General features: G+C 39.7%; 5 protein-coding genes and 1 long non-coding RNA gene across 6 annotated transcripts in view; 3 read left to right on the top strand and 3 right to left on the bottom strand.

Annotated features, from left to right (window-relative positions):
- Nucleotides 1-773, bottom strand: part of LOC148905533 (uncharacterized) — a 1,415-nt gene extending 642 nt beyond the window's left edge. Inside the window, exons 1-2 of the mRNA XM_089040219.1 lie at nt 738-773; nt 1-556 (exon numbers count right to left, since the gene is read on the bottom strand). The exon at nt 1-556 is cut by the window's left edge and continues 642 nt beyond it. Coding sequence (XP_088896345.1) covers nt 1-556; nt 738-773 — 592 coding nt within the window. The remainder of the gene's footprint in view (nt 557-737) is intronic.
- Nucleotides 1-3,110, bottom strand: part of LOC116287221 (tryptophan 2,3-dioxygenase) — a 10,140-nt gene extending 7,030 nt beyond the window's left edge. Inside the window, exons 1-3 of the mRNA XM_031693868.2 lie at nt 2,897-3,110; nt 2,317-2,403; nt 2,181-2,244 (exon numbers count right to left, since the gene is read on the bottom strand). Coding sequence (XP_031549728.1) covers nt 2,181-2,244; nt 2,317-2,342 — 90 coding nt within the window. The 5' untranslated portion in view covers nt 2,343-2,403; nt 2,897-3,110. The remainder of the gene's footprint in view (nt 1-2,180; nt 2,245-2,316; nt 2,404-2,896) is intronic.
- Nucleotides 3,111-3,520: 410 nt separating this feature from the next.
- LOC116287220 (cytoplasmic FMR1-interacting protein 2) lies at nt 3,521-23,557 on the bottom strand. Its single transcript, XM_031693867.2, has 27 exons — nt 23,343-23,557; nt 22,836-22,913; nt 19,406-19,689; nt 18,696-18,924; nt 17,841-17,945; nt 16,808-17,032; nt 16,006-16,119; nt 15,500-15,577; nt 14,660-14,707; nt 14,304-14,473; nt 14,008-14,155; nt 13,116-13,346; nt 12,732-12,805; nt 12,304-12,400; nt 11,320-11,396; nt 10,887-11,004; nt 10,298-10,417; nt 9,482-9,681; nt 8,853-8,940; nt 8,471-8,614; nt 7,839-7,929; nt 7,352-7,482; nt 6,664-6,736; nt 6,485-6,579; nt 5,734-5,972; nt 5,055-5,202; nt 3,521-4,500 (listed from the first exon to the last, which is right to left on the bottom strand). Exons 1-27 carry the CDS (start codon nt 23,538-23,540, stop codon nt 4,342-4,344), a joined length of 3,762 nt encoding a protein of 1,253 aa, XP_031549727.2. The 5' UTR covers nt 23,541-23,557; the 3' UTR covers nt 3,521-4,341.
- On the top strand, nt 17,110-17,535 carry LOC148905534 (uncharacterized). The gene is made up of 2 exons (XR_016121795.1): nt 17,110-17,285; nt 17,355-17,535. It is a non-coding gene; the product is annotated as an uncharacterized LOC148905534 (long non-coding RNA).
- Nucleotides 23,558-41,941: 18,384 nt separating the features above from the next.
- LOC148905535 (cytoplasmic FMR1-interacting protein 2-like) lies at nt 41,942-44,277 on the top strand. Its single transcript, XM_089040649.1, has 3 exons — nt 41,942-42,156; nt 42,601-42,678; nt 43,867-44,277. Exons 1-3 carry the CDS (start codon nt 41,959-41,961, stop codon nt 43,909-43,911), a joined length of 321 nt encoding a protein of 106 aa, XP_088896775.1. The 5' UTR covers nt 41,942-41,958; the 3' UTR covers nt 43,912-44,277.
- A 3,214-nt stretch (nt 44,278-47,491) lies between these two features.
- Nucleotides 47,492-49,613, top strand: LOC148905536 (uncharacterized). The gene is made up of 3 exons (XM_089040574.1): nt 47,492-47,691; nt 48,141-48,313; nt 48,395-49,613. The coding sequence occupies exons 1-3, from the start codon at nt 47,535-47,537 to the stop codon at nt 49,013-49,015; spliced, it is 951 nt and encodes a 316-aa protein (XP_088896700.1). The 5' UTR covers nt 47,492-47,534; the 3' UTR covers nt 49,016-49,613.
- Nucleotides 49,614-72,089: the final 22,476 nt, after the last annotated feature.

Consider the following 72,089-nt stretch of genomic DNA (forward strand, 5'->3'; position numbering starts at 1 on the left):
GAGATTTTCTGTCAGGTCTATAGGTAGATGGAATGGTGCAATCGTCAAAGACATTTTTGACTTTTGCATTTTCAGACAAGGCAGCAATCTTAGCAGTTGAATTCCCTGATGCTTCTTTTGCCCGGTGTTTTGCTTTTTTATTAAGCTCAGAATCTGTAAAACGTCGAGGAAATGGCTTACAAGAACTATCCATACTTCCCTCTGATGAATCTTTGAGCTCTTTTCGAATTCTGACCACATTATCATGACACTTAGCCCTTCGTTTCGCCTCCAAATAACTCCTCGCACTTTCGGGCTCACCAATCTTCTTCTCTCTCAACCCATCCATCAAGGTCCTCAGAGATCTCTGAACCTGAATATTTTGCAGTAATTCGACTTCTTTCAGAATTTCTAGCTTCTTTATACACGAACCAGGGTTTGTTGTAGCTGTCTTGGAGAGTGACCGTCTTCTAGATGCTTTTGAACGCACTAAAAAGTTCACGTCTCGACCACAACTGAGCTGAGTAAAAAGATTTGGGTCATCTTTTGAGCCATCTTTTTCCAGTTTGGAAGTACTCTAACCGTAACACGCTGCAGAAAAATCTGGAAACGCTTTGAAAGCTCCTTTGAAAGCCTTGATATTTTTGACTGTCTTTTCTAGGGAAGTTCAGTTCATTTAGCATTCATTTTCCTGGTAGTTAGGATATCTTGGGTGGAAAAGAATTCTGGATAATATTCATGCAGTTGTAGACAAGTACTACTGGCTTGAGACTGCAGTAAACAGTATTGCCCATGGTGATTAAGAGTAAATTAATGCGAACTTTGTTTGCTCTCTTGGTTTAAATAAAAGAACAAACACGACCGCCAATTGTTTGATGGTCTAAAAGGGATTAATATAGATTATCATAGATTATCATAGATAATATACTACCTAGACTACATAATATTATGCATGGTCGAACTTTGTGGAACCGAACACCTTTGACTATAGACCAGAGTACATAAATTAAGAATGCCAGTTAAGCGTTATTAGAACGGACAAATGACAATACGCATCTCCAACTATGCATGGTCGAACCTTGTTAAACCGAACACCTTTGACTATAGACCAGAGTACATAAATAAGAATGCCAGTTAAGCGTTATTAGAACGGACAAATGACAAATACAATACACATCTCCAGTTATGCATGGTCGAAAACATAATTTATGATGCATGGATTGACTTTTTGTGCTTTTTTTTGTGCCTTCTATTTCCAATTGTCCAGCTCATATTTGGGTCTGCACCAGTTCATAATGTAAGGCGGGGGGGGGGGGGGGGGGGGGGGGGGGGGGGGGGCGGGAAGCAGGTTAAAATTTGAAATGTCCAGCATAATTCTTAACACCCCCCCTTACAGTCATGCAAAAAAAAAAAAAAAAAAAAAAACGATCCCCCCTAAACAAGGCTTGTAGCTTCTTCCAACAATTGTGCATTCCCCCCTTTTTTCTGATAAAAATTTGCCCACAACCTCCTCTTTCCTACCAAGATTTTGGCGATCCCCCCTCAATTTCACCTGCCTCCCCCCCCTCTGCCATACATTATGAATGCAGCCTTAGGTCAAATCGCAGCCTTGGAGATCAGTTCTTAATTCGAAGTTTCATTCATTCGAATCAGAAAAATAAAACCGGCGGCGATATCCTTCAAAACCTAGCTGAAAAAAGTCATAAAATCAAAATCATCTTACTCAAACTTTAGGCATCGAGATGGTCCTTTAATGGCAATTCAGTTACTAATCCAATGCTGAACAAAGATTTTTTTGTTATGTAAATCGAAGTCATTTTGTGTTATACATACTTCAAGCTTAGTACTACTCAAATTTACTTAATTTCTCCAAGATAAAGTTTTTTACGACTTAGTAAAATACTCTGCTCAACTCGGTTATTTAAGCATTGTTTTACCTGTAAGTTGAATTTTGCACAACGTTTTGTAGAATTTGTTTAAGAAACACATTGCGTGATGGCCATTTTCACAACATGGCGTAGGTTGAAAGGTTTTCAAAGTTCGCAATGAAGTTTCTCAATCTCACACACACAATAAGAATAAGAATGTTGTTCAAAAGTCATTTTAGCTAACATTTTAGTTCTGAAAGGGGGTAGAGTTAGCTAATACACTTTTTTTCCTTGATTATTTTAAGTTTTACTGAAGATTATAAGTAAGCTTACCTGTAGATAATCTGTGTAGTTGAGTCGTTCGTCATAATTATTGCCTTGATCAATGCCGGAATCACTGTGCGATAACATAAATCAACAATATAAGTAAATAATTCCCGATCATAGCGGTAAAATGAAGCAAACTTACCTAGAACTAGCAAAAGGACAGCTCATTTTCACTACTTCGTATCACCAGTTACCTCGATCGGGCTCGGCCAAGTTCTGCTCGCAGTCTCTGAATTAGATATGCTTGAAATGCTTTAATATGCATAAGTTTTGTTTCGCAATTTCATCATTAAAAAAATAAATATGCAATCTACCTCACACCTTCTTCAAAAAAAAACAAAAAAAACGCAAATTTAAAGGATAAAGATCGATTCAAAACTCTTATATATATCTGAAATTTCCTCGCAATCTTTTAAAGAAAAATGTCAACACATTTCTCGTCTGACACACCTCCATTACGCCCTCTACAGTAACCGTCTGCGAAGTTTATCGTAAAAAATCAGTCTAAAAAAGGTTGAGAAAATGCCTTTACGTACACAACCAACGACAAATATGAAACAGAAGGTCAAACAATACGAAGATCAGCAAGCAAACCGCTTACAAATGTAATAAAACGTTTTCGAAGTCTACGATACTTTTGAACATGCCTGCTAACAGTTTCATGATAAAATACCACTTAAAATGTTATCAAACTTTTGAAAAAAGATTTAAGCAATCATTACCTTACAACTGTAAGAGTTTGTTTTCTTGTTTTTGTAATTTCAATCGTTGATGATAGATTAAAAGCCTCTTTACATTAGTCATGAATCAAACGAGTTCCAATGGAAGTCTGGTCGTGCAGCACGTGGCACTTGACTCAAGTATGTATAAGTATGTCACGCGATGTCAAGCGAGATCCTTAGTAACTACTATCAACTGTTTCACGGTCTGGGGCAATCACTGGGTATTTTCTCTTGTGTCTATTTTTTATTTCACGTGTTCATTAAATGCCTTCACTTTCACTTATTTAATTAACTACCGTGTATCGCGACCCGCTGTTTCAAAACCTAGCCTGCGTCACATCCGGAATTTTCTTCGTAAATACCGTCGGTGTTTAAAGAGGAAAATTCCGGATGTGACGCAGACTATCAAAACCCTGCTTTTCTGAGCCATCAATCATCTTGGGTCTATGCAAATGAGTCTATGAACATTCTCGGTCAGATTAAATCAACACGTGTTTTTTCTAAAATCTAAAATGATTCGAGAGTATTCCAAAATATTCCAAGGAGTTTAGTTGCGATGGAAAGTTGTTAGAAAACGATGATTTATAATCTATAACATCAAGCAAATAACTGAGTTATCAAGCATGTGTGTACTTTGGGTCAAAAAACCCCTTTAATTGTTTCTTTCATTCAAACTTTATTTATTCATATAAAATAGTTTTTTTTTACCGCAATAATTATTTTAAAAGAGCAACCTATTTCTACTAATTTGCCGAGGTGTAAATAACCCCGTTACAAGAAACAACTTAAAGCACCCTGTTGGCATTAAAAAAACTTAGATAAGGCTTATAATGGTGATTTATATGATTCTTATAATTTTCCTCTACAGATAACAAATCTGGATTTATCTCACATAGTATCAAAAATATACAAAATTTGCAATCTTTTTCTTCCTTGGCTTAAGGCTTTGGCGTCTAAGGACTTGTTACTTCCAGAAAAGGGGCCTTTATTTTTCTAGGTACATCATTAGTAATGGCCAAAGTCACGTGATAAGCGCAATAAGTTTTCAATGTTTAGAATAAAATAATAATATCAATAGACTATACATGCTAAATAGTAAAAAAAAAGCTCAAAATATGTAGCCCAATATGTAGACTGTGTAAAGCCAGACTTTAATTCTGATTAAGACCATTTTAACCAGACTTAAAGTCGGTTTCCACACAGCCTACTATGGAGTGTGCAGTAATGAAAAAGGAAGTCAAGCTGAAATAATCGACTCAGGAGCCAAATATATATTTATAGCGGAGAAACTAATCGCAGCAACTCTCCCCACCCTCCTCCGTCCCACCCCACCCTTCTACCCCAAAAATAATTTGAAGCTGTGTTTTTGAAAAATAGTATATGGATCAACAAAGCTCATTGGATAAGCGAACGTCTGATAAATTTGTCTGATTGTGTTGGGTCAATTAGATGTTCGAGACGAAAGCTTGATGCATGGGTGGTTGGAAACATCGTACATGTTCGACAGGTCCGTCTGATGACTTAAGGTGTTTGTTCAAAACTGCAAAGATTTGACTGTTGAGGGCTTTGAAGTGTCGGGCTCGTTTAACGAGTCGCTTGAGATCCTACAAAGAAAACGATTTTGACTTAATTGATGATAATTATAAAACACCAGTGAAAGGCACATTGGGCATGCGCGCACATACTGGGTTGATTTTCCATCCTTCGTGTAACTGAATGAACCTTGTTTCAGTCTGAGCTGTGCTTTGTGCAGAAATGGGTTTAATGGTACCAATATTGTTTCAAGGTTTCAAGTTTTTTATTTATTTCCAAGATAATATTTTATACATGTGCAGGGGAAAAATGCACTACAAAGGCTTAAGAAAACCATTCTGCGCCTTTGAGCCTTTACACAGTGACTATGCAGCTCTTCGTAAGTCACTATCTGCTGAGGGGAAAAGTATGGCACGTACGAGCGCCGACAGCGGAAGTAAGGCTCAGGTCAAACGTCGAACTTCTCATGAGCCAAACCTAATTGAAATAGATAACAAGGCGGTCTTCTTTGATGTCATTAGGTTCGGCTCATGTGAAGTTCGAAGTTTGAACTTAGTCTTGAGAGAATTCTCTGTAAAGAAGTTGAGAGGAATAAAAATAAATATTGTGTATCTTTGTTACTCACCACTCCAGCCACCACCTCGTCTCGAGAATCAACCTCGTGTACCTTGACGATATGGTAACAGAAATCAAGTGCTTCAAAGCGCTTCTGTTGATTAAGAAGTGCGATGACCACACAGCCAGCCCAATTGAGGCCTTCACCAAAACACTCCCTACAAATGCATTAAGATTAAATATTATCAAAGATTTATTTTTTTGTAACAAAGACGAGGTTGTCAGACAGCACGGTGATGCAAGGGCGGATCCAGCCACAATTTTAGGGGGGCTAATTGAGTTTAGGGGGGGGGGGGGGGCTAATTGAGTTTCTTCCGTCAACACAAAAACGGAAGACAATATAAAAAAGCATCGTTTTTTTCTGCTGAAGGGGGGCTTCAGCCCGCCTTTGCCCCCTTTGCCCCCCCCCCCCCCCTCCTTCCCTGGATCCGCCCTTGTGATGTTCGTACCACGTTACCCATCATAGAAAATCTAACTCACTGCGCTGGTTTTTCCGCAGGGAGCTACGTTAAAAGATAAAAGTAATGGAGAAGAGTAGCTTTGAAACGAAATACAAGTAGGGGAACTACACTAGAAAACTATGAAGCGTAAACGTTCTTTCTTTGGAGGGAGGGGTTGGGGGGTGCAACAGTTGTAAACAGTAATAAGTTCTTAACCTGGGCTGCCTGTGGTTCTACACAATGACTTACTCTACAGTGAGTTCATGAGGCCGCAGTGGCTGACAGTAATTGAACTGTATTGCACTCCACAGACGATGGAACTCGCGACATTCGTCTATACTCATGACGCCATTAGTAGCGTTGGGTTCTTTCCACACGTCGGCCGTCAGGAACGACTTGATGCGGCGTAACACTACTTCGAAGATCGATAAGCCACAGCAAAGACGCTCCTTGGTCAGTAGATCTCCCTCTTGGGCGTTGATTACTTGCTGATCAAAGAATTAAAAGCAATTGACGTCACTTCCGGTCCTGAGTGGAATTGTTATCAGGTCTGGTTGTACGAAGGGCTGGCGGACAGCGCTATCTGACGGATAAATCCTTATCCAGTGGATAAGTTGATGTTGTTATGCAATAAAATTATCTATTGGATGAGATTTATCCGTCGGATAGCGCTATCCGCCGGGCCGAGCTGATCCGTCGGATAGCGCTATCCACCCTTCGTACAACCGGGTCCAGCATGTTTTTAATGGAAATGGACATGAAAGATAGAGCATGGAAGGCAGTGGTTGCCCTTCACTGAAGACTGGTAATGAGATTCAAGAGATTCATTCAGCTGTGTAGTTTTCAAAATATACGATTATCCCTCAGTAGTACAATAAACACAATTCTTCTCACTTGGATAATAAGAGCAAGGTTGCGCAATCTCATTTTCATGTAACTCAAGTAAGTAACGCAATCGTGTGCTCTCTTGTAACAGGGGTAGTCACGTGAACTATTATACCTCTTTCGTTCCCAGTCTATTGACAATGGACACGACCTGGAGTGAACTGTACTGGGTCTCTAGTTTCTTCATCTTGCCTTCAAGTTTCTCGCCCTCTGAATCAACAAAGACGACGAAAATAAGATCAAATGATTGACCTAAGATTGGATACTGAAAATCGTTTTCGATGTTCTACCAACCTTTAAGGTAAGGTCTTGGAATGATTCCTTGGAACGGAGCGGCGTGTAAAAGATCAAGCACCTCTTCTTGAGACTACGAAACATAAATAGTCTACGTCATTGTGGGTGCACAGTGACGGTATTCTGGACCCCCACCCCACCCCCCACAAAACAGAGTCATCTATGAGTCTCCTTACCCACTCCCCCACCGCAGAAAAGTTAAAGGCATCCATCATCTCTCCTCTTCTCCAAAAAAAACTCAGAATGATCAATACCACTGCTTACCGACTGTTGGAAAGTAACATGTCCTTACCCCCTCCCCTCAAATTAATAGTCACATATGAGTATCAATACAACTGCTCACTCATCTGCGACGTCCTTTACCATCTATCCACTGATGGAAAGTAACATGTCCTTACCCCCTCTCCTCATAATAGTCACATATGAGTACGATGTTTCTTGCGACCACCATCGGACCCCCTTCAACAACGACTTCTAAAAACCCCTTCTTGCTCTTATTGATATTAGTAATAATAATATTTATAATATTTTGATAAACATAACAAAAGACACGTGACAAACCAAATATCCCCAAATATCCCTTGTTCAAGATCCGATTAGTGCTAATCGATTAACTCTGATAGGTTTCATTTAGATTAAACCTAGGATTAGCACTAATCGGGCCGAGGATATGAAGTCCTTTCCTTACCAGCATTGATTCAATTAGCAATGCAAATAGGACAGCATTGCCTATCTCTCTGAAGCCCTGGAACACGTTGACTCGCAGCTCTGGGTACTGCATGATTGGCTCGAGGTTGGCGTGATAGTACTCAAGTACACCTATAACATGACATACAAAATATAAATTACCCTGATCTTCTTAAACCTTGCAGAACATTTCTAGCGTGGTTGGCATGTGACTGTGAAATAGCTCATGCTACTGACTTGCACCATGTACGAGGTACGACATGCCGTGGCACTGAGATGACTTCCAATTGTCTCGTGCATTGCGCATCAAGGCGCAACTGACGTTCCTCCAAAATGCCTTCCTCTTCTAACCCATTCATAGTTCTGTCTCAGACCACAGCGAACCAATCGCCGTTGCTGCAGTTTTCTCAGTGGAATTGTAATATTGTCCTATAAACAACTACATAGTATCTGTTTTAAAGAGTACTACCAGGATTACGAATGACTACCTGTTGAGCCGTATTCAAAACGGGGTAAACTACACTTCTTGGGCATGCCTTCGATTAGTTGTGCAACGTATTGCTGTATCTGACCCTGGAACTGAACAACGACAACAAACAGACGATCAAACACAAGTATAATCAGTGATACAGACTGAGAATGATGATGGTGATGAAAGATGATTGTTACAGGTAAATGCCTGCTCATTATGAATCTTTCCTGTAGCTTAGCGGTAGAGCATCTGACCGTATCAAGGTTTGATTCCTATCAGGGACTCTGATTTTTTTCCGAGTTCCTTGCAGCTAGTGAAAAATGATAAATTATTTCTATGATGATGCAGGAAATAGCAATACTTTATGATGATGATGATGATAATGATAATGATGACTATGGTGATAATAAATGATGACAGTTCGTAATGATGATGATAGCTTTATGATTGTGATGACTATGATGACACATGCGGATAGCCATGATCATAGAATAAAAGTGATGATGAAGAAGATGAGAAAACACATGATGATGATGACATGATGATTGTGATGACAAAGATACTAATGATGATACTGTCACAGTATGACAGCATCCTAGCAATATCACTGAATAATGATATAAATAGTGATGTCCGTGCTTCTCGTACCAGGCTATTGACGATCTTCAGAAGCTCCTCAATGACAACCGCGATTCCCTGGTAACCAAGTAATCGTGCTAAACAGCTGAAGTGGATATCACCAAAGAAGTTGCTGTACAATGAATTGATGGCATTGAATGCGGAGTTCTGGTTCTGTAATATATCAAAAACATTTACCATTAGACACACACATTGAGATGAATAATTTAGCAACCATTTTGCAAAGAAATCCTTGGTTAAATATTCCACAAAGCTTGTAGTTCAATGAAAGACTAACAAGCAAATGGCACCATCTGGAAATGTGCAGCTTAATTTGACCAATTTGTTATTATTGGTAAATGTTATTATCATTTTGTCTGAAGTAATAAGGTAGCAAAGTTTAATGACTTGCCTTGGATCCGTAAAACAAGTGATGGGTTCCCTTTGGTGCGGCTTCTCTGGGTACCTTGTCCACGTATGATAACGACGTGGGCACAAATCTAAGAAAAAGGAAAAATATTGATAATAAAAATGATAATACGAGGTAATGCTGAATAAAAATACATGATGATGATACATGATGATTATACATGATGATGATGATACATGATGATGATACATGATAATACATGATGATGATGATACATGATGATGATACATGATGATGATGATACATGATGATGATACATGATGATACATGATGATGATACACGATGAGGATATATGATGATGATACATATTGGTGATACTACATGATGATGATACATGATGATGATACATGATACATGATGATGATACATGATGATGATACATGATGATGATACATGATGATGATACATGATGATACATGATGATGATACACGATGAGGATACATGATGATGATACATGATGATGATACATGATGATGATAATACATGATGATGATACATGATGATGATGATACATGATGAGGATACATGATGGTGATGATACATGATGAGGATACATGACGATTATAATCATACATGACAATGATGCAGCGATAACTGTCCACCCCATACCTGTTAGTGGCAGAGTTGTAGCAATAGTTGGGTAGGAAATCAAAGTTCAGTTCCCAGAAGACGTGCAAGGTGATTCTACCATAGGGAGCAGAGACACAGTGGTTGGCTTCACGCAACATGGTTTTGAATGGAATCAGTGTCATGTGTTCTGATAGCAATTCGTGTGCTATTCTATTCACCTCCAGTAGGTTTTCCAAATCCTAGGGAAAAACAAATCCACCGGTTATGAAAATCTTATTCAATTTGGACATTTGATTGTGGGGATATAGATCACTTCTTCTAACCGTGAACGATCCTCGTTACCTCTGGATGGGATGTATCCACATAAGCAACAGCGGCCTGCCGCCGTCAAGGTACGGATTATGACCATACGATACGGACGAGCTGTGCCGTGAACGTGACGGTACTGTATACGCATTCTCATTGGCTTATATTGAACTCACGCGCGGTGATTGGTTCAAAGGTTAATTTTATACCATGTCATTATCGTACCGTTTCTCAGTCATAAGCAATCTAACTTTGCCTCGAGTTCAAAATACCAAAGAAAAAAGAAAAGATACAAGTATAAAAACGTTCTGAAGCAGGGAAACCGCAACAGCTAAGGCCCTTGAACAAAGAATGTGTAATAGTCCTAGTATTTCAATTCACCATGTTCCATAAATTGGTTCACTGGTCAAACACAAAGCGTTCAAGCGAGGCGCCAAGGTACTTTCAAAGGATTATTCAAATTTGCACCTTGCAACCTGGACTGAATGCTTTGTGTTTGAACAGTGAACCGATTAATGGAAAATGGTGAATTAATGCGTTAAAACTCACCACTATCCCGCACAAGTCGCCACTCTCGAACCTACTTATGGCGATATCAAGAGACTTCAACAGGAAATTATTTATGCGTTGAGTAATCAGTTTGTTGAGGTCGATGGAGCGCCCAAGTAGCTATAACGTAATAGAAAGAATATTAATATTTTATAGTCTTTTTTGACAAAAAAGAAAGTACTACACCTGCGACTATCTAAAGAAGAAAAAGAAAACATCTTCAGGGTTTGTGCAGGTTCTTCAAAAGGAATTGACGGAGCTTTGAGGAATATTTACAATTTAAGGTGTAAGATCTCATTTTTTTAAAGAAAAATTACATGTGTTTCAATAAGTGATATTTTACCACAATCGTGTTGCTTTCTCGTAATCATCTGCTATCTAATGGACTACTTCAATGATACGGCGGCCATCTTGCCAGGGGGGCAAAACAAGACAAAGCCGACGGGAAATATATAGAGTTTCGTGTGTTTGTCTTTCTTTTATGGTAAAGGTGATCGATGTGCCGTCTTAATTAATCTTCTGTTGTACTCTCTTGTGATGAGCTGTTATTATCAATCGCTATTACAGGAGCCTTGAACACTACACCTACCTGGACGTGTCTCTGCTTTAGTAAGCTCTCGTATCTGTTTGCACGACCTTCCTTGCCTGCATTCAGGTTGATTCCAAGCTTTGCACACTCTGACTTGAACTGCTTATTGAGGTACATACTGCAAAATGAAAGGGCCACGAGTTTATTAATTGGCCAAAGTTTATTATTTACCCTGAGTTCCTGTCACGTGCTTACCATAATTAATCAATCAATCAATAAAGCAATCAATCAATCAATCAATCATTTTATTAATGTGTCTAAACTTCTAGCGTTCCACAGGTGGCAGCACTAATCGTGGACACCATAATCAAGTTGTTTATTTATTAAGTTATTATTTTAGGATTAACTCAGAACCATGAGAAATAGTAGTAGTGGGAGGAGGAGAAGAAGTACTAATAGTAGTAGTAGTAGTAAATGTTATTTTTTGGCTTACTTGCAAGCTTGGAACTTGTAATACGCGAATACTTGGTCACTGAGTTTGTACACAAACTGGTCAAAGCACAAATTAACCTAAAAAAATGTTATTGCAAAGATAAGCATTGACATGATGAATGATGATACATGATGATGATACATGATGATACATGATGATGATACATGATGATGATACATGATGATACATGATGATGATACATGATGATGATACATGATGATGATACATGATGATGATACATGAGGATGATATATGAGGATGATACATGATGATACATGACGATGATACATGATGATACATGATGATGATAAATGATGATGATACATGATGATGATACATGATGATGATACATGATGATGATACATGATAATGATACGTGATGATGATACATGATAATATACATGATGATGATACATGAGGATGATACATGATGATGATACATGATGATGATACATGATGATACATGATGATATATGATGATGATACATGATTATGATACATGAAGATGGTGATGATGGTGATACCTGATGGTGATACATGATGATGATACATGATGATACATGATGATGATACATGATTATGATACATGAAGGTGGTGAAGGTGGTGATACCTGATGATGATACATGATGATGATACATGATGATGATACATGATGATGATACATGATAATAATCATGATGATGATACATGAGGATGATAGATGATGATGATACATGATGATGATACATGATGATACATGATGATATATGATGATGATACATGATTATGATACATGAAGATGGTGATGATGGTGATACCTGATGATGATACATGATGATGATACATGATGATACATGATGATGATACATGATGATGATACATGATGATACATGATGATGATACATGATTATGATACATGAAGATGGTGATGATGGTGATACTTATATGCACTGGAAACGGATTAATAATTGATATTAATTTAAACACTTTAATAATATAATCACCTCAGCTTCAACTTCATCGTACAGAAATTGTTTCTTGAAATGCGTCAAGGCATAGTGTGCACTGTCATTATACAGGTCAAGAGGATACAAAACATGCCTGATAAAAATACAAAACAATTACTTCCTCATACTAATACGACAAACCAACCAAACAACTGACAAATAAATCAACTGACCAGTTGACTGACCGGATGAAAATAAGATGTCCATGACAGATACTGTTACAACTAGCTATTCCAAGGACTAGCAAAAAACTGGGTCTAGTTGGCTTTGCAGTGCATTCCAGAACATACAGTATTTTCAAGATGGCATAAATTTCGTACCCTAAATCAATTACACAATACCCTGCAATGCCATTTTTCCCCTCCACCTTGGAAAGGCTAATAGGATCACCATTCAACCACCACCTCGTTTCAAGATATACTCACTCCATCATACTTGGTTCCTTGGTTTCTAGGATATGATTGGTCAGAATCCATGGCATTGACATATCTATAGGAAACTGTAACCAATGAAAACATCTTTAGTGATCTCAAGTGGGAGTTCAAGTTAAACGGTGGTGGGAACAAGGGCTTAAAATAACGGCCAATCAGTCACTGGTCATGATCACAGGCCATACTTTATTTCTGACTAAACAATACAGTGCAATCGTCAAAATGACAATGCAAAGGTTTGACTGGACAAGTCCCAGTTTTGGCTGGACATTATCCAATTTCCAGCCATTATTTTTAGTCCTGGCAACAATTGATACAACAATTGAGGCAAAACTAACAGATAAACCCAATACTCTCCATTAGGAAACTTCATCGTACCTGGATTCTAGCGCCCATGGTCAACTCTAGGTAGAATTCTCTAAACCACAGTTGTGACAAATCACAACACTCCCTCAAAACTTCATCAAACTTCAGAAGCTGATGAAAGAAGAAAGAGTCTCTCAGGAAGACTTCAATGGCTTCCACATGCTCTTTGTCCAACTCTTTCCTCAGACTTTTCTTGCCTTTGTCTGAAATCAGCGACTCCAACATTGTACGAACCATGTACAGCTGTAAGAAAGGACATTTGAAAGAAATAAGAAAAATTTCATAGTGAAAAACTATAAATGTAACCTGCACTACCATCTAGAAAAGATGGATAAAATAGAAGTTGAAAACAGAATAATAATTAAACATGTAGTATGCGAGTACACTTATTTGTTGGTTCTCTTCTAAAAAAATCTACTAGTTTGGTCTGTAATCACAGAGTGGGACAATCACGAACAGAACCCTCAGATCCATGCTAGGTCAAGCCCAAGATCGAATTGGAATTTAGAAGTTGATTTTTGAGGAGGGAGGAAACCCGGATAACCTGGAAAACCCTCAAAGCACAGCCTCCCTCTATTAGCCGCCTTATCAATTGGGTTCCCTGTGTTTTCCTGCTTCCAACCAAGCCTTAGATGCACAGCACTGTATAGGTTGTTATCAATAGATGTTACTTCCAGTAATAGCTGCATTTTTGATGGCTTGCAGAAGCTTGGAGGTTGTTTTGATCTCTTGTTTTCTGGTTTCATATTTATTTTGACATGTTTTGACTTAACATCTGCTAGTTGCACCTCAGTCAACCACTCATTTGCCCCCAAGTCAACTCCAAAAAGACGTGTGATTGATAGTAAGCAATATCATGATTCCAGGCCTATAATTATCATATTGTTGGTCATGTTTTTAATACCTGTGTACTGGAAGGTCCTACATCTCTCTCTGGAAGCTTTATATTTGGTCCTGACTTTGGGTCTTTCTCACCCTTCAAGATGGGGTCTTTACTTCTCAACTTATCATCTACCCAATCTCCACCAGTGTCTCGAATAGACATCAACACACTACCCAAAACAAAACAAAAACAAAAACAAACAAAAAAAAAAACATTTGTTCAGGATAACATTTGCTTTATAAAAGACTAAAGTAACTAATAAGGAATATTTGAAAGTAAAAAATGCAAAGTTTTCTAGTTTTCAGAGCTGGACTTACGATTTTAAGAGTGTAGCTCTCTTGTTCTTGACAGCCTTTCTTACTGGCTCTCTCAAAGAAAGTTGTATAAATGCTTGCAAATCTCTATGAATTGAGTGACGAGCTGCCTCGGAAAAGATGGGCTCAAGTCTGGACATCAGCCCGTACAGTCCTTTAATCATGGCAATTACCTATAATATATTAGAATAATAATATGATTTGATTTATATTATCTTATTATATCCTGCACTGGCCAGAGGTTTTCCAGGGTCAAGTGTGTGAGTCCTGCACTCACCCAACACACAGGCTTCATTCATACATGCGGGATCCCATTGTATGCATAATACACCAATTCAAGAAGTGTGAGAAAAACTTACCTCAACCAGATTAAATTTCTCTTCGCTACTGTAATTGTATCTTGTTGCCTAGCAATAAAATATCATGTCCAAAAAAATCAAATCAATTCAACTATTTAGCAGTATAGCACTTACTACAGATTTCATTATTATGCAAACTTGGTAGTTGCAAGAAGCACACTGAAGTTCTATTGATTTCTCAGATATCTAGGCTACATTGCTTGCTCCTGATTACAAGAGAGTAGAGTTTATAATGTCTCCCCTTATTCCTCCCTCTATAAAATCCAACATGCTGAATCCCAATTTGATGTGTGAGTTTGTCTTTTGCCTTAGGGAATGTAGAGTGGTAGAGCAGTTTTTGTATGACTGTGAAGAGCACACAGCACAGACATGGTCATGACATGGCAAGACATACCAATCGTTGCACAAAAATTTACTCTTTCTCCAATCAAATGTCCAAAACATGGCTTGGGACACATCGCACATGGGTCATGTCCGACCAATCACATTGCACAACAAAAAAATCCCCCAATCAAGAGACATCACAGAAAACATCACAGTCGTGGCAAGGCACACATACGGCACTGACTTTTTCAAAGTCATACGAAAACTGCTCTATAGCAATCGCCTGTCACCACTAGGGTTCCATTTCTCAACTTCGCAATAAAAGAGTTTGTTAGGTCTCTAACAATTTGAGGGTTTTTCTCCAGGTTCTCCAGTTTTCCTCCCTCTGCAAAACTTAGCATGCTAAATTCCAATTTGATCTGTGAGTTACATGTACCTGTAAAGGTTATTTCAGGGTATTGAGAAAGTTTGAAGGTGCGGTGTGAGCATAAACAAATGCATACAAAACTGACTTACTCTTTCATATTCTTCAGCATTTTCTGGACAATCTGGATTAGCATACTTGTCTATAGGATGCAGCAGTTTCCATGAGTACTACAGAAAATTGCAGCATAAAGTACTCATCATTATTATTATTAATTTATAATTATGTACCATACTCATAAACAGTATTATTTACAATCATACAAAATGTACTTGAAGAGTCCTGAAAACCTCTTTCAAAAAGCTACAGTATCTCAGAGTTGTATTATGGTAATACACTCCTTTAACCTTTGGAATCCCCCGCTCAGTACTGGAGCTTGGTGTCAAATGTGAGCAGAGCTCATTGGATCATTCTCTTGATTTAAGGGTTTTTCTTTGGGCTCTCATTCAACATGCTAAACTCCATATTAAGCCTGTGAGCTAACTGTATCCTAACTTAAATCAGTATAAAATGTTGTTTCAGGGCTTGATAAAATAGTTAGTTCAATCTACAAAGAAAAGAGTCCACTCTGTACAGCATACATGTATGTGTTACGTACAAGCTCTGTAACTTGGCATGTCCAGCTAGAGAGCAACTGCAGACCACGTAAACCCAACTGCCTTAACTCCTTGAACTGATTTTCATCTCTGGGATTGGAGCTGGATGTGATCATCTGCATTTCAATATTAAAGACATAAAGAATTAAGAAAATTGTATCATTGTTAGTTTATTTAATCAAAGATTATCCAATGCAAAGCAAAGTACCATATACATATGCTACATGTACACATATGAGTGGCATGTTTGTCTCTCCACACCATCTAGTTCAAGCCTTGGGTGGTTGCAGATGGGATTATTGACTGAACTGCATAATAGATCTAGAGTTGACTTTGCTTGATTTGTTATTCAGATGCATAGCAGGGTCTCCTTCACATGGGGGGGAAGTACAGTACAGGCCAGAAGTTTTTCATAGACCTTTTCTGAGATAGCGAACATGATGCATTGTGGTCTAGCTTCGGTACAAATGTCTTTGTTCATCATACCTTATATGGTGTTGTTTGTACCGAATCTAGACAACAATGCATTCTGTTTATCGAATTCAGAAAAGGCCTATGGTCAACTACCATTTGTTTGCCAATACACGTGTGTGCATGGTTGCAGTAAAACATTTTGGGAGGCAAGTCACCCCCCAAGTTGCTATGTTAAAGTTGTTGTTCTCTCTCTTGCCACAAGGTTTTTTTGGGGGGTTTTCCATAAAAATCAACATTTGATTTAAGTGTTGTAGTGAATGTAGTGGTAGTGTGTGAGGCAAACATCACCGATGAGCCCATTATGGGGAGTGATGGTGTTAAATATTGTACCTCATTGTTATATCTTGCCAGTTCACTGATAAATCTGACGTGTTCTTCCCGTATAGTATCCATCCTGTTTGTCAAATTGTACTGCCCCATGTTAATGATCTTCTCATCAGCATTCTCATTTGCACAAGTCCATTTTTCTCGCATGCTGTCAAAGTGAGGGCACATCTTGACATAGCTTGCTAATCCAATTTGGATGTCGCCAAACAATGGAACAACTGGCAATTGCTAGAGAAAAACATTGATCATAAATATTAATGTGTGAATACTCTAATCATTGGCATATTATATTGTTGAGATACCACTGTACGCGACAGGTCACCAGGCCCAGAAGAGTTGTCCGAGAGACACTGGGTACTATTGCGATAGAACTAAGATAGTTAACACAGCACGTGAACTTTAGTTATGAAATTTAGTTATTAAGAGGAATATGGGAGATTGTTATTGAGTTTTTCTTTTGGATTCGATAGGGACACATTCGGTAAGTCTATTATAGTTTGTATTAGATCACACAGATTGATTCTAAGACTCTCTTTGATTGTATTTATAGTGAACCGCGCATCGATACACGACACATCGACGCATCAACACAGCATACTTTCGAGAATTTCTATCTTGTGGCATAATAACGACATGAGAGATAATGAATCTTCGTTTAATCTGATTAGGAAATAGATGTATGTATTGAATGCGAGTTTCATGAAGGACCCAATAAATATAGATTGATGAAAGCATAGTTAATATCGATGAAAGGCAAGAATATTTTCTACAACCACAATACAAGTCGATAATACAATAATGGTCAAAGTAAAGATTTTTTCTCAAAAATTGCAGTTTTTTGCCATTCACATAACATATGTTTGCTCTTGTGGCAATGACATCAATGAAATAGAATTCTATCATTTAATATCTGCTCTTGAGCATACTGGTCATTCATCTTCAAGTGACTATGGCCAGAGTATTCGCACAGTGATTTATCATAATTTAATACATAATAATAATAATAGCCTTCGTTAACACGTTTCTGTGTACCAACCTTGAAAATCTTGTCAATCTTAGAGATATTGATCTGTTTCTTTTGGTCCATTTTTATGATGCCATTATCTTTGCTATCCATTAAAAACATAGTAAAACCCATCACCTAAAAAACACAAAATTCAAATAAAATGTTTTTAAACTACAGTATTGTGCTGTAGAAGTAATGATAGACCCCTAGAATTACTCCTCAGACCCTCCACACCCTTTGGAAGTTCAACTTCTCGCTTTCCAGAAGGAAAGAATATACCCCTCCCCCCTTATACTAACATGACCCCACCCTCTACAAATCCCATGGTAGACAAGTGGATATTTCCTGGTATCTAACTGACCTATCCTCCACAGATCCTCCCAACTAAATAATAATTCCATTCTCAATAATTAAGAATTATTTATGAAGGGTACCAATGGATCCTGAAAATGCATAAATGTAGAGTAAACTCATATGCTATCCATATAAGAAAATATAAATGCTGTTTTCATAAGTATTCACTTTGGAAAGTTTTTTCAAAAGTATGTGTTTGCAACAGGGAGGTGTTTGCAGTGCAAGTTTTTATAGTTCACATTTGGAAGGAAGGGCCAAATGCATCCAAAAGTATGTACATTTATGAATAAAAATGTAAAAATTTGGCCTTAAATTTTGAAGGCACAATAGTCTTTTCCACAGTTCACTGCGCCATCTTGAAAGGTAGCCATGCCTTTGAATTGAAGCGGAATGAATGGTGAGCTTGCAAAAAGGTCGCTATCACTGCAAGCTCACCTCACCATTCGTCACGCTTCAATGCAAAGGCACGGCTACCTTTCAAAATGGCGCATGGAACTGTGAAGGGGAATTTTATAGAATGTCACACAATACCTTCAACAGCATGTGCTTTTCTGCAGGAAGAATGTACAAACTGGTCTCATACAGCTTGCAACACAAGTTCACCACATCGGCCAGAACATCTTCATAACCTTGGATCTTTTCAAGTTTTTCTTTTAACATTAATGTAATTTTATTTTGAGTGGCCAAGAAGAACGAAAAAGTCTGTGTTTCTTGTATCAATGATACATCCCCTGTTCCACGCCTTAGAAATGTGTCGGCTCTGAAAGAGAAATGAGGTATCATTTAAAAACCAGAGAATCCAGAGAAAAAGCAGGATTTAAACAAGAGAAATGTTTGCATTCAGTTGTGTTACAAATTTCCTGGCAGTTTGGGAATCAAGGTGATGTAGCAGTAGTGCACTTGTATCTCACCTCTGGGCTCTCAGGTTCACTTCCTGGAATAGGCATCACATATAAGTAAGAGTTTTTTAAGTCTCTTCCTTAATTTCTAAACAAGCTAAATTTTAAATTGATCTGTGAGTTAGCCATGCTCTGAATAAGATCAGTCCAGGCTGAGCTTGTTTCAGATATGAAGATTTGAAGGTTTTAACGTATCATCTAAAAGAGAAACCCTTAAGAGTTCTTGAATTTATATCAATATTCAAGCACACAAGCTTGGAAGCTGAAAATTTGATCTGCCTATCTGAGATTCTGACCCAATCTACACATTAATAAATAAACAGCTCAAAACAATCTGCTTACCTTTTGAACAAAGCATAGTCATTGTTAAGACAAGCCTTCATGTTTTTAAGGGCATCCAGTACAACAAACATGTTAATAAACCTTCCAAGAGTAAGAAGATATCTCTCTGATATAAAGTCCTTTTTTCTTTCAGGATGACTTAGGGTTTTGACCTCACGGCAGAACCTTTCAACACTGGTTTCAGCAAAGTACATGAAGCCTTTGAGCTTTTTAATCTCTGGCTCAAGTACTTCGACTGTCTTCTCATAAATTTCGACTCTGTTGGGCTGGTCATCACTCTTGACCTAGAAATCAATAACGATGGGATATCAATAAAACAACAATTAGCACAATATAGATAACTAAGAACTGTATCTGTAACCGGCCAATTTATAAGGATATCAGATCTCAACAATTTATTCATCGAGTCACTAAAATTTTACAAAATACTAGTAAGCTTACAGAAATTTTCATTTTTTCAGATGACATTCTAAGCTAGAATCAGTTTCATATTTCCATTTTACCTTTTCTTTGTTAAATAGGCAGAGAATATAAAAGGAAATTTGAACTTTACAAAACATTTTTTTCGTTCAAGAATCTTCTGAAAACGATATCCAGCTTAAGATGACTCCAACGTGATACAAGCAAGTTAAGAAAATGCCAAATTCACTTGCCATTTGTATAATGGAGTCACCTTACTGTGATTCCCAGTCACAAGTGATTAACTAGACCTTCATCACAAACAAAAAGTGAGTTTTGGTAGACGTCAATAAAAAGGGTATCTATCATTTCTTTTGGTTGGTTTCAGCAGACCAAACACTCATGTAAAATAACACACACACATGCAAACACTGTTTGAGGCCCTTATCTCATGCTTCTTGTTGCTGCGAATTTCTCACTCAGGATATTTTTCTTAAAAATGTCATAGTTTTCCTGCTCTGAATTTCAACTCTTGATTGCAAAGCTTTTGCTATTGACTATAATTATTTTGAGTGTCTTCAAGATCAGATAATAGGCCTTTTGCAGCAACAGGTTATGTGACCCTTCCCCCCATAAAAAGACATGTTGTGTCAAAATGAACAACAGAAATGGAATCAAACGCCCTTTGGCGAACTCGTGGATACTTGTTGCACTTTTGGAAGATTGGTCTTCCTGTGCCCTCTTTATGCTTGTTGACATTCTCAAACGGATTCCAAATATTTCGCTCGATTTAATATTTTGAATGCTCAATTTATCTAGTAAGATGAGTAATCGTCCTTATTATTTTCCTTTTAGCATCTAGTTCTTCGCTAGTTTGTTGAGTTTTAAATTGAAAATTGTCTGAACTTCAATTAATACGAAAGACGACTTCGACTACGACTTCGCGATAGAGTCAACTGAGTCAAGTATAGAATACAATTGGAAGAAGATCTATTTGAAAACGCTTTCTCTGTTTTCAATTTCAAAGGCGGGCTGTGTGTTTTATTCTAGGAATCATTCAACCTACGAGCTCAAAACTGAATATACAAGATAATCGACCGCTTATGGATACAATCGGGACGATCAACATAAAGCGTTGCGTTATGCTTGTTGATTTACATTACTGTTTATCTTGATCTTCAAGGGTCACAACTCCTACTTCAAATGAAACTATTTATTTACACTGTGAACTAAGAAAATATTTTATAGAAATACATTTAGAAATGCTATTTATTTCGTCTTCATCCAAGACGGTAAATTAATGATTATTTATTGGAACGAATTCTCGTTTAGACCTTCGCACATTTCAACATACAATCTGAGCATTGCTTCAGCTGTTTGTAATCTTGTAATGCGTGGCGATCAATCTACTTTTTATTCAGAACGGCTTATTTAAATGACAAAACTGGCCGAACTTCCTTCAAAACTCCATTGGAATTGTTCTTTTTTTCGTCTTTTACTATTTTTCTACGATCTACGTACATCTACATTGATTATTTCCTTAAGAAGTCACTTAGTAAATACAACTGTTGATCAGTAATATTAAAACTTCGCTCGATCGAGTTTATGAGATTTTATTGCTGAATACCGCCGCGACTTTGAGGTGTCTCTATGGAGAATAAAGTCCTCCAGAGCTTGAAATCAGACTCTCTTCTTGAGTTCTAATTAAAATAGCTTTTTTCGATAACCGGCTCGATCTACGAGTCTTCCGAAAAATCGAAATTTTGACGTTGTACCTAACTAATAAGCGTGTTTGTTTACTTTTTAAAATACATTAGAAAAAAAGGTCTAAGTCATTGAAATTTTATTTCAGGTGTTAGTTGTATAATTTTACTTCAACTTGCATCTTTCCTTGATTCTTTTAATATAAATAATTCGAAGATAAAACTATGTGCGAGTGTGCGCATGCACAGTGGGCCCCCACGGCGTCTACAAGTGCTAGAAACTGATCCCACATGGAACATCAGCATTTCGTTTCCTCATATAAAATAACAAAGTAATCCATATTGTATAAGAGCTTTGTGCTTGCTAGTGTCGTGTAACATTCGTAATCAAATGACGAAAGACGATCGCTAAACGTTTAATTATCGATCTGCTGACATCTTAGTGAGCGAGTGACACATTTGCATATTCAGACCCCTCACAATAACTCGTTTCTATGCTTCGCGTATCCACGAGTTAAAAAGCACCTCAATATTACTAAGGAGGCAAAGTTTCAGCTTGTGACATGGAACACAAGAGAAATGGCATTAAATACAAAATCGAATATTTTATATTTAATGTCATTGCTACTATAGTCAACATTATAAGCAAAAACTTCTTACTAATATTGAGTTGCTCTTCCAATTTCTTGTGTTCATTTTGACAAAACGTCTCTTTTTATGTGTGTAGGGTCAGTCATGTGACTATTTGTTGCAAAACGCTTATTCAATATTGATAGTTTTGCAGTCAAGCGTTGACATTTGGAGTCAGAATCCTTAGACATTTTTCAATGGTTGATGTCCACCAAAACTCAACTTTTTGTTTGTGATGAAGGTCTAGTTGGTTGCATATGACTGGGAATCACAGTAAATCTAAAGAAACTAGAAGTATGTTCACAAATGGAAATAAGTGCAGTATTTCTAAGTAGGAAACAAATGTGGCCTGATACTGAGACTATAAAGAAGATGTCTTGAATACACGTCTAATTTTTTTGCACAATGATATGTGATTATTCACACTTATTTAACTTTTGTAATCTGTAGGCCCCTTAAAGCAAATCTCAGCACTGCTCAGTTTGAAAGTCGACACGATGAAATTAAGTTCTCAAGAGAGTAAATCTCTTTCATTTCGTCCTCAAATTGGCAATGCACTGGAAATATGCTGTAAGGGGTCCATCGATGAAGCCCTCAATGTACAATTATGTCATAACAATGCACTAATGAACACCAAATTGAAGTAAAAAATGTTGGAAAATATTGCTTTCTCTATGTGGCTGTATTGTATAACTTACAGATGGGACAGCCCTTGAGCAACACCTCCATGTATACAGGATCACAGCATATTTATCTCCTTCCTCTAATAATTCGATCTACGGATCAAATTAGAACATCAACAGTAAGTATGCATATGATTGTTTTTAAAAGCAAAACTAGGTACTTTTATTAAATTGACACTTTCATCATTTCAAATGTCAAATCTATCCCAAACTTCTGAAGTGTTAGAAAATTGTTTATTAAGAAGCGAAGTAAATAGACGAAAGAAAGATTAAATAACACGATAGTTGATTCGTTCTTCGAGCTCAGGGGAGTTCAGGAAATAACTGTTCTTCGAAATCACCTCTGGCATTTGTATCATCGAGAGAGTTCAAGCTATCGGCCCTATCTAAACAACAACGAGACAGTTTCACAGACAAATTTGCAGTACAATTAACTTAACTAGAGATCATTAATGTGAAAGATAAGCTAGATTTCGACAAGGAATTTCTTAGTCGGAAGTATAAATAAGCTGTCACACCTACCAAGCCCTTGTGTACATCAGCTTCTTCTAAATACTTGCTTATACAGGTTATAAAAGCCTTGCTATCTTCAAAGTTGGTATCAAAATTGGCTGTGTAAGTGACCGAAGCTGGTGGCGCCTCAATTTGTGGCTGTTCATCTGGTAATATGATGGTTTCTAACTGCCGAACATTACAAATAGCCTCCTCTAAGGTAGCCATCTTTGTTTCCCGGCAGGTCTTGCGTGACTGCGGGGCACTTGTAGGGGAGGGAGGGGAGGGGAGGGGAGGATAGTGACTTTGTTTACATTTATCTTACACTAACTATGATTGGTTGATGATTTCCATTTTATCGAAAATATAAGAAAGCTTTTTATTGGGTGATTCTCAGCAGGATTGTTCAAACTGCTGTCTTGCAACTTTATTTTGGAACACCACCAGGATTACCTTCTCATGTACAGAAGCTCCTGAGATGGAATTGGAAAATCCTTTCAAATCGACAGTATCAGACTTAATTAAGTACGATTTTTTAGACCCTCCTTCATGGAGGAATCAGGAAGAAGGCATTCCGTCGGCTCAAGAAATGATTGATCAAATCATCGACTTCAAAACGAGTTGGAGTGCTTTGATAAATGAAGCACAAGCAGATCGCATTGAAGACTTCCAAAAAAGGTTTAGGGAGAAGTATTGTGACATTAATACTGATCCTTTGAAGGAATCAGAACGGGAGAAGAAGCAAATTGAATCAACGAACATAGGGAAGTTACTCGAGTTTTTTGACAACTTCATGGAGGAACAAAGGAGGGACGAAAATCCGCTGGATAGCAATTGTGGGCTTATTGAAAAGTCCATGGTTCAAGAGGCTCACAAAATTGCTGTTCACGGTATGAAGATAAAGAAAGACAAAACACAACCAGGAGAATTCAGCACCCGGCCCAGAAATACAACTTATAAGGGAGAAGAGTATAGGTACCCATGGTACCTAGATATTGACGAAATGACCCAGGCGGTTGATCTGGTTCTGGATCGCTTTAACTCCCTTTTCTTTGATTCCACTCGCATCATTGACGAAAGAGAAAAGCTCGAAGGTATAATTAAAAGCCTAGCCTGGTTTCTTTTTGAAATCCTTGACCTGCATCCATTTGGGAATGGAAATGGTCGACTTTTTAGGTCTTTTTGTTATTATGTGTTGTCGTCCTGTGGTCTCACCATGTTTCCATGTCCCATTTACCATGCTTGTGAGGAAAGGGAAAATAATGATCATTCTTCCTGCCGTAAACCATGTAAAGACAACTATGAACAAGTATTAGTGGATGCAAGAAAATCTAAAACAAGGCATCCTGAGGAATTAGCCACAATGATCCTCGAGTCCTGCTGGAGGACATGGGATGAATTCATGAAAGAGATTTAACTATGTATTCCTGAAAAGTTGGCGTTCAGATGTTGTTGATGGCCTATACCCCTCGAGGGGTGTACCAGGCTTAGAAGGATTCCTAAAAGTGGAACTATATACCTCCCACCCCTCATTAGGAGGCAAAGGAGTCAAATATGGTTCAAATACGGTGGCCCTGAAGTGACATCAACCATGTGCTTTTTTCATTTGACCTTTCGATCTATATTGCCACTTATGTAGAAAGGTAGGTGGACAGTTATGTGGACATTTACATCGACAGTTAGGTAGATAGTTAGGTGACAGTTACGTTGACATTTAGGTGGACAGTTACATCATGTTTCAAAATGAGCTTTATTTTTTTTACCAAGGGCACTCAGCTTTTTTAGGTTGACAGTTGCCAATTAGGATTGCTATCTGCCAGCATTCACCAGGTACACATGGTTTGTACAGCCATAGTTGATAGAGGGGATATTAACCATTTTAAACACAGGTAGCCCAACTGTCCACCTTACTGTTTACATAACTGTTTACATAACTGTCAATGTAACTGTTCACCTAATTGTTGACGTAATTGTCCACCTAAATGTTGATGTAACTGTGTATGTACTAACTGTTGATGTAACTTTCGACGTAATTGTCCACCTAACTGTCCATCTAACTGTCTCATAACACTCCACCTAACTGTCTACATAACTGTCTACCTAACTGCCCACCTGTCTATGTAACTGTCCACCTAACTTTCTACCTATACAACCTGTCTACATAAGTGGAAATATAGAATGAAAGGTCAAATAAAGAAAGCAGATGGTTGATGTCACTTCAGGGCCACCATATTAAAATGCACCATTATGAAAGTGCTTTTGATCCATATTTTGATTAAGTGTAGCATTGATTTCGGAATCAAAAAGGACATTAATGTAATATACTTGATCTTCCTAAATCCTAAATTTATTTTCAATGTTTCATGTCATATTCTAGGCCCCTCAAAGGGACATAAGGATAGAATATTTGCTTTTAACAATGTAATGTTTAAATTCTTTCTTAAATTCATGTACGTAAAGCACCAGAGAGCTTCCTGAAATGGTGCTATAATAGAGTCAGCACTAATATGAATTTGTTTTTATAATAATAATTATTATTATCAATAGAAAATGATGTATTTCCTCGTATAAACTATTAAACATGTATGACATTTTTTTTGGAGCATTATTTGTCAGGCCCCAGGCTGATCTCTGCTAACAAACAATGCTAAGAGCCTTAACAAGCAGTCCTTCAGAAAAGGGACCTTATGACTTTCATGTTTTAAGTTTTTAGCAATTTTCTGAGTTGTTTCACAATTTATAAAGTGATCTGACAACATTAAAAACATTATGTGTTAGCCGGAAATTAACCATCAAAAAGGCTTTGACATTGACTATGATCACTGAACCAAAATAACTTATGACGTCGTATTAATTGCTTCGCGCAATGTCTCACGGGATGGAATTCCTAAGTCGCGTCGTAGCTTTGTTCCGAACCCGAATCTGGTCGCTCAAAAATGGCGCTGAAAAAGCAGGTATTTAGATCAACTGTAGCAGATCTTATTGATTTCGAAGCAGGAGAAAACCCACCATGGAGAAAGAACACCACCCAAGCTCCTTCCACGCGAAAAATGATAAAAGAAATCGTCCAAATACGGCAGAGATGGGAGTCGAGAAGAGACACTGAGACTTGTGACGACATCAAACGACGGTTGGAGGCAAAATTCTTTTATCACTGCAATGTCGAGGAAGAACACGGGTTACAATCTGTAGATGAAATAGAAAAGTTTCTGGGAAGACCTGAAGGAGTTTTGTCTAAAGGTAATCAGTCATTATCGTTCGAGGAACAAGAAACTGTTAATCTTAGAGATGCTTATTTGTATTTGCAAAGCGAAGCGGAAGACATTGATCGTGGTTTGCTAGAGGAGTCGATGCTTAGACAAGTAAATAAGATTATTCTGAGAAATATTCGAAGGAAGGAATGCTATACTAAAGCAGGGTCTTACAGTAATAATCCTCGAGTAACTCTATTCCGAGGAGAAACGTATCATTACCAACAACCAGACGACATGCAAGAAGCAGTTTGTTTACTGTTGGACAGATTTAACTCTCTTTTCACGGACTCTATGAGTAAAACAGACGAAGTTGAAAAACTGCAGGGCATTTTTAAGAGTGTTGCTTGGCTAGTATTCGAACTTTTAGACTTACATCCATTTTCTGATGGAAATGGAAGACTGTGTAGGCTACTTTGTAGCTACGTTCTCTCTACTTGTACCCCTTTTCCATCCCCCATCTACAACATGTACAGCGATTCAAGCAAAAATGATTTCGAGAATGCCCTCGTGGACGCTAGAAAGTCTGAAACGAGACATCCTTGTGAACTAACGACCATGATCATTGAAAGTAACTGGGAAAGTTGGAAGAACTTGGAGAAATACTGTTTTGGCTCTTCCAAATCATGCGATCAAGCTACTCATACCTCAAGTGAAGATTCCCGAGTCACGAGTTTGGATAACTCGCATTCTCGCCCAAGCATTTTGATTGCAAGTTGTGCATGAATCTTGCAGGCATCCATGCCAAACATTCTGCTATGCGACTGAGTTGTATTACTACCATTATCGCTTACCTCAAATGTTTGTGCTTAAATAGAGCTGACGTCGACATTTTACCACAAAAAAATGATTTTTCCATTTTCCTCGCTAAAATACCTACTCTATTTTAATATATCTTTTGCCACTAAACATGAAAACAAAGAAACCAATTTTACACCATATACCAGCTTTCCACATTTCCCTGCAATACATTTGGCCAGTAAAATTGCAAGCAATTTGTGATTGCAGCAGCAAATCTCACTACAGAGAAGTCAAAAAACTTTGACTAAGTGACAATGGTCCAGCATGCAGCACAGTAAAGCCAATCCATTTTGGATGTGTTTTTTTTCAGTTATGAAAAAATTAAAGTTTAAAATTGAAATAAAGGATACCAAACTTCTTAATTTGTTGAACAAAATTAAGAATTTTGGTTGCATTTAGTGAGTCATCATGATTTGTGTATGTGTATTTTTATTTTCCAATTTTAGACCAAATATTATTTCGTTTGTTTATCTGCAGTACAAGAGAGGACACAATAGTGGGGATGTAACTTGAACAGTCGTACTCCTAAAACATAGAAAATATAGTGTAGGTCTATTTCCTTTAGCTCCAGAATAGTTGAATAATATCCAAATTTATCATTAAGCTTTCATCTTGTTTGTTTGGTTTTCGTTGAATGACAAAACTGGACATTGTTTTCTTTGGTATTGATTTAACTTAACCTGAAGAAAATTTTGTTTCACAAATTCAATGCAAAATCATTGTGAACAATAATTTATTTATCATTATCTGCCCTCAAAACCTGAATCTTAACATTGTGGCTCACCACTGGTCATGGATTTTGTGTTAAAACCTGAGTGGGTTATAGTTGTTTGTTTGTTCTCTCTTGTACTTGGAAGGTTTTTCTCTGCAAATTCTGGAAATCAGGAGGAGAATCTGTTCCAGGGTACAATTGTATAACAAATAAGATTTAAATTTCCCTTAACCAATGGAGGAACTCTACAGTTCTGTGTGGTTGGTTATGACATCCCCCACCCATGGAAATTTTGGGGTCAGGTATAACATCCCTTGAAATCTTTGTGTATGATAAACTGATAAATCCAAGTTGTAAATCCTGAGGTTTTTTCTGTAATAGCCAGTGTTAAGGTTGAAAAACCTGTGATATAGGACATCTAATTGTCCTTTTCTGAAAATGAAATGGAAATTTAACAGCTGAGGAGCAAACCACTTATGGCAGTTATACCCAGTTATTCAGCCTTGGGATTGGTTGAGCCAGCTTACAGAGTAATATAATTCGATGCCTCGAGCAAGAGTCAAAAATGCATTGTGTTACAGACAAAGCTGTGTAGGAAACTGATTCAAAACCCCAGCCTTTAAAATCTAATTAACTAGTGTCCATATCTATACATGATCTGGGAATGACTCTGGTCAGTCTTAGTCTTTTGAGTGGATGACCAGACCAATTCCCTTTCTTGGGTGGGAGGGGATTGAGTGATGTCCACATACCAGTGTAGCATTCCTCAATGTCAAAGTCCTCAGGATACCCCCTCAGGCTCAACACAAACACGAACTGGGGCTTAATACTGATTGTTCATGAATAGAATAGGTTGGTCTGTGTTTTTAAAATTGTTTATTCTTCAACAGGTATTCCTAACATTGGTGCAGATTAGTTGGCAATCCCAATCTATTTATCATCTATCACCATTATTTTACCATCTTGAACCAGAGGTATATACATAAAGTATATACATAAAGTAACAAAAGTGGGGAGGGATGTCTGGAGAGATTTGAATGTCAACTGTGAGCTGTTCATGAGCAGATACCAGAATTTTTAGGGTGTGTGTGTGGTGGGGGGGGGGGGGGGGGGAGGTGGGGGGATGGTTGCTGGCAGACATACACTACTGTTTTTTGTTTTTCACATCATTTTTCCTGCAAGAGCATGCAAAGGATGAGCACTTAACCACATTGAGGGTTAGAAACTTGAAGGAATGCATAGCTTACTTTAGGATGGGGTGTAAATGTAACTAGCCACACCCATTGCCATTCACAGCACCTTTACAGATCCACACCTTACGTACATTAGAGTCCAAAGAGACTTCCAAGATAAGGCTGATATGGAGATTATTTGACTACTTTCTCTCCAGAAGTCCCCCAACATTATTCATAAAGCTTATCATGTGATGTTTGATACCATTAGAACAATGAGGAGGCTGGTACTAGTTCCCTAAATGATACTCGACAAGGGAGATTGGCACTAGCCCAAAGATGATGCTTCTATACTACAGTTACCAAGGTAACAAGTGAAGGTATGATCATGTGACTACAGCTAAACAAAAGCCAATCAAATCTTAGTGCCTGTGACGTCATTGGATTTAGTAATAGCATTAAGGACGTTCATGGCCATTGCTCATGCGCATCCTTTCTGCGCATGTGATGAGGTCATTCAAATGTTTTGTGAGCAAAATATCAAGTTTTTTGCTTCTTGAAACTCTCATAGGTCTGAGAAACAAAGTAGATGACGACGTTTTTTGAAATTACATTATGCAACCGAACTTCAAAGGAAAAATATAAAAAACTGACGTTGAGGTTAAAACGAAACCACATATTTTGTGAATAATTTGAATAAAATTTTTCACATAATATAAAGTGAAGACAACAAGTCCACACTTGTAGTAAACACAAGAGCACTTCATGTTCCTAATTTTCAAAATAAAGTTTAAATTGTGTAAGCTGAATCATTAGGTCATTTTCTAAAGTTCTGCCAGGAAAATGAGGACGTTCAATTTATTCTTTTAGAATGAAATGTGGCTTTTTTGAAAGCTTTCCGTTTTTGGATGCCCGTGCGTTTTTACCGCAAAAAGATGGAACTTCCACTGCAAACTGATGGCCAAAGGAAGTCGGTGGCCTCCATTTTTTGTTAACTTATTTTACTTCTAGTACTTTCAAAGTACACTTTCACTATACTTCACCATATCTCAGCCAACTTTTTAAAAAATCTGACGATGGGATCTTTCGCGAATGAACACCTGTATGTACTCTGGCTCCTTGAGGTGGTTTGACGACTAAAGTTGTTTGCTTTAAATGCTCTATTTGTTGTCCTTCTGTGAGTACTTTTAACGAAACGGTGCCTGCACACGGACGACATGATAACGACATAATTATAAAACTAATATTACTCAAAATACGGAAAAAAAGTAGGTAACTTTTCGTGAATGTATACCTATTAAAGTAAATGTTTTATTTACCAGTATATAAGAGCAATTAACAGAACAAAACCGATATAAAAAATGGGGGAAAGCATTGCCACATAAAACACTCTCTTTTTCCCCGTCAGTACCGTTTATTCAAGGTTGCGTGCGCATCCAACTTGACGGGCCACAAAACTGAAAAATGCAAATTCAAATTCAGTAAAAGCCAGTTTTATATTTAAAGAGGAGAATGATACATCTTATGAATTCTTATCGGAAAAATGCGCACGCAACCTTGAGAAATTGGTCTATTGAGGCGCAATTTTCTGTCTATTCTGACCACGTTTTGTTGACGAAATGCAACCGAATGCACCCGGCAACTGTCGCGGAATCGGTGCAGGTCGTATGCGAGTAGAGTTTTTGGTTGGTTTTCTCCTGTGATTCGAACGCATTTCTCCAAGTTATTCGGGTTTTTTTTCCTTCGCGGATTAATTTGACTTCTAATTTCGAATTCGATCTGGCGTCGAGTACTTTAAGGTTTATCCTTTCTCTCTTTCATTACATTTTTTTTCTTTCCTTTCTTCATTGATTCTCTCCCTTCCTTCTCTCTCTCTTTCTCTCTCTAATTCTTTTTTCCCTGCCCGCTAAACCAAAATGTTTAAGTCATATTTGGTGACTTTGGTTTTCTCACTAGGCGCCGTGCCACTAATCACTGGAGTCAGTCAGGATACCTAGATGAAAGGGAGGTACGCCAGGATGTGACTCTGTAGGATAGGATTGCTGCTGTGCAAATAATACATGTTTTATCCATTTACTACTTCAAACAGACTAATTAAACATCCTTGCCTCACTCTGTTCACTCTTAATCAAGCAAATAGTGCAGTACATTAAAAAAATCTCACACCCTTGGAAAATCGTAACCTTGAACTCCCTATAAATTTCTTATGATGTTTTCTTTTTGTAGCCACTAGGTGGACAGTTACATCATGTTTCAAAATGAGCTTTATTTTTTTTACCAAGGGCACTCAGATTTTTTAGGTTGACAGTTGCCAATTAGGGTTGCTATCTGCCAGCATTCACCAGGTACACATGGTTTGTACAGCCATAGTTGATAGAGGGGATATTAACCATTTTAAACACAGGTAGCCCAACTGTCCACCTTACTGTTTACATAACTGTTTACATAACTGTCAATGTAACTGTTCACCTAATTGTTGACGTAATTGTCCACCTAAATGTTGATGTAACTGTGTATGTACTAACTGTTGATGTAACTTTCGACGTAATTGTCCACCTAACTGTCCATCTAACTGTCTCATAACACTCCACCTAACTGTCTACATAACTGTCTACCTAACTGCCCACCTGTCTATGTAACTGTCCACCTAACTTTCTACCTATACAACCTGTCTACATAAGTGGAAATATAGAATGAAAGGTCAAATAAAGAAAGCAGATGGTTGATGTCACTTCAGGGCCACCATATTAAAATGCACCATTATGAAAGTGCTTTTGATCCATATTTTGATTAAGTGTAGCATTGATTTCGGAATCAAAAAGGACATTAATGTAATATACTTGATCTTCCTAAATCCTAAATTTATTTTCAATGTTTCATGTCGTATTCTAGGCCCTCAAAGGGACATTTTTAGATTTGTAATTTATATGTATATTTTTATTGACAAAGGATAGAATATTTGCTTTTAACAATGTAATGTTTAAATTCTTTCTTAAATTCATGTACGTAAAGCACCTAGAGAGCTTCCTGAAATGGTGCTATAATAGAGTCAGCACTAATATGAATTTGTTTTTATAATTATTATTATTATCAATAGAAAATGATGTATTTCCTCGTATAAACTATTAAACATGTATGACATTTTTTTTGAAGCATTATTTGTCAGGCCCCAGGCTGATCTCTGCTAACAAACAATGCTAAGAGCCTTAACAAGCAGTCCTTCAGAAAAGGGACCTTATGACTTTCATGTTTTAAGTTTTTAGCAATTTTCTGAGTTGTTTCACAATTTATAAAGTGATCTGACAACATTGAAAACATTGTGTTAGCCAGAAATTAAGCATCAAAAGGCTTTGACATTGACTTTGATCACTGAACCACAGGTAGCTGAAGCTTGGTTTCTGTGGTGTCATGTTATAAGGAAATGTATGGGGGTTCTTCAAAAATTTCAATAAAATCATTAAAATGTGAAACACCAAGTTTGATGGAGCCGTGTATTTCCTTCATGTATTAGAGTGGTTAGCCTGTGCTTTATTTCACATTTTAATGATTTTATTGAAATTTTTGAAGAACCCCCATACATTTCCTTATAACATGACACCACAGAAACCAAGCTTCAGCTACCTGTGGTTCAGTGATCAAAGTCAATGTCAAAGCCTTTTGATGGTTAATTTCTGGCTAACACAATGTTTTCAATGTTGTCAGATCACTTTATAAATTGTGAAACAACTCAGAAAATTGCTAAAAACTTAAAACATGAAAGTCATAAGGTCCCTTTTCTGAAGGACTGCTTGTTAAGGCTCTTAGCATTGTTTGTTAGCAGAGATCAGCCTGGGGCCTGACAAATAATGCTTCAAAAAAAATGTCATACATGTTTAATAGTTTATACGAGGAAATACATCATTTTCTATTGATAATAATAATAATAATTATAAAAACAAATTCATATTAGTGCTGACTCTATTATAGCACCATTTCAGGAAGCTCTCTAGTGCTTTACGTACATGAATTTAAGAAAGAATTTAAACATTACATTGTTAAAAGCAAATATTCTATCCTTTGTCAATAAAAATATACATATAAATTACAAATCTAAAAATGTCCCTTTGAGGGCCTAGAATACGACATGAAACATTGAAAATAAATTTAGGATTTAGGAAGATCAAGTATATTACATTAATGTCCTTTTTGATTCCGAAATCAATGCTACACTTAATCAAAATATGGATCAAAAGCACTTTCATAATGGTGCATTTTAATATGGTGGCCCTGAAGTGACATCAACCATCTGCTTTCTTTATTTGACCTTTCATTCTATATTTCCACTTATGTAGACAGGTTGTATAGGTAGAAAGTTAGGTGGACAGTTACATAGACAGGTGGGCAGTTAGGTAGACAGTTATGTAGACAGTTAGGTGGAGTGTTATGAGACAGTTAGATGGACAGTTAGGTGGACAATTACGTCGAAAGTTACATCAACAGTTAGTACATACACAGTTACATCAACATTTAGGTGGACAATTACGTCAACAATTAGGTGAACAGTTACATTGACAGTTATGTAAACAGTTATGTAAACAGTAAGGTGGACAGTTGGGCTACCTGTGTTTAAAATGGTTAATATCCCCTCTATCAACTATGGCTGTACAAACCATGTGTACCTGGTGAATGCTGGCAGATAGCAACCCTAATTGGCAACTGTCAACCTAAAAAATCTGAGTGCCCTTGGTAAAAAAAATAAAGCTCATTTTGAAACATGATGTAACTGTCCACCTAGTGGCTACAAAAAGAAAACATCATAAGAAATTTATAGGGAGTTCAAGGTTACGATTTTCCAAGGGTGTGAGATTTTTTTAATGTACTGCACTATTTGCTTGATTAAGAGTGAACAGAGTGAGGCAAGGATGTTTAATTAGTCTGTTTGAAGTAGTAAATGGATAAAACATGTATTATTTGCACAGCAGCAATCCTATCCTACAGAGTCACATCCTGGCGTACCTCCCTTTCATCTAGGTATCCTGACTGACTCCAGTGATTAGTGGCACGGCGCCTAGTGAGAAAACCAAAGTCACCAAATATGACTTAAACATTTTGGTTTAGCGGGCAGGGAAAAAAGAATTAGAGAGAGAAAGAGAGAGAGAAGGAAGGGAGAGAATCAATGAAGAAAGGAAAGAAAAAAAATGTAATGAAAGAGAGAAAGGATAAACCTTAAAGTACTCGACGCCAGATCGAATTCGAAATTAGAAGTCAAATTAATCCGCGAAGGAAAAAAAACCCGAATAACTTGGAGAAATGCGTTCGAATCACAGGAGAAAACCAACCAAAAACTCTACTCGCATACGACCTGCACCGATTCCGCGACAGTTGCCGGGTGCATTCGGTTGCATTTCGTCAACAAAACGTGGTCAGAATAGACAGAAAATTGCGCCTCAATAGACCAATTTCTCAAGGTTGCGTGCGCATTTTTCCGATAAGAATTCATAAGATGTATCATTCTCCTCTTTAAATATAAAACTGGCTTTTACTGAATTTGAATTTGCATTTTTCAGTTTTGTGGCCCGTCAAGTTGGATGCGCACGCAACCTTGAATAAACGGTACTGACGGGGAAAAAGAGAGTGTTTTATGTGGCAATGCTTTCCCCCATTTTTTATATCGGTTTTGTTCTGTTAATTGCTCTTATATACTGGTAAATAAAACATTTACTTTAATAGGTATACATTCACGAAAAGTTACCTACTTTTTTTCCGTATTTTGAGTAATATTAGTTTTATAATTATGTCGTTATCATGTCGTCCGTGTGCAGGCACCGTTTCGTTAAAAGTACTCACAGAAGGACAACAAATAGAGCATTTAAAGCAAACAACTTTAGTCGTCAAACCACCTCAAGGAGCCAGAGTACATACAGGTGTTCATTCGCGAAAGATCCCATCGTCAGATTTTTTAAAAAGTTGGCTGAGATATGGTGAAGTATAGTGAAAGTGTACTTTGAAAGTACTAGAAGTAAAATAAGTTAACAAAAAATGGAGGCCACCGACTTCCTTTGGCCATCAGTTTGCAGTGGAAGTTCCATCTTTTTGCGGTAAAAACGCACGGGCATCCAAAAACGGAAAGCTTTCAAAAAAGCCACATTTCATTCTAAAAGAATAAATTGAACGTCCTCATTTTCCTGGCAGAACTTTAGAAAATGACCTAATGATTCAGCTTACATAATTTAAACTTTATTTTGAAAATTAGGAACATGAAGTGCTCTTGTGTTTACTACAAGTGTGGACTTGTTGTCTTCACTTTATATTATGTGAAAAATTTTATTCAAATTATTCACAAAATATGTGGTTTCGTTTTAACCTCAACGTCAGTTTTTTATATTTTTCCTTTGAAGTTCGGTTGCATAATGTAATTTCAAAAAACGTCGTCATCTACTTTGTTTCTCAGACCTATGAGAGTTTCAAGAAGCAAAAAACTTGATATTTTGCTCACAAAACATTTGAATGACCTCATCACATGCGCAGAAAGGATGCGCATGAGCAATGGCCATGAACGTCCTTAATGCTATTACTAAATCCAATGACGTCACAGGCACTAAGATTTGATTGGCTTTTGTTTAGCTGTAGTCACATGATCATACCTTCACTTGTTACCTTGGTAACTGTAGTATAGAAGCATCATCTTTGGGCTAGTGCCAATCTCCCTTGTCGAGTATCATTTAGGGAACTAGTACCAGCCTCCTCATTGTTCTAATGGTATCAAACATCACATGATAAGCTTTATGAATAATGTTGGGGGACTTCTGGAGAGAAAGTAGTCAAATAATCTCCATATCAGCCTTATCTTGGAAGTCTCTTTGGACTCTAATGTACGTAAGGTGTGGATCTGTAAAGGTGCTGTGAATGGCAATGGGTGTGGCTAGTTACATTTACACCCCATCCTAAAGTAAGCTATGCATTCCTTCAAGTTTCTAACCCTCAATGTGGTTAAGTGCTCATCCTTTGCATGCTCTTGCAGGAAAAATGATGTGAAAAACAAAAAACAGTAGTGTATGGCTGCCAGCAACCATCCCCCCACCCCCCCCCCCCCCCCACCACACACACACCCTAAAAATTCTGGTATCTGCTCATGAACAGCTCACAGTTGACATTCAAATCTCTCCAGACATCCCTCCCCACTTTTGTTACTTTATGTATATACTTTATGTATATACCTCTGGTTCAAGATGGTAAAATAATGGTGATAGATGATAAATAGATTGGGATTGCCAACTAATCTGCACCAATGTTAGGAATACCTGTTGAAGAATAAACAATTTTAAAAACACAGACCAACCTATTCTATTCATGAACAATCAGTATTAAGCCCCAGTTCGTGTTTGTGTTGAGCCTGAGGGGGTATCCTGAGGACTTTGACATTGAGGAATGCTACACTGGTATGTGGACATCACTCAATCCCCTCCCACCCAAGAAAGGGAATTGGTCTGGTCATCCACTCAAAAGACTAAGACTGACCAGAGTCATTCCCAGATCATGTATAGATATGGACACTAGTTAATTAGATTTTAAAGGCTGGGGTTTTGAATCAGTTTCCTACACAGCTTTGTCTGTAACACAATGCATTTTTGACTCTTGCTCGAGGCATCGAATTATATTACTCTGTAAGCTGGCTCAACCAATCCCAAGGCTGAATAACTGGGTATAACTGCCATAAGTGGTTTGCTCCTCAGCTGTTAAATTTCCATTTCATTTTCAGAAAAGGACAATTAGATGTCCTATATCACAGGTTTTTCAACCTTAACACTGGCTATTACAGAAAAAACCTCAGGATTTACAACTTGGATTTATCAGTTTATCATACACAAAGATTTCAAGGGATGTTATACCTGACCCCAAAATTTCCATGGGTGGGGGATGTCATAACCAACCACACAGAACTGTAGAGTTCCTCCATTGGTTAAGGGAAATTTAAATCTTATTTGTTATACAATTGTACCCTGGAACAGATTCTCCTCCTGATTTCCAGAATTTGCAGAGAAAAACCTTCCAAGTACAAGAGAGAACAAACAAACAACTATAACCCACTCAGGTTTTAACACAAAATCCATGACCAGTGGTGAGCCACAATGTTAAGATTCAGGTTTTGAGGGCAGATAATGATAAATAAATTATTGTTCACAATGATTTTGCATTGAATTTGTGAAACAAAATTTTCTTCAGGTTAAGTTAAATCAATACCAAAGAAAACAATGTCCAGTTTTGTCATTCAACGAAAACCAAACAAACAAGATGAAAGCTTAATGATAAATTTGGATATTATTCAACTATTCTGGAGCTAAAGGAAATAGACCTACACTATATTTTCTATGTTTTAGGAGTACGACTGTTCAAGTTACATCCCCACTATTGTGTCCTCTCTTGTACTGCAGATAAACAAACGAAATAATATTTGGTCTAAAATTGGAAAATAAAAATACACATACACAAATCATGATGACTCACTAAATGCAACCAAAATTCTTAATTTTGTTCAACAAATTAAGAAGTTTGGTATCCTTTATTTCAATTTTAAACTTTAATTTTTTCATAACTGAAAAAAAACACATCCAAAATGGATTGGCTTTACTGTGCTGCATGCTGGACCATTGTCACTTAGTCAAAGTTTTTTGACTTCTCTGTAGTGAGATTTGCTGCTGCAATCACAAATTGCTTGCAATTTTACTGGCCAAATGTATTGCAGGGAAATGTGGAAAGCTGGTATATGGTGTAAAATTGGTTTCTTTGTTTTCATGTTTAGTGGCAAAAGATATATTAAAATAGAGTAGGTATTTTAGCGAGGAAAATGGAAAAATCATTTTTTTGTGGTAAAATGTCGACGTCAGCTCTATTTAAGCACAAAAATTTGAGGTAAGCGATAATGGTAGTAATACAACTCAGTCGCATAGCAGAATGTTTGGCATAGATGCCTGCAAGATTCATGCACAACTTGCAATGAAAATGCTTGGGCGAGAATGCGAGTTATCCAAACTCGTGACTCGGGAATCTTCACTTGAGGTATGAGTAGCTTGATCGCATGATTTGGAAGAGCCAAAACAGTATTTCTCCAAGTTCTTCCAACTTTCCCAGTTACTTTCAATGATCATGGTCGTTAGTTCACAAGGATGTCTCGTTTCAGACTTTCTAGCGTCCACGAGGGCATTCTCGAAATCATTTTTGCTTGAATCGCTGTACATGTTGTAGATGGGGGATGGAAAAGGGGTACAAGTAGAGAGAACGTAGCTACAAAGTAGCCTACACAGTCTTCCATTTCCATCAGAAAATGGATGTAAGTCTAAAAGTTCGAATACTAGCCAAGCAACACTCTTAAAAATGCCCTGCAGTTTTTCAACTTCGTCTGTTTTACTCATAGAGTCCGTGAAAAGAGAGTTAAATCTGTCCAACAGTAAACAAACTGCTTCTTGCATGTCGTCTGGTTGTTGGTAATGATACGTTTCTCCTCGGAATAGAGTTACTCGAGGATTATTACTGTAAGACCCTGCTTTAGTATAGCATTCCTTCCTTCGAATATTTCTCAGAATAATCTTATTTACTTGTCTAAGCATCGACTCCTCTAGCAAACCACGATATTCAATGTCTTCCGCTTCGCTTTGCAAATACAAATAAGCATCTCTAAGATTAACAGTTTCTTGTTCCTCGAACGATAATGACTGATTACCTTTAGACAAAACTCCTTCAGGTCTTCCCAGAAACTTTTCTATTTCATCTACAGATTGTAACCCGTGTTCTTCCTCGACATTGCAGTGATAAAAGAATTTTGCCTCCAACCGTCGTTTGATGTCGTCACAAGTCTCAGTGTCTCTTCTCGACTCCCATCTCTGCCGTATTTGGACGATTTCTTTTATCATTTTTCGCGTGGAAGGAGCTTGGGTGGTGTTCTTTCTCCATGGTGGGTTTTCTCCTGCTTCAAAATCAATAAGATCTGCTACAGTTGATCTAAATACCTGCTTTTTCAGCGCCATTTTTGAGCGACCAGATTCGGGTTCGGAACAAAGCTACGACGCGACTTAGGAATTCCATCCCGTGAGACATTGCGCGAAGCAATTAATACGACGTCATAAGTTATTTTGGTTCAGTGATCATAGTCAATGTCAAAGCCTTTTTGATGGTTAATTTCCGGCTAACACATAATGTTTTTAATGTTGTCAGATCACTTTATAAATTGTGAAACAACTCAGAAAATTGCTAAAAACTTAAAACATGAAAGTCATAAGGTCCCTTTTCTGAAGGACTGCTTGTTAAGGCTCTTAGCATTGTTTGTTAGCAGAGATCAGCCTGGGGCCTGACAAATAATGCTTCAAAAAAAATGTCATACATGTTTAATAGTTTATACGAGGAAATACATCATTTTCTATTGATAATAATAATTATTATTATAAAAACAAATTCATATTAGTGCTGACTCTATTATAGCACCATTTCAGGAAGCTCTCTGGTGCTTTACGTACATGAATTTAAGAAAGAATTTAAACATTACATTGTTAAAAGCAAATATTCTATCCTTATGTCCCTTTGAGGGGCCTAGAATATGACATGAAACATTGAAAATAAATTTAGGATTTAGGAAGATCAAGTATATTACATTAATGTCCTTTTTGATTCCGAAATCAATGCTACACTTAATCAAAATATGGATCAAAAGCACTTTTATAATGGTGCATTTTAATATGGTGGCCCTGAAGTGACATCAACCATCTGCTTTCTTTATTTGACCTTTCATTCTATATTTCCACTTATGTAGACAGTTAGTATAGGTAGAAAGTTAGGTGGACAGTTACATAGACAGGTGGGCAGTTAGGTAGACAGTTATGTAGACAGTTAGGTGGAGTGTTATGGAGACAGTTAGATGGACAGTTAGGTGGACAATTACGTCGAAAGTTACATCAACAGTTAGTACATACACAGTTACATCAACATTTAGGTGGACAGTTACATCAACAATTAGGCGAACAGTTACATTGACAGTTATGTAAACAGTTATGTAAACAGTAAGGTGGACAGTTGGGCTACCTGTGTTTAAAATAGTTAATATCCCCTCTATCAACTATGGCTGTACAAACCATGTGTACCTGGTGAATGCTGGCAGATAGCAATCCTAATTGGCAACTGTCAACCTAAAAAAGCTGAGTGCCCTTGGTAAAAAAAATAAAGCTCATTTTGAAACATGATGTAACTGTCCACCTAAATGTCAACGTAACTGTCACCTAACTATCTACCTAACTGTCGATGTAAATGTCCACATAACTGTCCACCTACCTTTCTACATAAGTGGCAATATAGATCGAAAGGTCAAATGAAAAAAGCACATGGTTGATGTCACTTCAGGGCCACCGTATTTGAACCATATTTGACTCCTTTGCCTCCTAATGAGGGGTGGGAGGTATATAGTTCCACTTTTAGGAATCCTTCTAAGCCTGGTACACCCCTCGAGGGGTATAGGCCATCAACAACATCTGAACGCCAACTTTTCAGGAATACATAGTTAAATCTCTTTCATGAATTCATCCCATGTCTTCCAGCAGGACTCGAGGATCATTGTGGCTAATTCCTCAGGATGCCTTGTTTTAGATTTTCTTGCATCCACTAATACTTGTTCATAGTTGTCTTTACATGGTTTACGGCAGGAAGAATGATCATTATTTTCCCTTTCCTCACAAGCATGGTAAATGGGACATGGAAACATGGTGAGACCACAGGACGACAACACATAATAACAAAAAGACCTAAAAAGTCGACCATTTCCATTCCCAAATGGATGCAGGTCAAGGATTTCAAAAAGAAACCAGGCTAGGCTTTTAATTATACCTTTGAGCTTTTCTCTTTCGTCAATGATGCGAGTGGAATCAAAGAAAAGGGAGTTAAAGCGATCCAGAACCAGATCAACCGCCTGGGTCATTTCGTCAATATCTAGGTACCATGGGTACCTATACTCTTCTCCCTTATAAGTTGTATTTCTGGGCCGGGTGCTGAATTCTCCTGGTTGTGTTTTGTCTTTCTTTATCTTCATACCGTGAACAGCAATTTTGTGAGCCTCTTGAACCATGGACTTTTCAATAAGCCCACAATTGCTATCCAGCGGATTTTCGTCCCTCCTTTGTTCCTCCATGAAGTTGTCAAAAAACTCGAGTAACTTCCCTATGTTCGTTGATTCAATTTGCTTCTTCTCCCGTTCTGATTCCTTCAAAGGATCAGTATTAATGTCACAATACTTCTCCCTAAACCTTTTTTGGAAGTCTTCAATGCGATCTGCTTGTGCTTCATTTATCAAAGCACTCCAACTCGTTTTGAAGTCGATGATTTGATCAATCATTTCTTGAGCCGACGGAATGCCTTCTTCCTGATTCCTCCATGAAGGAGGGTCTAAAAAATCGTACTTAATTAAGTCTGATACTGTCGATTTGAAAGGATTTTCCAATTCCATCTCAGGAGCTTCTGTACATGAGAAGGTAATCCTGGTGGTGTTCCAAAATAAAGTTGCAAGACAGCAGTTTGAACAATCCTGCTGAGAATCACCCAATAAAAAGCTTTCTTATATTTTCGATAAAATGGAAATCATCAACCAATCATAGTTAGTGTAAGATAAATGTAAACAAAGTCACTATCCTCCCCTCCCCTCCCCTCCCTCCCCTACAAGTGCCCCGCAGTCACGCAAGACCTGCCGGGAAACAAAGATGGCTACCTTAGAGGAGGCTATTTGTAATGTTCGGCAGTTAGAAACCATCATATTACCAGATGAACAGCCACAAATTGAGGCGCCACCAGCTTCGGTCACTTACACAGCCAATTTTGATACCAACTTTGAAGATAGCAAGGCTTTTATAACCTGTATAAGCAAGTATTTAGAAGAAGCTGATGTACACAAGGGCTTGGTAGGTGTGACAGCTTATTTATACTTCCGACTAAGAAATTCCTTGTCGAAATCTAGCTTATCTTTCACATTAATGATCTCTAGTTAAGTTAATTGTACTGCAAATTTGTCTGTGAAACTGTCTCGTTGTTGTTTAGATAGGGCCGATAGCTTGAACTCTCTCGATGATACAAATGCCAGAGGTGATTTCGAAGAACAGTTATTTCCTGAACTCCCCTGAGCTCGAAGAACGAATCAACTATCGTGTTATTTAATCTTTCTTTCGTCTATTTACTTCGCTTCTTAATAAACAATTTTCTAACACTTCAGTACCTTGGGATAGATTTGACATTTGAAATGATGAAAGTGTCAATTTAATAAAAGTACCTAGTTTTGCTTTTAAAAACAATCTTATGCATACTTACTGTATATATTCTAAATCATATGGATTGGATTTGATCCGTAGATCGAATTATTAGAGGAAGGAGATAAATATGCTGTGATCCTGTATACATGGAGGTGTTGCTCAAGGGCTGTCCCATCTGTAAGTAATACAATACAGCTACATAGAGAAAGCAATATTTTCCAACATTTGTTACTTCACTTTGGTGTTCATTAGTGCATTGTTATGACATAATTATTGTACATTGAGGGCTTCATCGATGGACCCCTTACAGCATATTTCCAGTGCATTACCAAATTGAGGACAAAATGAAAGAGATTTACTCTCTTGAGAATTTAATTTCATTGCGTCGACTTTCAAACTGAGCAGTGCTGAGATTTGCTTTAAGGGGTCTACAGATTACAAAAGTTAAATAAGTGTGAGTAATCACATATCATTGTGCAAAAAAATTAGACGTGTATTCAAGACATCTTCTTTATAGTCTCAGTATCAGGCCACATTTGTTTCCTACTTAGAAATACTGCACTTATTTTCATTTGTGAACATACTTCTAGTTTCTTTAGATTTACTGTGATTCCCAGTCATATGCGACCAACTAGACCTTCATCACAAACAAAAAGTTGAGTTTTGGTGGACATCAACCATTGAAAAATGTCTAAGGATTCTGACTCCAAATGTCAACGCTTGACTGCAAAGCTATCAATATTGAATAAGCGTTTTGCAACAAATAGTCACATGACTGACCCTACACACATAAGGAGAGACGTTTTGTCAAAATGAACACAAGAAATTGGAAGAACACCTCAATATTAGTAAGAAGTTTTTGCTTATAATGTTGACTATAGTAGCAATGACATTAAATATAAAATATTCGATTTTGTATTTAATGCCATTTCTCCTGTGTTCCATGTCACAAGCTGAAACTTTGCTTCTTAGTAATATCGAGGTGCTTTTTCCATTTCTGGTGTTCATTTTGACACAACATGTCTTTTTACTGGGGGACATCATGTGGACATCACTCGATCCCCTCCCACCCAAGAAAGGGAATTGGTCTGGTCATCCACTCAAAAGACTAAGACTGACCAGAGTCATTCCCAGATCAGGTATAGATATGGACACTAGCTAATTAGATTTTAAAGGCTGGGGTTTTGGATCAGTTTCCTACACAGCTTTGGCTGTAACACAATGCATTTTTGACTCTTGCTCGAGGCATCGAATTATATTACTCTGTAAGCTGGCTCAACCAATCCCAAGGCTGAATAACAGCATTGATTTCTGCAGCCATAAGTGGTTTGCTCCTCAGCTGTTAAATTTCTATTTCATTTTCAGAAAATGATAATCAGATGTCCTATATCGCAGATTCTTCAACCTTAACACTGGCTATTACAGAAAAAACCTCAGGATTTTCAACTTGGCTTTATCAGTTTATCATGCACAAAGATTTCAAGGGATTTCATACCTGCCCCACAATTTCTATGAGTGGGAGATGTCATAACCAACCACACAAAACTGTAGAGTGGGAAAATTTAAATCTTATTTGTTAGACAACTGCACCCTGGAACAGATTCTCCTGATTTCCAAAAGTTGCAGAGAAAAAGCTTCCAAGTACAAGAGAGAACAAACACACAACTGTACCCACACATAGCAGGTTTTAACACAAAATCCATGACCAGTGGTGAGCCACAATGTTAAGATTCAGGTTTTGAGGGCAGATAATAATGAATAAATTGTTCACAATGATTTTGCATTGAATTTGTGAAACAAAATTTTCTTCAGGTTAAGTTAAATCAATACCAAAGAAAACAATGTCCAGTTTTGTCATTCAACGAAAACCAAACAAACAAGATGAAAGCTTAATGATAAATTTGGATATCATTCAACTATTCTGGAGCTAAAGGAAATAGACCTACACTATATTTTCTATGTTTTAGGAGTACGACTGTTCAAGTTACATCCCCACTATTGTGTCCTCTCTTGTACTGCAGATAAACAAAAGAAATAATACTTGGTCTAAAATTGGAAAATAAAAATTAAACTCATCGACAAATGAGTTGGGGTTAGGTACCAGGGCGAGCTCGGGTTGCGACAGATCGCGTCCCCGCTGGAAGGTAACCATGGCAACCGGGGCCACAGCTCACCACCGGTACCTGTCACACTGAGATTCAGTGGAGTATATACTCACCTGTAGAGAACCTATTAGCAGAGGAGGGAGGGTGGGAGAAAAACTCTTGGTGCAAATCCACCAGCACTGCAAACACGGCAAGTAAGCCCCTGATAATGCCCTGGGTCCCTCCCGCACATTGTTGGGAAGACCGCTGAGCAGCATGCATTGTCTCGATTTTAACTTCGCCTAAATTTCATTTAGCCACATTACACATACACAAATCATGATGACTCACTAAATGCAACCAAAATTCTTAATTATCCTTTATTTCAATTTTAAACTTTAATTTTTTCATAACTGAAAAAAAACACATCCAAAATGGATTGGCTTTACTGTGCTGCATGCTGGACCATTGTCACTTAGTCAAAGTTTTTTGACTTCTCTGTAGTGAGATTTGCTGCTGCAATCACAAATCGCTTGCAATCTTACTGGCCGAATGTATTGCAGGGAAATGTGGAAAGCTGGTATATGGTGTAAAATTGGTTTCTTTGCAAGCATGACATGGTAATGTGACAATCAAATACACAGACACTTTCTTTAATAGAGTAGGTATTTTAGTGAGGAAAATGGAAAAACATTTCTTGTGGTAAAATGTCAACGTCAGCTCTATTAAGCATTCTTAAAAAAAGGTGTCAAAAATTTGAGGTAAGTCATAATGGTAGTAATACAACTCAGTCGCATAGCAGAATGTTTGGCATTGATGCCTGCAAGATTCATGCACAACTTGCAATGAAAATGCTTGGGCGAGAATGCGAGTTATCCAAACTCGTGACTCGGGAATCTTCACTTGAGGTATGAGTAGCTTGATCGCATGATTTGGAAGAGCCAAAACAGTATTTCTCCAAGTTCTTCCAACTTTCCCAGTTACTTTCAATGATCATGGTCGTTAGTTCACAAGGATGTCTCGTTTCAGACTTTCTAGCGTCCACGAGGGCATTCTCGAAATCATTTTTGCTTGAATCGCTGTACATGTTGTAGATGGGGGATGGAAAAGGGGTACAAGTAGAGAGAACGTAGCTACAAAGTAGCCTACACAGTCTTCCATTTCCATCAGAAAATGGATGTAAGTCTAAAAGTTCGAATACTAGCCAAGCAACACTCTTAAAAATGCCCTGCAGTTTTTCAACTTCGTCTGTTTTACTCATAGAGTCCGTGAAAAGAGAGTTAAATCTGTCCAACAGTAAACAAACTGCTTCTTGCATGTCGTCTGGTTGTTGGTAATGATACGTTTCTCCTCGGAATAGAGTTACTCGAGGATTATTACTGTAAGACCCTGCTTTAGTATAGCATTCCTTCCTTCGAATATTTCTCAGAATAATCTTATTTACTTGTCTAAGCATCGACTCCTCTAGCAAACCACGATATTCAATGTCTTCCGCTTCGCTTTGCAAATACAAATAAGCATCTCTAAGATTAACAGTTTCTTGTTCCTCGAACGATAATGACTGATTACCTTTAGACAAAACTCCTTCAGGTCTTCCCAGAAACTTTTCTATTTCATCTACAGATTGTAACCCGTGTTCTTCCTCGACATTGCAGTGATAAAAGAATTTTGCCTCCAACCGTCGTTTGATGTCGTCACAAGTCTCAGTGTCTCTTCTCGACTCCCATCTCTGCCGTATTTGGACGATTTCTTCTATCATATTTCGCGTAGAAGGAGGTTGGGTGGAGTTCTTTCTCCATGGTGGGTTTTCTCCTGCTTCAAAATCAATAAGATCTGCTACAGTTGATCTAAATACTTGCTTTTTCAGCGCCATTTTTGAGCGACCAGATTCGGGTTCGGAACAAAGCTAAGACGCGACTTAGGAATTCCATCCCGTGAGACATTGCGCGAAGCAATTAATACGACGTCATAAGTTATTTTGGTTCAGTCACAGGTAGCCCAAGTTTGGTTTCTGTGGTGTCATGTAAGTGTAAGGAAATGTATGGGGATTTCTAATTAAGACTTCTCTTATTACTTACTGGGGAGGGAAAAAATCTTAAAACGGGCTAAATTCAAAAGATAACCACACAGAACGAAAGAAGTGTTATTTCTCAATGATCGGGTAAAATTTCGAGGCTTTATTCACAGGCTAACCACTCTAATACATGAAGGAAATACTAAATGGTGTCTTGTCTTTGTCTTTTTATTCGCGCGCGCTATCGATTTTTTGTCATCTCATCTACCCCCCTTGGTAACAATTTTGTTTTTCTACTATACAATATACTAACGACACCGCTGCAAAACGTCTGCGCATGCGCGAGTTTATATATTTCAAAATGGCGGATCGCGTGCTTCGAATCAGTAATGCACCTCTGTCTGAACGGCTTTTCTCATTGGTTCGCAGCGATCGTGTGGTTGCGGGGGTTGTAGCCAATGGCGTTGCTTCTTTCATCGTAATTCGTAATTCCCTGCTGTTAGTTTGTTTCCCGCGCGTCGTGTCACGTTTGAATCTGCTGAAACTACTCACTTGCGAATTATTATTGCTCTATTTTGAGTTTTTATCTAGATAACCGTCGTATAGACCTCTTAGTATCGTATATTTTCAAAATAGCTTTGAATTTAGATTTAGTTGGATTGCATCGTTTAACGGCTGAAAGGCAATTTGCCTCGCGAGCAATTTTCTCACTGGCACGCGAGGCAGAAAACTCACCGTTTGCGGGTAGATTTCGAATGTTTTAACTTCTCGCGAGGCGCTGAGTCAATTTTCTCTCTTACTTGAAAATTTTGAACTCGCATGACGAAAATTGCAACGTTTGCGGAGGACGTGAACGTTTTGCTCGCCTGATTTTTCACCACAACCAATCATAAGCGCCCGTTTTGTCACGTGATGACCTCAAAATCAAAACAAACATGGCGGCGCCAGTGGTAGAACTGCAACAAGAAGAGAAATTGGTTGAACTCTGGCCGGATTATCCTTGTTTGTACGATGTTCGGTCTACTGATTTTAAAAATCGTACTCTCAGAGAGGCCAGCATAAGTGAGCTGGAAAGGAAAGTGAACCAGTCAGGTAAGATAAAGCGCCTTAAAAACGTAATGTCACTATAAGTTCAATCGGCGATAAACGATTTTGATAAATCATTCGGCATAAAGCAATCGCATATACAGCTTTGATTAATAAAATGCTTATGTTTTTGTGGAAAATTATAGTCCTTATTAATGTTATATAGCATGTTGAAATATAGAAATATGAATAAACTTTTGTGATTTTTATACAATTAATTCAGAGAAGTTATAATGATGACATTTTTGAACGCCATATCAATCATTTATATAAATGTCTGAACTTAAAACACCAAAAAATATGTTTCTTTTTTTTTTATCATGGAGCCCTTTGAAAGCTGAACGATCTGCAGTGACATTGAAATAATATATTATCATAATAATCTTAGATTTGTTGAATAATTTATATATTTTTAACATATAAAATTCATGTAAAATCCTTCCCTTTTTATTCAGCTGAATGGATCAAGAGGAAGCTTAGGTCATTGAGAAACACCTACGCTAGATTACGAGCAATAAGCAAAAGTGGGAGTGCAAGAAAACCTGCCTCACCATGGAACCAGTGGTTGAAGTACAAACTGCAATTTCTGGAGCCTTTTGTAGCAACAAGGGGCAACAGTATTGATTCTGTAAGTAATGAGTTTATTCATGCAGGTAGATATATATATATATATATATCATTAAAGTAATATATTTTACTTTTGTTCCAGCTATCTACCCCAAGTACATCGTCAGCAGATGCATCGTTGAATGATTCCGAAGGTGAAGAGGAAGAGGAAGAATTTGCTGATTCTGGAAACTGCAATTATACAGGCAGTTCAAGTGAGCCTCTTAAAAAAAGATTGAAGGTCAATAAAACGCCCAAGAAAAAAAATGATGAAGAAGAACTAAAGCTAATAAAGCAAATAGCAGAATCAGCCATCCAGCAGCCAAAAACTCCGGGTCGGTGTCCACTGGTAGAACGAAGCTTGGGATTGGGCAAAATAACAAAAACAAAGAAAGCATGGATTATGGTGAACAATGTGTATTGTTCCACATGTGAGCTGCGTTCTTTGCTTTATCTCCACAATGAATCACCATTCATTGTTTGTTCATCCACTCCCAGGCTTCGTTCTGCCTGTTGTGTGTTACCCAATACTCCTGATAAATTTGAGCTCTTTGGACAGTATGTCAGTGCATCCATTAAAGAATTCGACGACACGACAAGACATATTGTTCAGCATAGAATCAGCAGCATCATATTTGAAGCCCAGATGGGTATGAGACAACCCCAACCTCATACACCTGCAAGCACATCTTTGTCAGATGATACATTTTTTCATTCAGTTTAATAGCGACTTGTAAATATTAAACATCACTGTAGTGTGGGATACCTCTTAAAAGCTTTTAAAAATGTCCAAAATAACATTTCCATTTTCTATATTTATATATTTTAAATCACTCCATTTCAGAAAGGTTGTTATATTTCTATAACATTTATATTTAATATTATAATGAAAATGCAAACAAATTAGCTTAATATATGTAATAATAGTAATATTATCTTATATATATATATATATATATATGTATATAATATCTTAATATATAATAGATATTATCTCAACTGCATCTTTTGTAAAAAGTATTTATTAGGGGTATTTCCCAGGTATAAGTTGAAAATACACTTAGAATCAGTAAATAGATTCTAAATAATGATTATTGAATGTTTGTAATCAATGAATATTACATGACTGTATATTATTTTTTTACATCAACCATGAAAAAAATTATGATTAAAAATTTCAAGTTTTTACCTTAAGGCACCTCATGCTGATTGAGTCCTTCATATACTACAATACAGCTTTCTAGAACAATGTCAAATATTGTTCTCTCCCTATCTTGAATTGATATGTCATCATTATCAACATAAAGAACTATGTAATTATAGATATGGGCATTCTCATTGCTTCTTGTACAATTAAATTATATAATTATTCATGCACACTGGTTCATACTACGGATCTCACCGAACAATGACAGCTAGCTAATCATTAAAAAATTCATGTGGCTACCACGCCCACCTTTGTTTACCGACACACCTACATTTGTATCATACACAGGAAAAAAATATTGATTCCCAATCTAGAGGGGAAAAATGGCAGATCACAGGGATTTTTTCTAGGTATATTTGGAAAGTGGTACCAAACTCATTCATGGGGCACAAAATCCCATTAATTTCCTTTAAATCCAATTATGATACAAAATTGGGAATCACAAATTACTTTTTTTCTTATCATAAGTTTGAATATCCTAGAAATATATCAATTTGTCATTCATCATGGGTATTAGTCAAGTAACAAGACACTATTAAATGCATAAAATTCTTGATATCCATTGAAGTATTCGCTAAAATCAACAGTGAGGCTTACAAAGGTAGGCATGTCAGTAAACAAAAGTGGGCGTGGTAGCAACATGAATTTTCCTAATGACCTGTCATTGTCCAGTGAGATCTGTAGCAATATTTTTTCACTTTCTTGAAGAAGGAATCTTATATATTGCTCCATGAAATTTGATATAAGTAGTATAGGGAATGGGGGTTCCAGCGCAATCTCAACACGGGCAAGACCCGTGTCAAAAATCCACCTACGGAAACAACCCACTCCAAGTGTGGTTGGGGGCAACAGCGCAAATATGTTAGTCTATATATGGAGTGCGAAGAATGTAAGAGAACTTTTAAGAAAGAAGCGGATTTGAAAAAGCATTTGAAAATGAAGACGAAGTGTATGAGCAGTTATGATTGTGGATGTGGTAAGAAGTTTGAGACTAAGGTTAAATTGTTTTGGCATTGTCAGGACTGTGAGTACGACTACGACGACCTAAAAAGTGCTTGGTATTAGGTATAAAATATTTCCTATTATATAGATGGAATCCCAAAGCAACTTCAGCACGGTGTCAATACCCGGTAACGGTGAGATTGACGTTAGACAGTTTTGGCGTCAGTCAGAAAGGAAGGTTAAAAGGACTCTCCGAAAAGGTATAGATGAGCTAGGAGCGCTGAAAGCAAGTATAATGGTAGAAGTAAGTTTGTCAAAAGACGAGGTAATGACGACAGCAATGTTGCGATCAAAGTCGTTAGTGATATTAGAATCCACGAATCTGGATAGGTCACTCAGTGAAGCCTTAGAAGCAATAATGGAGTCGCTGTCTAACTACACGAAAGAAGGATCGGGTTGGACAGTAGAGGAGGTTGAAGGAATAGAGATAAGTATGGCCAGGTACGTACCCATACGAGGGGGGAGTTACGTACCGCTACCAACGTGGGTAGAAAGGAAGAAGGCTATTGTAAACGTGAAGAATGAAGACAATCGATGCTTTATGTGGGCAATCAGGTCTGCACTGTATCCAGCAGAGAAGGATCCCTGTAGGACAAGTAAGTATCCCACAGATGATTTAGAGTGGGATGGTGTGGAATTTCCCATGCAGTTGATAGACATCCCCATATTTGAGGAAATAAACGATCTAGCAATTAACGTTTACGGAGTCAGAGAGCAGACGATAGTACCGTTAGTTCTGTCAAAAAGTAAAGGAGAGCGCGTACATTTATTCTACCACGGCGGACACTACTCATGGGTTAAACACATTAGCAGACTATTCTACAGACATACTAAGCACAAAGGCAAAAAGTACTTCTGTGACTGCTGCTTGCTGCCATTTACATCCTTAAATACCCTAAAGAAACACGATGAGATCTGCCGCGGAGTCGAAGAAGTGGCGCAACGGATCCAGATGCCCACCAACAAAGAGCTTTCATACGCAGACCATCAAAAGCAGATGCAAGTGCCTTACGTGATATATGCAGACTTCGAAGCGTTGATAACTAAGGAAGAGCAGAAACGTGGCGCCACGAATAAGGTAGGATTACACGAGATCTGCTCCTTTGGTTACATAGTAGTCAGATCAGACGGTAAAGCAAACCCTCCTGTGATTTACCGAGGTAAGAACGCAGCTAATGAGTTTCTAGAAGCATTGCGAGAAGAGGAGGGAGAGATTAGAGAACAATTAAGATGTCCAAAGAAGATGGAATTTACCAAAGAGAACCAGGAGGCTTTTAACAAGGCAAAAAAATGCCACATTTGCCAACATACGCTTCTTCAGTTTGGAAGACGAGCCAAGAAAGCGTGGGATGAAGATGGAAAGTATTTAGGAGAAGCTCATTTTAAATGCGGGAAGTATGCTAAGAAGGGTGAGAAGCCGGGAAAGCCCTCCACACATTGCATTCACTGCCACAAAGCATTCGTTGAGGATTTCTATGTGGATAAGGTTAGGGATCACTGCCACATCACGGGTAAATACAGAGGAGCGGCTCATTGGAAATGCAATATAAACTTCAAAGTAAATCCAGACATGGAGATTCCGGTGTTCTTTCACAACTTAAGGGGTTACGACTCCCATTTGCTACTACAAGGAACAGACGGCTCCGAAGTAAAGTGCATACCCAACAACAAAGAGCGCTACATGTCCGTAACTGTGGGTAAGCTAAAGTTCTTAGATTCGCAGCAGTTTATGGCGGACTCCTTAGCAAACCTCGTAAAGTATAACACCAACTTTCCCATTTCCAGTCAATATGGCGCGGAAAGGAAAGGAGTGTACCCATACGAATACATGGACTCCTGGGATCGATTCAAAGAACCCCTACCACCCAAAGATCGCTTCTACAGCACCCTAAACGAGTCCGGCATAAAGGATGAGGAGTACCAGCATGCGTTAGACGTGTGGGAAAAGTACTCCTGTGAGAATATGGGAGAATACCACGACATCTACCTACGTTCAGACGTAGTGCTGCTCGCAGATGTTTTCCAAAGCTTTCGAAAGATGGCAATGGAATACTACGGGTTGGATCCAGCGAACTTCTACACGGCTCCTGGGCTTAGTTGGAGTGCGCTCCTAAAGAAGACAAACGCGCAACTGGATCTCCTAACAGAATACGACATGTACCGCTTTATGGAAGACGGTATCCGCGGCGGTGTTTGCGGACCCAGCAGACGATACGCAAAAGCGAACAATCCCACGGTGGAGTACGACCCGGAGAAGCCAACCACATACATCTTCTACTTAGACGCAAACAACCTCTACGGTTGGGCAATGTCACAGTACTTACCTGTACGCGACTTCGAATGGGATCCAGTGAAGCCGATAGACTTCTACATGCAGGTAGGAAAGGAGGAAGACAAGGGTTACGTTTTAGAAGTGGATCTGGAGTACCCAGAGCACTTGCACGACGAACACAATGAGTTCCCCTTAGCACCAGAAGCGATAGAGATACCATTTAAGCAGCTAAGTCCGTTGCAGAGGGAAATGTGCCCTGGTTACAAACCGTACAGGAAACTAACTATGAACCTGATGGATAAGAAGAAGTATGTGGTGCATTACCGCAACCTGCAGTTCTATGTGCGCCACGGCTTACGCGTGAAGAAGATCCATCGCGTTTTGAAGTTCACGCAGGAACCCTGGATGCGCCCCTACATTGACTTTAACACACAAAAGCGTACGCACGCAAAGAATGACTTCGAAAAGAACCTGTTTAAACTAATGAACAATAGCGTATTTGGTAAGACAATGGAGAACATTCGCAAGCGCGTAAGCATAAAGATAGCCAGCACCAGAGAGGAAGCAGAAGCATACGTGTCACAGCCTGGATTCGTTAGATACGTAGAAATGTTAAACTTCTACGTGATTCACATGAAGAAAGCGAATCTATTCCTGAATAAACCCGTATACACGGGGTTTACAGTGTTAGACCTATCAAAGCTGCTCATGTATGAGTTTTACTACGACAAGCTAAAACCGAAATACGGTGATAAGTGCCGCCTCTTATACACCGACACCGATTCCTTGATACTAGAGGTGCAGACGGAAGACATTTACGAAGACTGTGTTCCCGACATCGATGAATACGACACCAGCGATTACCCACGCGACCACTTTCTTTACTCCCCTAAAAACAAGAAAGTAATCGGTAAAATGAAAGATGAGATGAAAGGAAAACCCATCGTGGAATACGTGGGGCTGAAACCAAAGATGTACAGCGTGCTAAAGCTGGACGGTGTAGAAAAGAAAGCTAAAGGCGTAAAAAAATACGTGGTTAAGAAGGACATAACCCACGATTCCTACTTAAATGTCCTGCGTACGCGTAAGGAACGGCGACATAAAATGAACAGCCTGCGCAGCTACGGACATCAAATACACAACGTTACACAGGAGAAGGTGTCACTGTCTGCATTTGATGGTAAGCGATGGATGTGTGATGATGGTATCCATACGACAGCATTCGGACATCACACGATAAGCAGTTCTTCTTTGACGAACCCACGCGTGGGGCCATCATGAAGATAATACAAGATGGGCTGACCCTTCTTAGCTATTACGCTTCGGATCTGGTAAGTTTCCAAAGACCAATTAGGATCCGTAGCTCTTTTGGATCCTCCTTCTAATTCACCCGGCTCATAGAGATATCGAACCGTGACATCGCCTAATTTCTTTTCATGGGGGAAGACCGCCCTCGAACTTCTGACGAAGGACTTGTGTTCCACGTGTTTCTTTTTTATGGCATCCTTGGGTTTCATTCCCGTAGCCCTGGCCGCCTCGTTGTTCAAAGCCGCGACGACCTGGGGGAGCCTCTGGGTCCATTCCCTGTTGCGTTTGGAGGGATCTTCCAGCTCTTTCCAATACTGGTACCCAAAGAGACGCTCGGCCAGGGTCTTATTGAATCTTTCAACAATGCTCTGACCCCTGTGGTACTCTGCTTCGGCTCTCCTAATCTTAGTGCCGTGGTCTTTCAAGGTCTTAGTAACCACACCCATAAACTCTGTCCCCGCATCCACTTGCAGCAGCTTAGGCCATTTCAAGACGCGCTTATAAATCCTACCTAGGGCTTCTGCGACTTCCCCAGAATCCTTGCTGGTTATGGGTTCGGCGTCCTTGTATCTGCTTGCGATATCGACTACGGTCAAAGCGTACCTATAGGTCTTCTTTCTCACCTTATCGTGCGGCAAGAAAAGCAAATCCGCCTGATGAACTTCATTGGGGGCATTTACGGTGAAGCTGGGCCTGGGAATGTACTTAGGCACGGGAAGATAAACCTGCCAGAGGGTTTGTTTTTTCAACCAGTTCTTAGCCGTTTCGTCTGATACCCTGGCCGCGGTCGCGAGTTTCTTGATAGCTGACGCTCCTCTCCAATAGCCTTCCGGCCCATAGTAAATCCTTTTAAGTTTGTCCTCTACGCGGCCCATTATATGAATTCCAAAACAAGATTGATCTTACGTCCGTTAAAATCCACCGTCTTTCCGTCCACTTTAATGGTGATGTTTATGCTTTCTACCAAATTAGACAAGTCATAGCTCAAAGAAATGGGGGTGTATTCTACTGGGTCAAATGGATTACCTTGGGGCAGAAACTTGGACATAAGAGAAGACTTTTCTCCATTGTTGTAACTATGGACTAAATCGCAATAGACTTCGTAAGAGGATGCGACTTTCCATTTTACGTCATATGTACTGCCGCTATTTATCGTGGTACTAGTAAGGCCCAGGAGTTCTACCAATGAACTGTCCTTTAGATTGGCGCTCCCATTATTTTTCTTGAATGTCATTTCATGGGGCAATCCTGTGGTAAGAGTATATCCATGCTTTGCTAGCTCCTTAGCCAGTGTTATTGGGGTGTAATGGGAATCTGGTATTTTTGGTTTGGTGCCGGAAGTCACGACGACAAAGCCATTAATTAAATTATACCAAGAATTGTACAAAGAGCAACTAACCAGCCGAACCCTTTCCGCGCGGATGGGGGGATTCAGATAAGTAGTAAAGTTATTCTTGTCGCTTTCCAAAAAGACGATCATTATATTAGATACGCCAAGGCCACGCCTCCCGCCAGCCCTGCGACTCCTACAAAGACCAATTCATTGTCTTTTTGTTTCTTAGAAGGCTGGTAGTAATTCTTGAACTGAGGCTTTTTCATTCTAAAGTCGGGGTGTGCTTGCGCATAAAGTTTGAAGGCGTAGTCTGTGTTTTCGAAGTTCTTGTCTGCCTGCATTTTGTCTTGGTAGTTCTTATCCAACCAATCCCTGTAAGCTTGTCTTTTTTCATTCCAAGCCGCCACGTCCCGCTGATATTTCTCCAGCGCTAAGTCGTGTCTCTTTCTTTCGGCGGCACCGCTTTTGTCGCCTCTAACTAATCTATCCAAATATTGACCACCATAATTAGCCCCTGTAAATGCTAAAGCTGCAATGACTCCACCTGCGACTAAGCTAACCATTATACATTAGGTAGGTACTTTTCCTTCCGTAGGTAATCCTTTACCATGATAGCCCCACCAACGGCAGCGGTCATCTTAGCAAAGTTAGCGAAGCTCTTGCTTGGGTCTTCAGTAAAGTCTTCTTTGAGCACTTTCTTACCTACCCAACCAATACCCGCAACGATGGAAGTAATGATAGCTGCTTCTTCAACAGTTTTCAACAACGCGGTCGACATTATATTACAAAGCGAGAAGGAAAATCTAGGTCGCCACGGGTGATAAATTTACTCCATTTCAGGGATCTTACTTTTTCTAACCTCCACAGGTGCGTGATACGTTGGTGGTTCTACCTTTTTCGTTGCCCGCCATTGTAAGTAAAGGCTGCCTGCTGCTATAGCAACTCCTAACGCGCCAATGACGTACCCAGGATTAATGAAGGATTCCTCTTCCCCCACCTTTTCTTCTTTCTTTGCTTTGTTCTTTTTATTCATCTCCGCGAGCTTCTTTCCCGCGGCAACTCTCCCTGGAGATTTAGCCTTGGTGATTCGTCGCTCCTCTACTTGAGGGGTTTCCTCCGCCTTCGATTCTGCTTCACTCATTTATATCTAAGGACTTGAAGGACTTGATAAGTAACTTAAGACGACTTGACTAAGTACTTAAGGATGACTTAACTAGGTACTTGAGGCGACCTGGGTAATTCCCGCGAATGACTTGACTAAGTACTTGATAAGTCACTTGCAGGTACTTGACTAGGTACCTCAGCAAGTGCTGCCTGAAAGACCTTTTCAACTTCTCTGCCCTTTTTGAAGTCCTTCCAAGATGTTCCGAAGGAACCTAGTACCTCCTTCAAGTCGACGTGCTGAGCTACGTGAAGTGCCGCAGAGGCGACTGCCATTAACTTACCGCACTTCAAAGACAACCACCCACAGGTTATCTTAAGTTCTTGGGCGATGACATAGTCATCTCTTATGTCCTTCTGTAGTTGCTCCACGTCGTCTATAGGCAGTGCAAGTCCAAGCAATTTAGTGGCAAGTCGGATAGCGGAGTCTGCTACGGCGTCCGTGGTCTTGCTTGCAAGGGCGGCCTCGTACCTCTTATGGAACTTTTTGACTTCCTCTTCCGACAGCTTATTAACCTGCTCATGGGTAAGTTCCCTGCCTATCATTTCTTTACACTTCCCCGAAGACACGAGAATGTTAAGTTGTTCCTTGAGGTTACTTTCGTCTAACTGCGTGGGGACTTCATCTAAGAGCTGCTCAATCTCCATATACATTAGGAATCATAGATTCCAACCTCGTACGGAAACCTCAAAGAGAAAATCATTTTGGAATGTTGGTGCGTCTTTAAATGCCGCATGTATTCGTGCAGCTGTTCCTTGCTTATCTCACCGCCGTAGTCGCTTAAGATGGTTTCCAGGTCAGACTTGCTCGGAGTATAAAATACTACGAGAGAGCCTATGTTTTCCCTAAAGGGTTTAGAGACACTGGTAAGCTGCTGGGAAAGCAACCAAACGCTAATGTTGTCATGTCTGCCGCTAAAGGCGAGCTTCACTAATTCGGAGGTGCGCCTTTTTACGTCGTCCCCGCAGGCGATGTCATCCAGTATGAGTAAAGTCTGCGTATCTTTAGGGAATTGCTTGTGCCAGAACTTCAAATGGCTGGATAACTCGTTAGGATCTAAGATATCTACGAAGAAGTCGTCATCTTTCACTCCTATACCCGTCCAGGTGCGGTTATTCACGTAGGTGGGACAAAGCAGCACTATGTAGTCAAAGCGGTATCTAAAGGGTCCTAATAGCTGCTCTACCACGAACTGTGTTTTACCGCAGCCGGTGGGTCCTACTATCAGAGCGTTACAAGGTATGTGATCTGGGTCCATATATAGATGGACCCAGTGGAAGCAGTAAGAAGGATCATCGCCGACGCAAAGGATAAAAAAGACACCATAGAAATGCAAAGGGAGGAGATAGACCGGTTAAAAGAGCGCGTACAGGAATTGTACGATGAAATGTGTGGTCTGAAGCGCGCGGAACGGTTTGGTGCGCTTTTGACAATGGCGACGTGGGCTAAGGAGTCCATTAAGGACTTCATTCGATATCCCCCATAGATATATGGACTGCATTACGTGCGAACTACCTGCTGACTGCATAATCCCCCCCAAAACGCCGATACCCAAACCGCGTAAAAAATACACCTGCCGTCACTGTAATAAGGTATTCTCTGAAGAAGACTTCGTTGGACATTGGTGTCCCGCGGATACTAAAGCACAAAGGACTTTAGACGACGCTCGAGAAGAGTAAGAGGTCGCAAAGAAGATCTTACTAAGCCCCAGCAAGGGGAATTAGCATAGGTCTTTCTTTTTTTATTGTTATTTTGTTAAATGCTGCAAAGAGGTCTCAAGTAAGGACCTATTTTTTATTGTTATTTTGTTAAATCATCGTAATCGAAGAATGGTTAACATGATTATCTTTTTGCTGGTTTCAACGATGAGAAAGAATGATACCTCATCTTTTAATGGGGGCTTAACAAAATGACAAGAAATAATAGACCTTATCCTAAAACCCTCTTACAGGGTTTAACAATTTAACAATAAAAAATAAGGTATATATATAATGAAGTGCGTGCAATGTGATAGAGCTTTTAGTAGCAAGCAGCGACTGCAATACCATCTTTCCAAGAAAGTCTGTCAGAAGACCATCAGCACTGTTTGCGGTGACTGCGGTAAGGAACTGTCCACAGTACAGGCCCTACGATATCACCGCGAGCATAGAGTCTGCCTTAAAGGTCATTGCCGCCGATGCGATGAACCCCTCTTCGAAGAAAACTGGCATAAATACCGCTGCCGACGTTACCACCTCGAAGAAGTCGTCTGTGAAACCCACGGCGATTTAGCAGAGCGATGTTGCCCCCTTGAAACCAGCCGGGCTTTAGTGCTGCGTAAAAAAGAAATAGACCAAGATTTCGTATGCTTTGACGACTACGAAGGAGTAAGATGGGAGAACCGAGAACACTGGGACGGCATCTGCGATAAATGTGGTTGTCAACGCAGCGGTCAACATATTTGGTGTTGCCTGTACGAAGGTCCCAAGCCTTTAGACCATTACCTTGCAATACGAAAAGAATGGTCTAATATATGATGTTACCTTACGTCGCAGCGTTCGCAGGAGGAGCCTTGATTACGATATCGATTGATTTCATGTCAAAAAAAAAATGAGGTCCGACGTAGCAGACCAATACCTAGAAGCCCATATGACTAATCACACAATGGATTAGCCTCCGCCTTTCTTTCAACGTCGAACTTCCATCGGCCGTTGACTTTACCATAGCTACGTATGTGAGTGTACTCTTCGCCTTGCAGTACGTACCGTACGCAGTCAGGAGCCCATAAACTGTACTCTTGGCTGCCGTCTAAGAGGACCAACCTTAAACGGTTAATGTCCTCGAAGACGACGTAATTTTTTATTTTGTATGAAATGCCTTGTATTAATTCGCGCCAGTGAGTTTGTTCAACTATCATTATATTTATGAAATATCTTTCGGTGCGTTTGTAGCGTCTCCTGTGACTTGAAAGCCTTAACGCAGCCAGGACAAGGTATGCGAATGCCGTCGACGTAACGGTCGATTTCCCTGCAGATCAGATCGTAATCGTTGCAAACCATCGTAAGATAACCATTCATTTCATATTGCGTCAATACCGCTTTTTGTTTGTCGGACAATACGCCGTTACCCTTTGGCGTCTTCAGTTCCAGACATAACCCATTGTATTTTTTATGGGAGTTAAGAACTAAGATGTCGGGTTGACCTGTCTGGTAGCCCTTTTGCCAGCACGTTATCCTTTTACTGGTGGTATCTTGCAATTCCCCGAGTCCAGGTGCTAATAACAGCGTAGGGTGAAACCGGCGTATGTAATCTACGACTTTCTTGTGCAGGTCAAACTCATTCTCGATCTTGAAGACCAACTTATTTGGACCATCCAACGAGTACTTTCCCGTCTTCCTTAACGTAGGTAGGACGTCTTCGAAGACCCAATCTTGGAACGACTCTGCCGTTGGCAGTTTGGAGCTGAATATCAATTGATACAAACCAGACTCCGTCACGTACAGGGATTGTGGGTGCGAACCAGAAGGGAGGCGATTCACCTCTATTCTAAATTCGTTAAGTCTCTTCTTATGCTTGTCCCGCACGTGGGCTTTAATAGCATCTTTGGTGTCTGCGTAACCTAATGCCTTTGCTACCTCCTTTGCTTTAAAGTACAGCTTATCGCCTTGCACTATGCATTGCAGTTTGGTTTCGTTGTTTTCGAATACGCGGAGCATATTATACGTAAGGAATATTTTTTATCCTTTCGCTTGGCTCAAGGAACGCGAGCCTAGTAGGCAACGCTTTTTAGCTGATTCATTTCTACACTCAGTTGCGCGTCTGAGACTACGAAGATATATGCGTTGATCTTAGTAGTGTCGCTGGCGTCTTTGATACGCTTGATCTCCAACGTAATGCCGTCCTGGGTATTTACCAGACGTAAACCCTGTCCATGTAGGTCTTCGTCGTTCGTTGTGCGCATGTCGATCCACAGCGCGTACTTATCCTTAAAGAATTCCTTTGGACTAATTTGATCGCCAAACTTACGCGCGACTTCCCGGTACATGTCCTCAGGCTTTATCCCTTGTGAGTAAACCTTATTAGGCACTCCGTTGATGCTAACACCTACGTTGGTGATGTTAGGATTAAAGAACGCCTCAGAGTCACGCAATCCTGCCGTGTATGTCTTTGCAAACAGCAACATTATCCCTGTGAGGCTGCGCCTGGGAAGGTTAATGCTTTGGTTGATGACCTCTTCGACGTTGTTCGTGAAGCTAAAGGTCTTGTACATCACGACGTGATCGTAAAGGAAAGCCTTCCCGGAGCTGTATTCCATACCAGCGCTACGTGCTAAGTCTTCGCTGTATACCGTTTCGTACTGCAGCTCTAAGTTCTTGATGAAATAAGGATCCACGGCTGATGAACTTACATCTTTTCCTTGCAGGATGTTCGTAGTGTCTGCTAGGGTTACTTCGAACTGCAGCTCGCTTAGCTGCCTTGGGTAGTATGCACCGTGGTTCGTGATAATTTCGAAATCTAATGGAACGACATATTTAGTACCATAAGCCGTCTTTATTTCGTCTTCTCCTGAGGCGCCAGAGGTTGCGCTTCTTACCTTGCGTATGGCATCACTGGCGATTCCCTGCTCTATCCTTTGCGCGCGGTCAAATGCAGTCAACCATAAGTCTTTGTACGTGGTATACAAATCGTACCTGTTTAAGTCCAGCAAGGATTCCCCGGCGAACTTTACGCGTATTTTGGAAACGAGGTTTCTACCCACGTTATTGACGACGTAACGCACGTCTGCGGTATCTGGCTGTATTGCTAGGTTAAACCTTAGCGCTAGGGTGCCAGGAACCAATACTAGGTTATCCGTTAGGCGGGGTACGCCTACGTACAGCGTCTCACCTGGCTTAGCGCTGCTGGGGGTGAATGTAACCCGGTGAAAGGTGCGTTCTGCTTTCAGTCCGCCAACCTGCTTAGGTAATATGTTGGGGTTTAACTTCGAGCTTATCATATATAATGGAAGTAGAAGGAACGGATTTTGACCCCACCACCGAAGAAGGTCAAGTTGACATTAACGACGAAGAATACGACGCATGGACTAAGGGCGCGGAAACCGACCCCCTAGTCTACGACATGGCCTTGATGAGCAAGTATGGCAATAGGTGGAGAAGCTTCAAGGCTGTCTTGAATCGCATGTGGCAATCAAGAAACCACGGCAGCCCTGTCCCTGAGTACTTGGAGCTTCGAAACATAGAGCAGCCTGAGGCAGCCGCGCGGGAAACTGTAGAGTGGGCAACGCAAGAGTTAAGGATGCATCATCCCCACATTGACACTGACGCGATAAGGCTCACAGAACGCGGAAACAAAGTCCTCATAAGCGTCAGAGACCTAAGATATCCCGACAAAGACCGCTGGACGAACCCACAGCGCCTTTTCGACGAAAATGGCTCGATTAAGGTTAACGTGGCAAGATTAAGGGGCTTTCAAGAGGCCACCCGAAGCATGTTAGAAGGTATGGAAGCATTGAATGAAAGGATTGCGCTAGAAAAACGCGCTATCGCACTGCAAGAAACGTTGAAAGAAAAGGAAGTAAATTACGAAAAACAAATACGGCAGCTAACCGATGCTCAAAAGAAAGAAATCGAGGGCAAGAACGAAGTCATACTGCAATTCAAGCGAGAAGCTGAAACGGCTTTAGACGAAAGAGACCAAGCCCGACACACCTTCGAACTTACCCTGCAAGACCTAGACATAAGCAAGGAAGAAGCTAAGGACTTACGGACCGTCATAACTAGGTCTTTAGAGGAACGGCGGCAGTTGGTTGCTGAAATCAACGCTAAGGAAGAACAAATCCGACAAAGAGATCAGGCCATTGAAGACCTGGAGGGGCAAATAGAGCGACAACGAACAGTCATCGATGACCAAACTCGCCCCGAAGAGGAAAGGGAGGCAGCACAAAGGGAATTAGAAGCCCTTCAGGAAAGAGTCGCGGAATTACAAGCGCAAAAGGACAACCTGGAAAGGGAGTTGGGTCTTACCACCAAGGAAAAAGTAAAAAGAGCTCTGGTGAAGTATGGTATTCCGCTGGCATTTGCGGTTGCTATTTCGAGCGTAGTAGGAGTTATCCTATCCGCGCTTAAGGCTACAGGTGCAGGCGTAAAGAAATTAGGCAATGGACTAACGGACTTGGGAAAAAAGATGGCAGCCGGTCTTCCTGGGCTGCTGGGTTCAGTTGTTTCCTTGGCACTTAGGGCTGGCGGAGAACTGTTGAAGTTTGTAGGGAATAACATCTGGATATTAGTCGTCGCTATTGGGGTGGTCCTCCTGAAGAAGATGAAGGCTTGATCTTATCCTTCTCATCGGGCGGTGCCCTGCTTTGAGGATAATGAAAGACAGTATTAGCACCGCCCTGGTAATTTGGAACCAACGGTAACACACTCATGGTAGAAATGGGCTTATGACTCCAGGCTGCATTAGCAGGCCTGCGACCTATGCGATTTATCCCAAACTTGCCGTCATCAGAAGTGACTTGCAACTTAGCATATTTACAATTGGCTAGCATATGAAAAGTCACTGGCGTTAGGTCTTCAGAGGACCTAGTGTAGGGCTCCATCGAAAAATGGGTAACTTTCCTGGTGTTCGTTGAAGTTCGATAAGGAAGCAGGGGCTTATTATTCTCATCGATAAGCCTAAACCCCACATTCGCATGCGTATTTGCATTAATGCTAATAGTGCAAATGACCAATGCAGTGCCCCCAACCTCAACCCACAGTCCAACGTCATGCCAAGCGCCGTTGTCATATCCTTCTTCATCTAAGCGGTGGGTATAACGCGTTTCCCTCACGTATGGATTCATATATTTAAAGGCTCATTACCGTCAAAGTGCTGATGGTCATGTGGTTATAGACAGTATTCCTTTGATTTTCTATGCTATTTATGCAAACGCTCCCGGTGTCATCTACGCGCATTTGCAGCTTCACTTTCCCATGGCAGTCGGCAACTAGGTGAAAAGTCCAAACGGAAAGATTCTCGGCGCTATTCGTTGGCGGCTCTACTGAGAAATGCGTGGGCTCTCTGTTGTTCGTCTTCGCGCGCATGGGCTGCAATACTCCATTGTCGTCGCAGAAACGAAATCCTATGTTTGCATTACTAACGGCCCCCAAAGAAAGACTGCATAATATCAACTTCTTTCCCGAGTAGTTCAAATTCACGGACATGCCCGTGACATCAACCCAAGATGCTTGGGTGTATTTTTTCTCGCCTGTGTAAGTCGTATAAACGCAATCTACTCCAGCTACGTAGGGGTTATTCATCGCCATATATAATAACTCAGACCAACACCCGCGGCTGCTAAGCCGGCTTTTAGTAAGTTATGGTCGTATTCCTCGGGTATCGTAGGCATAACATGGGCCTTCTTCGATGGTTTCTTAACTACGGGTAGCTTCGCTTCGTGTGACTTTTTTGGCTTCTCTACGAAGTGAGGAATGTTCCTAAGAGTGTCAGAGTTCACGTCGTTCACCCCAAACTTCATATCCTTAGTAGCTCGCTGCAGCTTGTTGTTATAACCCACAACGGAATTGGTGTTAATAACTAAATTACTTGGCATTAACCAACAACCAGGCGACAAAGCGTAATCCAGTCGCACTTTAGACTGCTGCACCGCTAATTGATATCTCTGCACCGATTTAGATATGTCATTTTCTATTATTGCAGACTCAAATAAAGTTAGGAATTCTTGTTGCGTTTCCTGTGAAGCGCCTTGGGATCCAACAATGGGGTTGCGGGTATTTACCTGCGCTCCCAGGATGCAGTACACGAATGCTTCAATGCTACGGTTAATCCTGGCTAGGTTCCTTAAACCTTTTCCTTTCATTAACACAAATGGATCCCAAGTGCCGGGGTAGTTCGTTTGAATTCTAGTAATTAATGAATTATTACCCTTATTACCACCCATATCACTGAACTCTAACTCATTACTTGGGTATTCCTGATGTCCGTAGTCAGCCGGCTTCTCACCATTGGCACCCCAAACATAAACAATGCCAAGCCCATGCGTCTTACCCTCCTTATAACGAAAATCTTTTTGCTGTGGTTTGAACTCATTAATTAACCTTTCCAGGGCTGCGGAGTCGTAGCGGTTATTCATTGGATTAAATACCCCATCTCCCGGTAGGGGTACGTTAAGCTCCTTCAACAACCTCCTTACCGTAAAGGCAACGTGAAACCGCATAAATGAAATGTGGAACATGTCCGCGGCAACACCACAGCCTTTAGTGGCAGCCCAAATAGCAAAGTTTAACTGCTGTGGCCAATACCGCATGTTGGGTCCTGCTAACCATTCCCTGGCCTCTTTACCTGACGTATGCTTCAACATCGTCTCTTTAAAGATATTCCTTACTACTACGTTAAATGATTGCTTACCCACTAAAATCTCTAGATGCGTTACCAATTTTTCAAAGTTGTTTACACCACCTTCAGCATCGTAAAATGGGTAATCTTCCGTGGTTAATAATAAGTTTCTAGGAAAATTGGGTGCTTTATGCTCGGGTTTTGGTGGTTTATGAACGGGGTGCACAATCGGTAATTGCTTCAGATGATCGTCTACTTGCTTCACCAGCGTTGGCTGTAAGTCCGCATTGCTGTACATTCTGGAGCCGTTAAAGTAAATCCCATCGGGTCTCCTTTCAAACTTACTAGCATCCGCGTGCGGAAACATCTTCCTAAAGGCCCTCCAGTTCCAGTAATCCCGGTTGTCGTGATGTGGCTGCTCCTCAATATCATTCCCAAAAGCGTCGTACATTAGTATATATAATGGATGTTATACCATCAGCACCTCCACTCTATCCTGATTTACCTACAAAACCCAATGAATTGAATGCCGAGAACTTCCGCTTGAATAAGGCAAATCTAATCCTCGCTTACTTAGAGGGTCAAACGAAGCACTATGAGGAGGTCAGGAAAAAGTATGCTAGAGCCCGAAGCATATTACATAAAATCGCGATAACTTCCGGGTCCATGTCCGTGGCGTTAACAGGCACTGGCGTTGCTACTTCGCTTACTGGACCGGGAATAATCGTTGGAGTTCCTTTGGCTAGCGTCGGCGCCGTCTGTGGTATTATTTCGGCTGTTACAACAGGCGTTATGAAACAGTTGTCAAGCAAAATATCCAAGCATGACACGACAATAGCTCTGTCAAGGGCTAAAGTAAATACGATCATTGACCTTGTCTCAAAGGCTTTGCGTGACAGAAAGATAGACGACGTAGAATTCTCGCTTATCTTAGCCGAAGAGGAAAAGTACGAGAAATTAAAGTCGGACATAAGGAATAAAAAAACAGTCGTAAAAGATCTTTCCGAGGAATCTCGCAAAAAGATCTACCAGGAGGCAAAAGAAGAGCTTCAAAGAAAGCTTGCTCAGTAAACATCTGCTTTGAAAAGAGCAAGACAGGATTCTATTTACATATTGAACGCCGGCTGTCTGGTTCATATGCAAATTAATTTCACAAATCTATTTCACAAATGTGAAACGTTTTCACAAATGTGAAAGAAAATTGTGAAGGTTTTGATTGGCCAAAAACATGTGACGTAATCGTTCACTATCTTCTTGGAATCCATCCTAACAGGGGGTGGTTGGGGTCTATCTTGTAAAATATTTCGTAAATTACGTCAGGGTAATAAGGAATATCCTTATCCAGCCGACAAAACATCCACTCGGCTTTTGTCATATCAGAAACCTCAGGAATAGACTTACCGGTAATTTCAGACAAAAGATAGGGAATAGCTTTGTAATATTTCCCTAGCTTTAATTTTTTCAGCGTTTTCCGTAGGCTTTGTGGCGTTGGCTCTTCTAAGTGGTTTATAATTCTTTCCATTACTTCGTCGTCTAAATATACCGGCCGTTGACCTTGAATGTGACTCATCCAGTCCCTAAAGTATTTTATTCTTTTGTATGGCGTCTTCTTACGACCTCCGTTGGAATAATATTGTTCCCTGGTAGCACAAGGCACGGCATTACGAATATTTTTACCGCACTCGTAACACTGCGCTGACGTGTCGTCTTCTATTTGCATTTTCTTACCACAACAAATATACTTATTTGGTTTAGTAGGTACAAACTTGGGTTTCAAGCACTTTATACAGAAGTCATAAACAAACTCTTTACAATCTTCGCACTCCATATATAGACTAACATATTTGCGCTGTTGCCCCCAACCACACTTGGAGTGGGTTGTTTCCGTAGGTGGATTTTTGACACGGGTCTTGCCCGTGTTGAGATTGCGCTGGAACCCCCATTCCCTATACTACTGATATATAATATCGATCTGCTTCTGTATCTCATGAGACCATTATCACTTCAGCCAATCTTGGAAGAATGGTGTTATAATAACGAAATTGCTCACTCCATTCAATTAACGCTGATTAGCGTGTAAGAATACCCCACACAGTCAGAATTGGGGAATTGTAAAGGGCGCAGTTTTGAAGGAGCGCAGTTTAAAGAACGCCACACTACTTGACGGCACTAAACAAAAATATGTGTGAAAGCCGCAGGGAAACAAAACGTGAATTTCAGTATGCATTACAAGTTCGTATGCACTTGTTTTGAATTTATAGCAGTTTCGAGCATTATTGTAATAAAAGTTTGTTTATAACATTACTCAGACTTTAGGGATTAGTCAAAAATAGAGCACGTTATGAATAGCGCAGCGCAACCGTGACGTTATAAAAATGAAGACAAAGGCGAAATTCGGACAAACAAACTTACAAGTTTACTTTCAGCAGATAATTTTCACAGCCGATCGCAGCTGATCTTAGTTTACATGGGTTATTATTGTAACTTTAAGTAAAAATAATAAAATCGGTTCGTATAATCCTCGTAGCGGTTAAACAGAATGCAATGTTTGTCCGAATCTTTAAGCTATTTTTAGAATCAGTGCGCTGTGCTATTGTCTTGAACACAAGTATACAAGCCTCACAATCCCTGGAACCCTCACAACCCTTGCAACCCCTGCAACCCTTGCAACCCCTACAACCCTTGCAACCCTTGCAATCCTTGCAACCCTTGCAACCCTTGCAACCCTTGCAACCCCTGCAACCCTCACAACCCACGCAACCCTTGCAACCCTTGCAACCCTTGCAACCCTCACAACCCTTGCAACCCTCACAACCCTTGCAACCCTCACAACCCTTACAACCCCTGCAACCCCTGCAACCCCTGCAACCCTTGCAACCCTTGCAACCCCTGCAACCCTCACAACCCCTGCAACCCTCACAACCCTTGCAACCCTTGCAACCCTTTCAACCCTTGCAACCCTCACAAACCCGGTTGCAACCCTTGCAACCCTCACAACCCTTGCAACCCTCACAACCCTTGCAACCCCTGCAACCCCTGCAAACCTTGCAACCCCTGCAACCCTCACAACCCCTGCAAACCCTCACAACCCTTGCAACCCTTGCAACCCTTGCAACCCTTGCAACCCTTGCAACCCTTGCACCCTTGCAACCCTTGCAACCCTTGCAACCCTTGCAACCCTTGCAACCCTTGCAACCCTTGCAACCCTTGCAACCCTTGCAACCCTTGCAACCCTCGCAACCCTTGCAACCCTCGCAACCCTTGCAACCCTTGCAACCCTTGCAACCCTTGCAACCCTTGCAACCCTCGCAACCCTCACAACCCTTGCAACCCTCACAAATCCGTTTGCAACCCTTGCAACCCTCACAACCCTTGCAACCCTCACAACCCTTGCAACCCCTGCAACCCGCAACCTTGCAACCCCTGCAACCCCTGCAACCCCTGCAACCCCTGCAACCCCTGCAACCCCTGCAACCCCTGCAACCCCTGCAACCCCTGCAACCCCTGCAACCCCTGCAACCCTGCAACCCCTGCAACCCCTGCAACCCCTGCAACCCCTGCAACCCCTGCAACCCCTGCAACCCCTGCAACCCCTGCAACCCCTGCAACCCCTGCAACCCCTGCAACCCTGCAACCCCTGCAACCCCTGCAACCCCTGCAACCCTCACAACCCCTGCAACCCTCACAACCCTTGAAACCCTTGCAACCCTTGCAACCCTTGCAACCCCTGCAACCCTCACAACCCCTGCAACCCTCACAACCCCTGCAACCCCTGCAACCCCTGCAACCCCTGCAACCCCTGCAACCCCTGCAACCCCTGCAACCCCTGCAACCCCTGCAACCCTCACAACCCCTGCATCCCTTACAACCCTTTCAACCTCTGTCACCCACACCACTCACCCCCCTGTTATATTGAACTGTTACTGTCACAGCCTCACTAACCCTCTTACCATCGCAAACCCAGTTACCCTCAGAACCCCTCTAATGTTTGGCATATGTAAAGAGCTCTCTCAATCGTGTTGTCATTAACGTGGGTTTCGGTGTGGTCATATGTTTCGATTTATTTTAGTGAGAGCCCTTCTTCGGTTGATAGTTCGCTATGAGGATTGCGGGGAATATTGTTGAAGTTAATGTTTGAAATTATTAATTTGCTTGAGGTGACGCTGGTTGTTTTTTTTCTTCGAATCTCTCAGCCAATCACATCACTCGTTCAGACGGTGGTGTATGACTCGCTTCGAATAGGATGCGATCGTTGAAAGAATGGCCAAGGAAAACTCACACCGTGTAAATTTTTCATCGAATTCAATTAAATGGATTGAACCTAACTCTGTGTGAGAGTTTTATTTGTTTGATCATTAGATTTACCGTTCTGAAAGTATTTTTCGAACTCGATGATGTTCGTAAACCTTCGTAAACAGTGTTCTCTGGTCCATACTATTAGACAAAGGAAGCAAAAGTCAAAGAGCAAACGTTAAAGTTGGGACAAATTTGCTGCTTGATGTTGATGAGGAATTCTTCGAGTTTATCCACAGGTGCCATTCCAACCATGGCTCCAAATACTTGCCCATAATAGTGTGGATGACTGTCCAAAAAATACACGTTGTTGTTTTGACCAACGAAACACACGGTCATCCCGTTCGCTATGATCAACGCTGCCAAGTTTCGTTCTCTAACTAGACGTTGTAGATAGAAGGCAAGAGAACTCTGAGGTACTTGAGGATCCACAGAAGTAATAGAAAGATCCAAGGATTCCTCCAATGTCACAGTGACAGGGGCAATTACAGCTGTTAGATGGTGATTTGCTTCAGCTACACTGAAGAATGGATTGCCTAGGGTATGCGTTACGTTGTCATATACCTGGTTCCCTCGAGCAATGGCAGACAACAACAATGATAACCATGTTTGATTCAGATCGGAATTACAAGTCAATTGGAGAGTAGCATAATGTAGTGAGCTAGTGTATTCCTTTGCCATTAACAAGGAGATGAAAGTACAGGCATTAGAACCATTCCTTCCAAACAGAGTTGCTTGAGACAGCTGTGGTGGTAGAAACCAGAATTTGGAGGTACCAAGCGATGATTTAGCAATCTGAATATTAACTGCAACTGGATGATGCACAGACTGGGATGTTTGCTGGGAGCTTGCACTGACATTAATTTGTGGTTGCAAAACTGTAAAGGTGTCTAATTCTTGGTCAATGTAGGATTCCCAAGCTCTTGAAGAATAGTATTCAGGATCTACTGTTTGGTTGATGTGGATACTATCGTCATCACTGCCATCACCATTATCATCATCATCTGAATGGTCTTGGGAAGTTGTGTTTGAACTGGATGTTGGTTTAAGGAGGCTTTCATTAAAGGAAGTTGCTAAGTTATTTATTGTAACATCAAGATTTTTAGTGCAGATGGGACATTTCTTTGCAACCAAGTTGAAACATGTTCTGTGGATGGTGTGGAAACATGGAAGTCTTACAGCATCAGCTGTTGAGTCAGTAACATTGCATTCAGTATAGTCACAGACTTTGGTTGCATCTGGGAATGTTGGGACTTGCAGTGAGTGTAAGCAAATGGGAGAGCCTTTGCGTCGACAGTTGAGTCAAAGGTATGAAGATGATACATGTATTTCTTGTCATTTGTTTTGCCACTGCTATTTTGATTTTGCTGCACCTGAAACCAATACGTTTTGATCAAATGTGTCCCGGTTTAGGATCTCCATTTGGGTGTAAGGTTTCTCTGTAAGGTCTTACGGTCATTCTTGCTATGAGGTTGCGTGACCATAACAACCCACATGTCATAAAATACGTGCAAAAATCTGTACTAGAACTATTTTGGGAAGGCAAAACGTGTGTCAAGCAAAGAAAAATTAATCAGAATCGTTTTGACATACAATAAATACAATAAACTTAACAATACATCGCGACAAGAATACAATTTCAGTTTAATTGTTAAAAGATATTTCTTAAACGCTTTACAATTATTTAAAATATATAACATATAAATACACATAATTATAAAAGTGATAGAGGAATTTTAAAAGAACTTCAATCAAAACTTATAACTTAATTAATGAATCTTAGGAAACTCTGGAAACCTTCCATTTTTGTAACATTTTGAAGTATATCTATTTCTCCTCACTACCATTCTGTGGTAATAGAATAGAAAACTCTTTTTGGGCATTGCGCATAATATTTTCTTAAATCTGGAAGCCCACGTAAATACTTGTTCCGCAACTGGTGTATTCAAATGCGGATATACTTCTTTAAGGTCATCACAGGAATAATTCTTCCTACATGTTGGGTCTTTATGATTTCTTAAATGAAGCCTGTCGATTACCTTCCTAACCTTTAGCCACATATTGTTGTAGGGCGCAGGGAAAGGCAGGGGCATTTTTGCTACTCGCATCTTATTTAGGTTACACATATTGTCATATGAAACAATTACGTCTTCCCATTGGGATTCGGGTACTTTTTCAAGTCGCTTTATCAGGTAATGTATCGTCAACAGGAATAATTATACTTACAGCCTTCCACCCTTACAGTCTTACAGCCTTACAGTCTTACAGCCTTACAGCCTTACAGCCTTACAGCCTTACAGCCTTACAGCCTTACAGTCTTACAGCCTTACAGTCTTACAGCCTTACAGCCTTACAGCCTTACAGCCTTACAGCCTTACAGCCTTACAGCCTTACAACCTTACGACCTTACAACCTTACGACCGTACAGCCTTACATCCTTACAGCCTTACAGCCTTACAGCCTTACGACCTTACAGCCTTACAACCTTACAACCTTACGACCTTACACCCTTACGACCTTACAGCCTTACAACCTTACAACCTTACGACCTTACAGCCTTACGGCCTTACAGCCTTACAGCCTTACAACCTTACAACCTTACAACCTTACAACCTTACAGGCTCACAACCTTACAGCCTTACAACCTTACAGCCTTACAACCTTACAACCTTACAACCTTACAGCCTCATAGCCTTACAACCTTACAGCCATACAGCCTTACAGCCTTACAAACTTACAGCCTTACAACCTTACAGCCTTAGAGCCTTACAGCCTTACAACCTTACAACCTTACAACCTTACATCCTTACAACCTTACATCCTTACATCCTTACAACCTTACAACCTTACAACCTTACAACCTTACAACCTTACAACCTTACAGCCTCACAGCCTTACAACCTTACAG

Source organism: Actinia tenebrosa, unplaced genomic scaffold (assembly GCF_029948245.1).
Source record: "Actinia tenebrosa isolate PJP-AT-01 unplaced genomic scaffold, QUT_ActTen_1.0 PGA_scaffold7__59_contigs__length_16204524, whole genome shotgun sequence".
Lineage (NCBI taxonomy): Eukaryota > Metazoa > Cnidaria > Anthozoa > Actiniaria > Actiniidae > Actinia > Actinia tenebrosa.

Bases quoted from the DNA above. Each gene is read 5' to 3' on its own strand.
- LOC116287220 (XM_031693867.2), bottom strand. From the start codon at position 23,540: ATGGCTACCTTAGAGGAGGCTATTTGTAATGTTCGGCAGTTAGAAACC. The intron at 14,474-14,659 runs GTAAGTTTTTCT...AATATATTATAG, and splicing joins AGAAATTTAATCTGGTTGAG to GTAATTGCCATGATTAAAGG. The intron at 12,806-13,115 runs GTACGATGAAGT...CATTGGTTACAG, and splicing joins CCATGGGCGCTAGAATCCAG to TTTCCTATAGATATGTCAAT.
- LOC148905535 (XM_089040649.1), top strand. From the start codon at position 41,959: ATGGCTACCTTAGAGGAGGCTATTTGTAATGTTCGGCAGTTAGAAACC. The intron at 42,157-42,600 runs GTAGGTGTGACA...TTTGATCCGTAG, and splicing joins CTGATGTACACAAGGGCTTG to ATCGAATTATTAGAGGAAGG. The intron at 42,679-43,866 runs GTAAGTAATACA...TTTCATTTTCAG, and splicing joins GCTCAAGGGCTGTCCCATCT to AAAATGATAATCAGATGTCC.
- LOC148905536 (XM_089040574.1), top strand. From the start codon at position 47,535: ATGGCGGCGCCAGTGGTAGAACTGCAACAAGAAGAGAAATTGGTTGAA. The intron at 47,692-48,140 runs GTAAGATAAAGC...CTTTTTATTCAG, and splicing joins AAGGAAAGTGAACCAGTCAG to CTGAATGGATCAAGAGGAAG. The intron at 48,314-48,394 runs GTAAGTAATGAG...CTTTTGTTCCAG, and splicing joins GGGGCAACAGTATTGATTCT to CTATCTACCCCAAGTACATC.